This window comes from Kogia breviceps, chromosome X, assembly GCF_026419965.1.
Source record: "Kogia breviceps isolate mKogBre1 chromosome X, mKogBre1 haplotype 1, whole genome shotgun sequence".
In the NCBI taxonomy this organism is placed as follows: Eukaryota; Metazoa; Chordata; class Mammalia; order Artiodactyla; family Physeteridae; genus Kogia; species Kogia breviceps.
In genome coordinates this window covers 1,690,455-1,758,555 of record NC_081330.1, presented here as the reverse complement: position 1 = coordinate 1,758,555, position 68,101 = coordinate 1,690,455, and the positions used below count along the sequence as shown (strand labels likewise).

The 68,101-nt window shown below is 61.8% G+C and overlaps 2 protein-coding genes across 3 annotated transcripts; one reads left to right on the top strand and one right to left on the bottom strand.

Moving 5' to 3' along the window:
* Positions 1 to 9,458: 9,458 nt before the first annotated feature.
* Positions 9,459 to 50,537, top strand: ATP2B3 (ATPase plasma membrane Ca2+ transporting 3). The gene is given in 22 exon segments (XM_067023030.1): positions 9,459 to 9,538; positions 9,983 to 10,290; positions 13,978 to 14,175; positions 14,359 to 14,616; positions 15,038 to 15,163; positions 15,288 to 15,413; positions 18,432 to 18,473; positions 19,910 to 20,074; positions 20,371 to 20,585; positions 21,219 to 21,461; positions 21,811 to 22,052; positions 24,693 to 24,927; positions 29,325 to 29,504; positions 29,640 to 29,727; positions 30,342 to 30,448; positions 30,747 to 30,938; positions 32,469 to 32,682; positions 33,377 to 33,588; positions 34,337 to 34,444; positions 35,539 to 35,721; positions 50,030 to 50,201; positions 50,204 to 50,537. Coding segments are annotated over 21 exon segments (3,747 nt in total). The 5' UTR covers positions 9,459 to 9,538; positions 9,983 to 10,082; the 3' UTR covers positions 50,437 to 50,537.
* A 6,215-nt stretch (positions 50,538 to 56,752) lies between these two features.
* CCNQ (cyclin Q) lies at positions 56,753 to 67,353 on the bottom strand. Of its 2 annotated transcripts, none has more exons than XM_059050024.2 (5): positions 67,075 to 67,353; positions 63,729 to 63,912; positions 62,150 to 62,282; positions 60,897 to 61,124; positions 56,753 to 57,246 (listed from the first exon to the last, which is right to left on the bottom strand). In XM_059050024.2, exons 1-5 carry the CDS (start codon positions 67,190 to 67,192, stop codon positions 57,157 to 57,159), a joined length of 753 nt encoding a protein of 250 aa, XP_058906007.1. In that variant the 5' UTR covers positions 67,193 to 67,353; the 3' UTR covers positions 56,753 to 57,156. The 2 variants fall into 2 exon arrangements, with proteins under 2 accessions (XP_058906007.1, XP_058906008.1); XM_059050025.2 differs by having other exon boundaries at positions 56,753 to 57,186; positions 67,075 to 67,352.
* Between the last annotated feature and the right edge of the window lie 748 nt (positions 67,354 to 68,101).

Sequence of the window (68,101 nt, the reverse complement as noted above, 5' to 3'; positions counted from 1 at the left end):
TCTGCGTGTTCTCGGCCGTGGAGGCCTGGAGGACAGGGCCCCGCGACCTCCTGGCCCCCACGTGTGTGTTCTCTACCCCTTGTGGGGCCAGAGGCGTGCTCCAGGGTCCAGGCCGTGGCACTTCCGGGTCCCCCCCCCCGCCACGCCCGAGACTTCAGGCCAGGCCACGCTCTGCAGGGCAGGCCCGGGACCCCAGCGGCCGCCACCTGCTCACCGGGTAAAGCAGGAGGGGTGTGGGCCGGAGTGTGCCAGGCCAGAGCGCACGGGAGGGGCGGCGGAGCCGGGCTCCCCGCTGCAATGCAGCTCTCTCCTCACAGCTGCCGTAAGCGGATAATTAGTGTCATTATGCTTCCTGCCCATCGCGTCTCTACTCCTGCTCTCTCGCACTCTCGCCTTCTCCGGCACGAAACAAATGACTGCCCCCCAGGGTACAGTCTTGATCCCCGAAACTATGCCTCAAGGCCCCAGCAAGAAAAAGGCTTTCAACTTCCCTCGGGGACCAAGGGGTACCCGGCGTTGTGAGGCCCCCTGTGTGCAAGCGCCTAGCGCTCCCCAGGAGGGATTCAGGGCCTCGGCAGCCTTGACGATGGCCCTCAGAAATCGGGAAGCATGGGACAGGCCCGTGGAGTCAGCCCCCGGCCAAGCTCCCTGGTGGAGCCTGGTTCTGCCTGAGTTCTGGGCTGCAGGCAGGGCTGGTGGGTGCGAAGAAACCCTGCAGGGAAACGGGCCCCCTGGGGCCCTTCCTAGGTGTGTGTGTGTATGTTTGTGTGTGTGTGTGTGTGTGTGTGTGTGTGTGTGTGTGTGTGTGGTGGTGATGGTGCCCTGTCCTTGGAGCTCACACCAATGCAGCCAGGAGGGACGAGGACCCATTTTCCGGATTCAAAAGTGGAGACTGAGTCTGTTCACACAGCCAGGTCTCACCCCAGCACCTGCACCTCCGAGCCCTGAGGTATATGTGGACAGATTTCCGGTCTGGTCACTTTGGTGAACTCTTTGAATTGGTTTTAACTACGTGTTCATTGCTTTTCTGTGGTTTTCTGGGCACTTGGCAGATGAACAATGTAGAATTCTCTAGAGCCAGACTACCTGAGTTCACATTGGCCTCTGCTCCTTGCTGGCTGTGTGACCTTGAGTGAGTTCTTTAACCTCTCTGTGCCTCAGCGGCTTCAGCTCTAAAGTGGGAATAATCACTCCTCCCACCTTAGAGGCTCAGAGCACGGAGGGAACGTAGAATTCCGCCACAGCACAGAGAAGGGTGCTTGGCCTTGCCTGTGACCAGATTTCTGTCTGTCTCTCTCTCCGATACTCTCTTGGTTCAGTCTTCTGCTTTGCCTAGAACTTCTAGGACGATATCAAATGACACAGGGGAGAGGGAGCCCAGGTCCGAACCATCCCGTGTCCCAGGGAGCCCATGGAAATGTCGGGGGTTGGAAGGTCATGGAAACTTGGGGAAGGACTCCTGGCTCTCCCAGAACCAGGGCTGACTTTAGTCATAGAGGGGAGACAGGCATCTTACCTGGTGACAGGCTGGGTTCCTCCCTATACATCTGAATTACCTAGGAGACAGGCTTGAGCTCTGTAACAGAGACCCAGCTTACTGGAGACAAAAACGAGAGAGGATTTCTTCTGTGAGTAAAAGTCTAGGCAGGCAATCTAGGGCTACTTGGCCATCAGGGATCTGGGCTCCTTCGATGGTGTTGCCATCCTTGACATGTGGATTCCATGGGCAAGATGGAGCAAAGTAACTGCTCCTGCTCCTGCCTTCACATCATCATTCCAGCCGGCAGGAAGGAGGAGAGGGGCAGGGGAGAACACATCCTTCCCTTTAAGGACACAACCTTGAAGTTGGCTCTGTTCCTTGTGCTGAGAACCCTTAGTGCTGTCCAAGAGTAAGGCGGTTCCTTGTCCCTTTTGCTCACATCCCATTGGCCAGGGCCTAGTCACATGGTCCTCCGTAGCTGCACTGGAGTTGGGGGAAGATCGCTGTTAGCCGGGTGACAGGACGCCTAGCTAAACATTACAATACAACGCGGGAAGACAAGAACAGAAATCAGGGAAAGTCTAGCGAGTCTCCGCCACGAGCTCCTGGGGATTCGTGAGCACCTCCTAAAGCCATATTGTCTGCTCAGGATCTGCAGTCTGGAGACCAGGCCTTCCCAGGTGTTCTGGCCACCCCTCCTGGTTCCTTCTGAGGACAGGGTGGGGTCAGAGCCCCTGAGGAAGTGCACAGTAGCAGCAGGGAGAGAGGGGGCACGCAGGGAGGCCCTTAGGGCCACACCTCTTTCAAGTAGGGGACAGGAGCAGTGGCAATGACTGCCAGCGAGCTTAGCCCCTCGGCTCCTCTGCCACCTGTTGCCGAAGGGTGAGGGTACAGAAAGGTCTGCTTAGGTTTCCATTCAGGGAGGGGACACTCCAGGAAGTCAGAATCCACATGGGCAGAATCGTCAGCTGATCGGCCAGTCAAGGTGGTGGAACTCCTGCTATCAGCGTGTGGCCTGGGGCACCAGGGAAAGCTAGTCTGGATACAGAGCAAAAGGGCCAGTAGGGCCTGTTTGCTGTTTTAATTGTGGGAAAGTACACATAGCATCAAGTTTACCCCGTGGACCATTTCTCAGCGCCCAGCTGGGCGGCATTAAGTACCTTCAGGTTGCTGTGCAGCCACCCCCACCGTCCATCTCTAGAACTGTTCATCTTCCCCGACGGAAACTCTGTCCCCATTAGACACTAGCCCCCCTCCCCCTCCCCCAGCCCGTGCCCCCTCCCCCTCCCCCAGCCCGTCCCCCCTCCCCCTCCCCCAGCCCGTCCCCCCCAGCCCATCTACTTTCTGTCTCTAGGAATCTGACTGACTCTAAGCAGCTCATCCAAGCGGAGTCATACAGTACCCGTCCTTTTTTTTGAGGAACCACCATGTGGTTTTCCATAGAGGCTGCACCATTTTACATTCCCTGATGGGCTTGTTTTGTTTTGCTTTGTTTTTTTTAATAAATTTATTTATTTTGTTTTGTTTTTGGCTGTGTTGGGTCTTCGTTGCTGCGCGCGGGCTTTCTCTAGTTGTGGCGAGTGGGGGCTGCTCTTCGTTGCGGTGCGTGGGCTTCTCATGGCGGTGGCTTCTTTTGTTGTGGAGCACGGGCTCTAGGCGTGCGGGCTCAGTAGTTGTGGCGCACGGGCTTAGTTGCTCCGAGGCATGTGGGATCTACCCGGACCAGGGCTTGAACCCGTGCCCCCTGCGTTGGCAGGCGGATTCTTAACCACTGCGCCACCAGGGAAGGATAAGCTTGTTTTAACTGGAGAATTCTGGGCCCTCCCTGGAGCCTCTGAAGGCAGGCAAATATGATGTGGCATCGAACCTGGCTGGGCCTCGCGAGCCTCTGGGGGAGCTTAACAGAGCCCAGTGCCACCCCCTCCTGTCTGAAGCTCTGACTGGGACTATGCATTTTTACAGCCCCCAGGGCTGGGGGGAGTGGGGACCCCTCCAGGCCTGGTGTCCACTGCTCTAGATTAGACTAAAGCACTGGGCCATCAAGTAGCAAGGGATACTGAGGAAGTTCACCCGCCCGAGGACAGGAGCTGAATCAGGTAAACCCTGGTCCCTGCCACCTCCAGGAATCTAGGCTTGTGTTTCCCTGGGATCTCAAATCCTCCTTGAATGGACTCTGCTTAGTGGGGACTTCCAATGCCCAGAGCCTGTGCATCTGTCTTTCTGCTGGCCTCACATGGTCCTTTGGGTCTGGACCAGGCTCTGGATAGGAAGCATCCTTTGGCCTTGCTGGCAGCTCCCGTGGGTCCCTGAGGCGGCCCCGGTGCCCTGGTCACAGCACTACAGGGGCAGCCCCGTGTGGGAGGAGGTGGGAGTGTGTCGCTGGGCCGGAGTTTGGGGACAGGGTCCCGTGGCGGTGGTTGACCCTTTTCTGCTGTTATTGTTTTTACCCAAAGCTGTTCTCTGCAAGAGCCACTTGGCGTGTGCACAGATTGTACCAGGAACAAGGCGGGGAAGGAACGGAGCGCGGGGGGTGGTGGTGGGGGGGGACTGAGCTGTCCCTTTAAATCTGTTTTCTGTTTTATTTCCTTCTTTTATCCCATCCTCCTCCCGCCACTAGCATAAGTGGTGGAGCTGTGAGGGCCCAGGAGCTGCAGTGACGGTGCCTCTGAAATATTAATGAGGCTGTTCTCTGCCTCGGCTCCTTCCCACCCCCCCCCCGGCTCCCTCCCTCTCTCCCTGGCTGAATGCGGGGCCTCGGGGGCCTCGTCCTTAGAGCCCTCATTTCCCCTGCCCGGTGGTCGGTGGTCGCCAGGTGTGTGGAGCACAGGGGAGGGGGCGGGGCCGGCAGGAGGGAGAGGGCCTGGTGGGGGAGGGGCAGCGTGGGAAATCAAGGGGTAAAGGGGTAGGCGGCCACCGTCCTCACCTGCCTGGCATCATTGGGATCTAAGGGGCAGGGTGAGGGCAGGGCACCCATTCCTCGCTCCCCTGCAGGCTCCCCGGCCCCAAGCCCATCTGAAGGTGCCTGGAGGCCACCAGCCTGTGGGGCGTCCTGCTCTTCCCCTCTGGGTCCCTGGGGCCTGGCCCGGTCTCCAGGTGCCCAGAGGTGGAGAGAGGGGCCTCTGCTGCTGGGTCCGCAGGGAGGGCCCACGGCGGGCGGGCGGGCATCGGGCAGCATCCTGTGCCCTGGGACACTGCAGATGGACTCGGGACTCGACTTCAGGGGGCTCTGCTCCCTTCTTGTTCTCGTCACCAGCTTACTGACAGGAGGGCTGAGGGCCCAGAGGCTGCTGGCCGGTGCCACCAGCCAGGATCCATCCACCCCAGGGAGGTGGCGGTGCCAGTGGCAAACGCCCGGTCACCAGCGTGGGGACAGATTCCACTCGGCTCCCAGCAACCGCAGACTGGGGTCAGACAGCCGCTGCCATGGGACTGTGTCTCCACAACTGTGAACGGCGGGGAATTCTTCTAATGCATTGTGACCTGTGACTTGGGGGGCCGGCAGGTGGGATTCGTCCTCCATCCCTTGTCTCCCCTGCGAAGGCGCCGGGCAGAGTGCAGGACCGGCTGCTGGGGAAGCAGAAGGGCTCTCTCTCCGGGCAGCCAAGGGGCTGAGCTGCCAGGAGTGGCCTGACTCTCTCCTCAGGGACCTGGAAGGCGAGGCCAGGAGGTCTGAGATGGAGAGAAGGCGTCTCCTTGCCCTCACAGGGTGTCTGTAAGGATGCAGTGAGGGAAGCATCTGGATCAGCATCCCACGAAAGGGGAGCTTGGGAACACAGGTGCCCCCATCTCATCCAGGAAGCTCCTAGCTGTCCAGGGCCTGGAGGGAGGGCCAAGGAGGCGAAGTGGGGGACCCGGGCAGATTAGAGGTGCTGGGAGAGCCCCCGAAGCCCGGTCCGCGGTGTCCAGGGAGGGCCGGCGCAGGGCGGAGAGGACCCCTGGGTTTCTGGTTGGGTGGACCTGAGTCACGGGGCCCGGGGCAAGAGGCATGAAAACGTCCAGGCCTGCAGCTGAGCTGCCTCCTGCCCTGCCCGGCGCCCCCCTGGGGAGCGGCCTGTTGAAAGTCACGGAGCCGTGGGGAGGCGGGCCGGGGAGCCTGCAGCGGGTCTGCTCCTGCTACCCACCAGTGCAGGCCAGTTTGGGCCAGGACGGAGCAAAAGCCAGAAGGTCCGAGTCCCCCTCTGTGGAGGTTTTCAACTCAATTAAGCCAGTGGAGGTTTGAGAGATGAAAGAGTACAGAAATGGTATGTTCCCTGCCCTTTTGGTGCCTACAAACCGTTCTAGGCAGGCAGCCCAGGCCGGAAAGCCTCTGTCAGGCCTGCAGCACCGATAGGCCCAGTCGCTTCTGTCCTTGGCCATTTCGGTGATGGCTGCTGTCCTTATTCAGACGGAGGGAGGCCATCGCCCGGGCTGGCGGAGAACCCAGGGAAACAAGAGTTTATGCTGTTTGGTCTCTCCGCTGGCCACCAGTCGCTCAAGACAGACCTTGATTTTACTGAGGCCCCCGTACCCGCTAGCCTGTGGAGTTCGTGAACAGGAAGCTTAGCAGGGGCACGGTCTCCGGCTTTCGGGGCCCCGAGCTGGGGGTCCTGGCGTCCCCGCCTGTCTCCCCAAGGCTCCCGGCTCCTCCTGGGCGGCCCAGGCCCCCGCCCACTCACTCCTCCAGGACCCTGTCCCCGCCCAGGGCTGACCATGCAGCAGACTTCTTGGCGAATCAATTACCATGTGTCTCTCAGAGCTGGTGACCCAACTGCGGGAAAGAGCCGCTCACGGGCCGTTGCCGCGCCAAGCAGAGCGAAATAGAACCAGTCGCGGGATTCTAGACTCGGCAGGAGTTGGTTTTGGCGGAGACTCGTCAGAGGCCATTGGGGGAGAGGGGACAGCAAGGTGTGGCGGCCAGGCTGCGTGCTGTGGCAGGGCCAGCACAGCTGTGGGCGTGTGTGGACAGGCCAGCGTGGGGCATCGCTGAACCGCCAGCGCAGGACAAGAGCTGGGGGTGGGGGTGGGGGGTCCTTTGAAGGAATGTGGCCTTTTGCTGGACGGGGCAGGGCAGGACTGAAACACGCGCTCGGCTCTCCGGAGGCCAGTGCAGCTTGGAGGCAGGGAGGGTGACAGCACCTGAACCGGGCAATGCAGTGACCCGCCACCCGACTGGAGGGAGGCCCGTGGGGCGCTGGTCGGCACGTGGGGCCTGGCGGGGGCTGAGGGAGAGAGAGCGGCCTGCGGCGCAGGCGGGGTGCCGGGGATCCCGAGGCACGGAGCAACGGCAAGGCCAGCCGCAGGGCTGCGGCGGGGGCCGAAGGCCAGGCCTCGACTCCCCGCCCGGTGCCCTTACCGTGAGTCACCTGGGGCCCAGCTGGCCACAGTGGTGACAGCACACCAGTTAGGAGCAGCTCAAGGCCACGGCGTGGCTCCGTCCGGGCGGCGGCTGTTGCCTAATGGAGGGCAGGGCCACACCTGGGGACAGGAGCAGAGAGCCGGAGGGGGAAGACGAAGCCGCCCCTGGGTGAGCCCTGGTGGTCGGGGCCGGGGAGATGCTGTGCTGCCCGCCTGCAGGGCGCCCCTGGAAGGGTGCACCCCTGGGATGAGCTGCTGCCTCCCAGCACAGGCCCTAGAGCCCACCCAACCCTGGGCGGTGGACTGGGTCACCCCCTGGAACCCAGCGGTGTCATGTGGGCGGGGCTGGGTGCCTTTCAACCGGGGGTCTTCGCCGAGTGGGTGTAGAGGCCAAAGGGATAAAAGGAACAAATTGTTCATCTGGCTTCCCTTTTAGAGAGAAGTGCTGGAGAGGCCCTGGTAGCTCCGTGGGTCGACTTTACAAGGTCTTGGAATGCAGGCCGCTGGCCTGCCCGCCAAGGGCATCAGAGCCCCGGATGAGTGCTGGCCACTCCCCTCAGCCAGGGCTGGGGACTCTGCTCAGGGACAAGTGACTCACATTATTTGCTGGGTGTCCCCCCACCCTACCAGAACTCACAGCGCCCATTGGTCAGAGCCAAAGCGGAGCCTCCGCAGAGGAACCCGGCCCCGCCCTCCCCTCCAGCAACCGACAGGCTAGGGGGCTGGGGAGACAGAGCCCAACCCCGCCAGTTTCACCCAGCCTGCTACCTTCTGGGAATGGCGAGACAGGGGCACAGAGCTCGGGGCAGAGAGGAGGGGAGGGCAGGGGGGCGGGGAAAGACGGCCCGGGGCGTCTGGAGAGGGCTGGGGAGCTCGGGTGAGTCGAAAGCTGCCATCACGGCCTGCAGTGCCTCCTGAAAGAGCCTGCAGTCAGAAGCAGGACACCCAGGCGCCCCTGTGGCTCTGCCTCGTCACCCGGCCAAGCCTCAGTTTCCCCGAGCGGACAGATGGCAGAGGATTCCCGCTGTGCCCACCTGGGTGGGCAGGTGCGTTCACAGAGCACCCCACAAGGAGCCTGCCCTCCCCTGACCTCCCGGAAGCCTGGCTTCCTTCAAGTCCCCTGAGCTCCGGTCGAGCCCCCGGGGTCCCTGCCCCCAGCCCTCCTGCAGCCCCCTCCGTCGTCTCCCGGATCCCATGGGATCCGCCTCCTTCCTGGTATCAGAACACTCTTCCCTCCCCGCCCCCCCGGCCCCCAACCGAAACTGCGCCCGCATTGCTCTGGAGCTGTTACCTCCATCTCTCTCACCAGCGGGAACTGCTAGGCACCCACCTCCCGGCCAGAGAGTGCGGGGACCCGTTCCGTCGTGCCCACCCCTCTGTCTGCAGCAGAGACGGCCAGCACGGGCATACAGTAGATGCTCAGTAAAGACTGGTCAGATGGTGCACAGCAGGGACAGGGGGTGGGGAGATGCGTGGGAGGCGGAGAGGACGGTGCATTCGTGTGTCTGCTCCGTGCAGAAGGTGTCTAGAGAGTTAACGCTTAGGTGCCCAAACTTTTAAAACCTGGCTCACTTTGGATGGCCATTTGCTGAGGTGCCTCTCCGTCTCCCAGACCTCTCTGGCGAGACTGCCTGAAGTACGTGAGATTTTTCTTGACAGCGTGAGGCCAGTGTCCAGAGGAACTGAGGCCTCCACCATGTTCCGAGACCCCCTGAGGCCTGTGGGCGTGGGGGAGTAGACCTTGTTCCCCAGAGACCTTGGTCTCATGCCCTGAGGACTGTGGCACGTCCAGGCTCCTGGCGTCCGCGGGCCTCACAGAGAGGTAAGGGCTCTCCTGAGAGCAGAGGCCACGAGGCTGTGGGTTACTGTGTCTCCGTGGGCGGTTCTAGATCAAAACCCTGGATTGGTGGCCCAGTTGTGCTTCCAAGAGGATCCTTTTGAGCCAGGAGCTTCCCCAAAGGTGAGGGATCGGGCCCAGCCGAGCCTCACCGCCAGGAGGCTTCTTTGCTGGCGAGAAGGCCAAGGCCACGTGCGCTGAGACGGATTCAGTCCGGGGAGCTTGGTGCACGGCCTTGGGGGATGCTGGCACGCACGCTCAGGCCACACGCCGGGAGCGAGAGGTGGGGAAAGCCCAGCAGGGGCAGCTAGGGGCCCGAGAAGGGGCGGCCCAGCAGGCGCCCGTGGTCCACGCCACCAGACCCTGTGAAGGCGGCAGGCAGGGCAGCCGGTGTGAGGGGTGACAAGCCCATGATGCTCTGCGGGGGAGGAAGGCAGTGCGGCCGGGGGGCTGGCTGGCTGCTGCTAACTTGGGGAGAGCCCGGCTCCTTACTTTGCCATCTGGAGGGCAGGGGGGTGTGGAGGGGAGTGGGCGGCTCTGTGCTGCGGGCCAGGGTGACGGAGAAGTCACCAGTGACCTGCGGCCGCTTTTCCACTTTCTCCTCCACCCTCCCCTTCCGCTCTCTTCCTCTCCCCTCCTTTGACCCTCCCCACCGCACCCCCCTCCCTTCCTTGCCCCCGACCCCAGGTGCCCTCAAGGCAGCAGAAACACCCTGCACGCTAAGCCTTGACCCAGTGCCCAGCTGGCTCTGTCCATGGCTTGGCCTGCTCCCCGGAACCCTGCACAGCCCCGGGCCTGAAACCTTGAGCCGCAGAGGCCGCGCCAGAAGACCACTCTGCCCCCAGGGGTTTATGGCATGCCGGCTGCACCGGGCGAGTCTTAATCAGGCAAGCATGGGAGCGAGCTGGAGCAGACGAGTAAAGCTCGAGGGTGGGCACGGCTAGCCTATAACCGCGCCAGGGCGAGACCAGCCACTATTCAATCCTGACACGTCGGCCCTGCTTCGGTGTGGGTTCCCAGCTGCACTGGGGGGCAGCGAGAGCCCCCGCGTCCCGGGTTGGCTAGGCTGGCGGCGGCAGGTCCCCACCAGGAGCCTCTGACGCTGCCTGCTTCCCCACGCAGCGAGCTTACGGTGGCAGGACATGGGGGTGAGCTGGCAGGTGGGCCTGGCGGGGCATGAGGGCCACTGGCCCGGCCTGGGAGGGCAATTCTGCATTCCGTGAGTCGTGGCTCAGACTGAGTGCGCAGATTTGCAGAGAACGCTCCAGGAGAGTGGACCTTGGTTTTGTCTCAACCGAGCCCCGGGCTTCTTCTCACCTCCTTCTCCCCAGGTGTCTGGGCACGGCCACTTCCCCCTGCCGCCGCCTCGCCGCACCTCGCCCAGGCGCTGGGACCTTGGAGGACGCCCTCCCCTCCCGCGCCACAGGCAGGATGGGGGACGTGGCCAACAGTTCCATCGAGTTCCGCCCCAAACCCCAGCAGCAACGGGAGGCCCCCCATGCGGGGGGCTTTGGGTGCACGCTGGCCGAGCTGCGCTCCCTCATGGAGCTCCGAGGGGCCGAGGCGCTGCAGAAAGTCCAGGAAACCTACGGGGATGTGGGCGGGCTCTGCAGGAGGCTGAAGACCTCACCCACGGAGGGTAAGTCGGCCAGCAGAGTCCTGGCCCGGGCGGCGTGTGCGCCGGGGATGCAGGGCCCTGCACCGCCCCTCACTCCTCCCTGCAGACGTTCTCTGGCCCCGTCCAGGGCTGGGTGGGCTTACAGCAGCTTCCCAGAGGCACTCCTGACCGCGACCACGACCAGGATCGTGCCTGTGCGCTCCTATTTCCCCCGGAGTGGGACGTGCTCTGTGCGGGGCAACCTGAGCCCCTGCACCCGTGCGTCCGTAATCAGCAGTTCCCGCTTTGCATCTCTTCTTTGGATTAAATAGAAATGGAACGACAGAGGAGAGGAAGGGAGAAGCCGGCACCGAATCGCAGCCCCTGACCGAGCACCCCCGGTTCCCCATATGCTCGGCCCTCTGTGCAGTTAAGGGGGGCAGGAAGAGGAGGGAAGGCGTAGGGGTCGGTCCTCTGGGGAGGGGCTTGGGGTGGGGCCCGGGTAGAGTGCTGAGTGGAGGTGGCGCCAGCGCAGGCCGTCCTGAAGAGGTCCAAATCTGAGACGGTATATCTCTGAGATCCGCTGCAGGGAGCCTCTAGGGAGTCTGGGGGGGGGGTGTCCTCTAGAAGGTTCTAGGGGTGGAGGCCTGATTGACACCTTGGTCCCCCCCTCTGCCCTGTGGCCCTTTTCCCCTGCTCCGGAGCAGACGTCTGCCCTGCCCTGCACCAGCCTTCCCCAGTCCTGCCCGCTGGGTGTGCTGGGAGGCCGGGACCCCCGGGAGCCAGGCTTGGCCCCAGTTCCCAGAGGCCAGAGCATTTCTGGCCCAGCTGCCGCTTCCCCGGCAGGGCCGCCGGTGCCAGGCCTGCTCCCGGCCAGTGCCGGTTGATCGCATCAGCTCCTGTCTCGGCTGTCACACCTTTGTCCACCCAGGGCCCAGGCCGTCACCCTTGCCTCCTGCTCCCTGGCTCCGTCTGTGTGCAGGTGACACCTGGGCTGGAACAGGGAGTGGAGATGCCTCCTGCCCCCGCCACCCCCCCACCCCCCGCAGAGGAGGTGGGCCTGAGGCTGGGTGAGGGGGCGCCCGCACGGCCAGGTCAGGAGCTCTGAGGAGCCTCCTGGGTCTCTCCTGCTTTGTGCTCTAAAGGGACCCAGCCTGGTGTGGGTGTGTGATCGGGGCAGATGGCTTGGTTCAGGGCCAGAGGAGCTCTCTCCTGCTCTCCTCCTTGCCCAGCCCCTCCCCCCAGCCCCCGGACTCGGGGCCGGGTGGGGGGAGGCCGGGGTAGAGGGCCATTTAGCCACAAGGGCTCTGGCCTCTCCCAGATAAAAGGAAGCAGATGGGCTTCAGCTGGCAGCTCTTTCCCCTGCCTGTCAGGCCTTGTTAAATATTTAAAATGTCAAGGCCCCTGCCACAGAGGCTCTGGCGCTCGCCCGGTGCCTGTGGAGGGGCGGGCGTAAAGAAGGGCGGGTGCCCGGGTGGGTGGCCCCGACAGAGGGACCCCAGCCTGGCCTGGTCTGCATCCCGAAGAACGAGCGGTTCGAGGACCGCCCTCCCGTCTCCGACCCCGGGAGCCCTCAAGGCCCCAGAGTTCTCACCTGGCCGTTCCCACTCCTGCTCAGACGCAGTGACCTGAGCTGCGGGGAGGGGCGACTTAGCTGAGCCCCGGGCCCCACGCACACCCCCTGGCAAGGCGGGCAGACTCCGGGGTGCCGGCAGACTGGTGCTTTGGGGAGGGTGAGGAGACCAGGGCGGTGCGTGGCTCCGCCTTTTCAGCTATCCAAGAGGATTCCAGAAGCCAGGGAGCCTGGGTCTTAGGCCGAGCTGGGGAGACCTGGGCCCGGGCCCTTCCCCCGTCTGGCCTCCCCTGGCACTCATGGAAAGGAGAGGGCAGATTAGCCGAGAGCTGCCCCCATGTGGTCCTAATCCAATTCTGATGGCATCTGGCCTCTGCTCTGGGCACGGTGCCCATGAGTCCATGCCAACTGCCGGCCACTGCCCCTGCACCCAGGACCTGGGCCACCTCAGGGGCCCTGCTGGACCAGTGCGTGCTCAGAACCAGAGGGGCTGCAGCTGCCTTCGGCCACCCCAGCAAGCGCTTCGGCAACAGCAGCTCTCCGGACCCCTGAGCCCACAGGAAGGCCGAGGCCTCGGGCTGGTCTAGAGCAAGGCAGAGAGAAGCGTTGCTGCCGCACCAAGGGCAAACCAAGGCCAAGGCACACGCTGAGGGAAGGGGGGAGGGAGGGAGCTTCTGGGGAAGGGGCCCTGAGGGCCCAGCTTCCTGTGGGGACCAGCTGGGCATAGGGGGCAGGGCAGGCAGGATGCAGATTCCTGAGGCGTGACGAGGACCCATGGGCTCTCTACGGGGTGCGGGGGCCTCTGTCGTCCTCGGGGCCTCCAGATCAGTGCGCTTTCCCAGGGCAGGGGTAGTGGAGAGCCTGGGTGTCTGGGAGATTCAGGGTTCGAGGACCCTCCTAGTAATAACCCCACTTTTCACATCTCCTGTAGGTCAAGGGAGTGGGACATGGGCCCTCAGCTGGGTCCCCAGCCCTTAGAAGCTGAGGTCCTGAGCTTCTCCCGGACGCCCAGCTGGGAGGCCACAGCCTCCAGAAACTTGAGCCGTGGCGGGGCCCAGGCTCAGTGAGGCAGGGGGAGAAGGGCAGAGACAGCTGCGGCTCCTGCTGGCTGGGGCGGACAGCGTGCGGTCATGGCCTAGCTCGGGAGACGCGCCAAGGCAGCGCGTCTGGGGGCTTTTGCTCTTGTCGGTCCTTCCACCCCGAGGGGCCCCCCTCCCCCCCTCCAAGCCACCTTTCCCTGTCCAGCACACACCCACCCTCCTTCCTTCTAACCCCTTTGCGCCACACTCAGCACTTTCTTGTTCTCAAGTCATCTGGGACCGGGTCTCGTGTGGCTTTCCAAGCCGGCAGGGGGCACCCCAAGGGCTGGCACCCGGGACCTTCTGGTTGCCCACCCCCTGCCCCACCCCTGCCCACTGGAGGCCTGGGGAGTGGTAGCCACTCAGGTCCGGGAACTGCAAGGCACTGTCTGTCCACGAGGTGTCAGTGTGGGACCAGGCACTTGGGGGCAGAGAAGCCAGAAAGGCTTCCGGGGGGGTGGGGATGGGGGGCCCGTGGACGGGCCTGGAAGGAAGCAGAGTCCCAAGGGCTGAGGGAAGATGGCCAAGTGGATGCCCGGCCTTCGGAGGCAGTGGCCTGGATACCAGTCCCACATGGAAGCTTCCGGTACCTTCAGGAATGAGCGTGAGGAAGCTCATGCTCCGGAAGCAGAGACCCAGCGGCCTTGGTGCAGGCCTGGGTGGGAAGTGGCTCGTCCCAAGAATGAGAGGTCAGGGCCCAGCTTCCAAAAGCTGGGGCGGGCCCCTTTGTGGGTGTTGATTCTGAGCCGCTGCGTAACCCGGCCAGCCTCCCTCCCTCCCTCCTAGACCTCCGCAGGCGCATCGGGAGGCTGGTCCACCCTTCCCTGTTGTCGCCTGGTCGTGGTCGCGCACCTGTGCCCTCCGGGCAGCTGGAGAGGCTGCACGCGCTCCCGCCTACATGCCCCCCCCCCCGGGTTTGCAGAAGGGCTCCAGGTGCCAGGCCAGTGCAGTTCCCGCTTTCTGGGAGCTTTCAGTCTAGAGGGAAAGACAGGCACGGAGAAAGGCGCGGGGGGTGCAGGGCCGGCCTCTCCCATCCTCTCCTTGTGTGCCTCTGTTCCGCGCCCGCACACCGCGCAGGCCTGGCGGACAACACCAGTGACTTGGAGAAGCGCAGGCAGGTCTACGGGCAGAACTTCATCCCTCCCAAGCAGCCCAAGACCTTCCTGCAGCTGGTATGGGAGGCCCTGCAGGATGTGACCCTCATCATCCTGGAGGTGGCCGCCATCGTATCCCTGGGCCTCTCATTCTATGCGCCACCCGGACAGGAGAGCGAAGGTGAGGGGCCGGGCTGGGAAGGGCGCCGAAGGGGGACCTGGTGGACGGGGGCGGACGCGGGTGGCAGCGCGGAGGTGCTGGCAGGAGGGGAGGCGTGGGGCCTCAGGTGGCGGAGGGAGGAGGTTTTGCTGGTGGAGGGACTTCTCTGCCACCCCTGCCCCTCCCTTCTGTCCCCGGGCCCAGCGTGCGGGAGTGCGTCGGCTGGGGCGGAAGACGAAGGGGAGGCCGAGGCGGGCTGGATTGAGGGGGCCGCCATCCTGCTGTCTGTCATCTGCGTGGTCTTGGTCACGGCCTTCAACGACTGGAGCAAGGAGAAGCAGTTCCGGGGCCTGCAGAGCCGCATCGAGCAGGAGCAGAGGTTCACCGTCATCCGGAACGGGCAGCTCCTCCAGGCCCCCGTGGCCGCGCTCGTGGTAGGGGACATCGCCCAGGTCAAGTATGGTGAGCGCGCCCGTCGCCACCCGTGCTGCGAAGGAGCTCAGCCCCCATGCCAGGGCCGGGCTGGAGCGGAGGACCGCGCCCCCACCCCCAGCGCAGGCCCTCTCCGGGATGGGGGGGGAGGCTGGAGGCGGGGGGCTCGGGCGGGACGCCCGGCGAAGACGGGGAGTAGCGTCAGCGGCTTCAGCGCCCCACGAGCAGGCTGTCCTCACAGCCTCCCCAGCACGGCAGGGCGCTCCTGTGGGCCCCCTTCCTGGAAGCTGGATGACAGGGCTAGGAGTGGGTGGCTGCCCCCAGAAAGCAGGACACCAAAGGGAGAGGGCCGCACACCTGACAGGGCCTCCTCTGGGGGAGATGGGAGGCGGCATGGAGGAAGGCCTCCTGGACGCATGCTCTGTGGTTCTGGCCACCTGGCCGGCCTTAGGAGACCTGCTGCCCGCCGATGGCGTGCTCATCCAGGGCAATGACCTCAAGATTGATGAGAGCTCCCTGACGGGCGAGTCAGACCACGTGCGCAAGTCGGCAGACAAAGACCCCATGCTGCTGTCAGGTGAGCCCAGCGGGGCCAGAGGCCCTGCTCCTGGAATGCCCAGGACAAAACCCGTAGGTGCTGAGCACGCCCCCCACCCAGCGGTGCAGACCTCTGTCTCAGTCTCTGTGTGTTGCTGTGCCAGGCACTCATGTCATGGAAGGTTCTGGAAGAATGGTGGTGACCGCCGTTGGTGTGAACTCCCAGACAGGCATCATCTTTACCTTGCTTGGGGCTGGTGGAGAGGAGGAGGAGAAAAAGGATAAGAAAGGTGAGGCGACAGTACCCTGCAGTTCCCAGTGCCGCCAGGCCGCTGGCCCCCGTATGTCGCCGTGCTCTCTTCCGCACCTGCCTGGTGACGGCCCCTTGCTGGCCCAGTCCCTGGCTCTGGCACTGGGGAGAACCAGCCGTCAGGGGGTGGGAGGCCATACCCTGTCTCCTGATTCCTTCTGGAGACCCCTCTTCTGGGGTCTTTGCCCCAGAGCCAGCAGGTTGGGGGCCCCCCACTTTTGTGTGAGGCAGTCTCCCTCGGACGGCTCTTCCCCTAAGGCTTTGGGGGCGTGTGTGCCAGGGTTGGGGGGACAGGGACCAGCCACCCGGACTTGGGGGTGTTCGGCCCACACGGTGAGGCACTGAGGGCCCCAGGCCAACGTGGAAGCTAGGGAAACACAGGCCATGCAGCCAAAGGCGGAGGGCTCCCAAGCACAAAGGACTAGACACCCCACAGGACATCCAGGGCCAGAGGAAGCCGAGATGGGGCCAGGGCCCTCACCCTAAGGGAAAGCAGTGTCGGGGGACAGATGTCTTCTGAGGGCGCAGCTCGATATTCACCCTGGCCTCCCCTTGCCAGCGTCCCGAGCCCCAGGCATGGCTGGTGTCCCCTGTGCTCCTCAGAGCAGGGTTTACAAAGCTCTGGAGCTCCGCCAGCATCCCCCCCCCACCCGCCCCCATCCCAGTCAGGACCCCGGTCTGTCTGCTCACAACTCACCCTGCTCTGCCCTGGGTCTCCCCTCAGGCCACTCATGCCGTCAGACCAGGTAAGGAATGACGTTGTCTAGGTGTGCACGCCGGCCCCGAGCGAAGCCACCGGGGCCCACTAGAAGCACAAAGACGCGCACGAGTACGGGGAGACCGTGTGCCAGAAGCCTGCGGCCAGGGCCCTGGGGACGGGGCGTGCGGGTCGCCAGCTCCACCTCAGTCGGTCAAGGCTGCGGGGCCCGCAGTGCAGTGATGTGGGGACAGGTCAGCGTAAGGAAAGACGCACTAGTGTCCCCAGACCTGGGCACGTGAGGGAGGACATGGATGCTCCTGGAGGCGCGAGGGGGGAAATGGGTGAGCCGCTGTTGCCTGGGAGCCGCCACCGGCCCCGGCTCCTGGCGGCCTGGGCCTGGCTTCCCTTCCTGGACTCCGCCCTGCTTCTGGTCCACCAGGCCCAGCCCTCGCAGCCAACGGGCTCCGGCGGACCTTCGGCCGCCTTGGCCACACTAGGCCCCCCTCCCCGCAGGGCTCAGCCCGCTGTCTCGCCACAGTCAGCACGCTGGGGCCCCCAGGAGGGCCAGTGGGTGGGTTAGGCGGGCCCTGGGCCTCCTCTGGGCTGCACTGGAGTCCTTGGTGGCCGCTTGGCAGGACGCCTCTGCCACATTCCTTCGCAGGCTCTTCCCCTCCCGCTAGGTCCCTTAAATGTCACCGTCCTTCGGGACTCGGTCCTAGGCCCCTTCCCTTGGACCTTGACAAGACCCCTCCAGGCCCCCCCACCGGGTCTCCCCCAGCCCCGGTTCCTCTCCGCCGCTTTTGCTGCGCCACTCAAGAGTCAGAGGGGACACCGGCAGCGGCTGCTTCCTGGAGGACGGGAACCTGAGGGGGCCCTGCAGGGGAAGCAGAGATGGCCAGGCTCCGGGGAGGGGGCAGCAGCCCCCACGACCCCTCGCCTCCCCCACGTCTCCGCCCAAGCCCCTGGCGGCTGCAGAGACTGGAAGGCAGCACGTCGCCCTCAGCACCCCCCCCAACGCCCCCCGCCACCTCTCGATCCGGCCGGTGGGCTCAGTGCCGCCCGTGCATCAAGGGCACTGCTGCCGCCGCCGCCCGTTTCTGGCCTTCGGGCGTCCTTCCCTTCTTTGGGCTGCCCTCTTGCCCCTCGCCTTCCCCTCCCTCAGCTCCTGCCCCTTCTCAGGGCCAGGCCCAGCCCTCGCCTTCCCATCGTGCTCATCTCCAACCTCCCTCGTCCTCCAGAAGGTGCCCACGGCCCCAGGGCAACACCCCTCCCTGTGCTGTACTGTCACCCACCATGTGTCTATAGGCGTCTCCCCTGCCCCGCCCCAGGAGTCTCCTTCACCTCTGAATGCCCCACAGGACCCAACTGACACCCCACTGGGGCTGGGAGGGGACCTCTCCCTCCTCCCTGGGACCCCCAGACCAGCCCCCACTGCCTGGGAGCCACCTGGCCTCCGGCCCGTGTCCCTGGGTCCCGTGACGTGAGCTGTTGGGTGGGGGCTGACAAGCCGGCCCATCAGCGCTTCCTGTCCCAGGCCGGTCGTCTCTGGATCCAGGGCAGTGTGTGTGTGTGGCCTGCAGAGAGCTCTCCCGGCTGCTGCCCTGGGGCAGGTGAGGCAGGAGAGCTGGGGGGCGGAGCCTGACCCCCAGCTCAGAGCCCTCAGCTGCCGGCTCTCCTGGGCCCTCCCAGAGCCGCAGTCCTTCCCGGCCTCCGAAACCAGAGGCGCAGGCAGCACCGTTTGTCTTGGCTGGGAAAGCTGCTCACTGCCCCAGCCCCTAGCACCCAGCTGTGGGCTTTGTGGCGGCGGAGCACACCCGTGAAGGAGCCCCGGCACAGCTCCGCCTGGGGCGCGGCCCACCTGGTACCCCTGCTGCGCCCTCCGCGCTGTGGGCGCCCCGAGGCTAGCCGATTCCTCGTCGCACTCCTTTATCCTCTAAAGCCGTGCAGCACAGAAAGCTGATCTCTAGGCCGCCAGGGCTTAGGAACCGTCTAGGTCGACCCCCTCGCACTGGCTCTCGGGGGGAACACCCATCCCGGCCCGGGGGCCCTGTTTGAGGCAGCGGAGCTGGGACCTGACACCTGGCAGCTCTCATTACCCGTGGTGGCGGCCCTTCCAGAAACCTCCCACTGCGGGTTCTCCGGAGGGCTGGAGACCAGGCCCTCTTCCCGCGCCCGCCCCCTCTCACCGCACTCGCTGGCTGCACGATCCGTGCCCCGCTGTCCTGTGTGCGCGCGCGTGTGCCAAGGCCACGTAGGTGTTCTCAGGTCTCCGTGTCTGTCGTTCCTCTCCCGTTGTAGGCAAGCAGCAGGATGGGGCGATGGAGAGCAGCCAGACCAAAGGTAATGCGCGCCCTGCGCTCAGGATGGGTGGCGGAGGGTGCGGCGCAGGGTGGGGGGCCGCCCGCCTCGGTTGCCAGAGCAGCACCTGGAGGCCGGGTGAGTGGGGCGGGGCGGCTGGTCTGCAGACCCGGCCGGAAGTGCGCAAATATGGCCCGTGAGCCAGCATCCTGGTGAGGAAACTGAGGCGCCAGAGGGGTGACTCGCCCAAGACTTAATCGGGCCCGTGGCTTTCCTGGTTCAGCTGCCTTTCTGCTGAGCCTTTGAGGCCTGCTCCCCTTTCAGCCAGAACGCCTGGCGGGTGCCGATACTCTGCAGCCAGGGTGAAGGGTTGTAGGTGCTGGGAATCCAAAGATGGGTAAAGTATGGTCCTGGCCCTCGGGGAGGTCACAATCCACAGACGTGAACCCAGGGGCGATGCTCAAGTGCAGTGTGGGAGCCAGGAACGCGGGCACACGACTGGAGTTCAGAGGCCGGCTGCGGTGGGGATGGCATGTGGGACGGGAGGACAGTCCAATGGCCAGGGCCCCTGAGTGTCGCTGAGGCTGCGGCCCGAGGCCATGGGAAGAAGAGGCCACCGGTGAGGGGTCTCAGGCAGCCAAGGGGAGGAGGGATGGGGGGCGGGAGACAGAGAAGGGGGGAGCGGCCGGCGCGGCGTGGTGGCCGGAGGCACGCAGAGGCACCGAGAGCCCCACTGGGTGGGGGCAAGCACGAGTGGCAGGGTTGGGTGCCCCCTCCGGGGGGGGCAGCGTGCGAGGCAGGTGCGGGGCAGGGGACACAGCACCACCGCGTCAGGGCCCACCGAGGGGGCTGCCGGTTCCAGAGAGGAGGTGGAGAGGCATCCAGGGGAGAGGAGCGAAGGCCCCCTGGCGAGAGGAAGGTGCAAGGCTTGCCCGCCGGCAGCCGGGGAGTGGGCCGAGGACTGCCCACGTGCTGAGCTGGGGCCACGACGGGAGTCCAGGCGTCCGCCGGAGGGGTGTCCACCTGAGGGCTGGCGGGGGAGACAGCCTGAGCGGGGAGCGGGGGAGGAGAGTGCGGAGATTCCTGGGCCTCCCTGAGGGGAGTGGGAACATGGCTAAGACAGCAGTGGGCAGGAGTCAGCTCTGGGTTCTGGAACATTCCATGGGCCCCAGGCCTCTGCTTTCAGGTATTGAGATTCGGGGCGTTACAGGACTGGCCACGCTGTCTGTGTGCCCAAGTTACCAGTGCTTGTGTCTGTCCTCCCTTCCCGTGCGAGGCCCCGAGAGAAGCACCTCTGGCCTGTGCAGGACAGCGCTGGAGCCCCTGCCCACATCAGGAGGGCCTGGGCTGATGAGAGAGGAGGGAGAGGACGGAGCCCCCTGTTTCCTCTCGGCATATCTTTCTCCGTGAAAGCTCCTTGTAGCCGTCACGCCAGCCGCCAGGCCCTAACCTCGCCTGCGGGTTTCTTCTGTGTGCAGCTAAGAAGCAGGATGGGGCGGTTGCCATGGAAATGCAGCCCCTGAAGAGCGCGGAAGGGGGGGAGATGGAGGAGCGGGAAAAGAAGAAAGCCAACGTGCCCAAGAAGGAGAAGTCGGTCCTTCAGGGAAAGCTCACCAAACTGGCTGTGCAGATCGGGAAAGCAGGTGGGGGCAGCCGAGGGGGCGGCCCAGGGGCCACCGGCGGGCAGGGAAAGGGATGTGACCTGGGCTGTGGGCCAGGCAGCGAGGGCGCAGGCTAGGAGCAGGCGATGGCCTTCAGGGCCTGGTTCGACCCCTCTGGCAAGCGTGGACTGCAAAAAACTCCTTCAGGCCAGGGACAAGGAGCGCCTCCCCCGACTCGGGGTCCGGGGAGTGTGGCTGCGGCGTCCCTTACCTCTTCCCTCCTGCTCTCTCCCTCCCTCACCACTGTGCCCTCTGTGGCCTCTGGGGCGGCTGGGCAGGGCTGGTGATGTCTGCCGTCACCGTCATCATCCTGGTCCTCTACTTTGTGATCGAGACCTTCGCGGTGGACGGCCGGGCGTGGCTGGCCGAGTGCACACCCGTCTACGTGCAGCACTTCGTCAAGTTCTTCATTATCGGCGTCACCGTGCTGGTCGTGGCGGTCCCAGAGGGCCTGCCTCTCGCTGTCACCATCTCCTTAGCTTACTCTGTCAAGGTAATAAAATAAACACGACACGCATAAGAATTCCGTGATACCAGGGTACGGACCCAGGACTTGGGGCGCAAAGCCGTTAAGCAACTTGGCCGAAGCAAGGACTGGATAAAGTTTGGGTTTTGCTCAGGGGAAGAACGGGAGGCCGAGCAGGGCCGCGGAGCTGGACCGGCACATCCTTGCCCACCTGGCTTCCTGGGCAGGGGGGTGTGGCGAGCTAGCATCTGCAGGGAGCTGAGGTGGGGGCAGGGGAGAGGGGGACCCCTGGGACACAGTGGGCAGGGCAGAGACCGGGGTGGGCAGGAGAGCCACGGGGCCTGCGGGTGACCCGAGACGGGGCTCTGGGTCGCAGGGAGGCTGCAGCTGAGCTCCGGGGAGAGTGGCCACCCAGAGTCAACTGCGCGGCCTGTCTGATGAGAGTCCTTACGTCTCGCAGGCCCGCTGCCGCGGTCTGACCACCACCCCGCTGCCATCTGAGCTGCGCGCCTGCTGCCCGAGGTCCCGGGCTGTTGGTGCCGCGAGGAAAGCCGGTGGGCGGAGCAGAATCATACATGCCTGCCGTTGTGCCGATGGCCTCCTGCTCCCCCAGCCCGCGAGGGCAGCTGGCTACCCAAGCTCCATCTGTGCCCTTTACAGAAAATGATGAGGGACAGCAACCTGGTCCGCCACCTGGACGCCTGTGAGACCATGGGCAACGCCACGGCCATCTGCTCGGACAAGACGGGCACGCTCACCACCAACCGCATGACCGTGGTGCAGTCCTACCTCGGGGACACCCACTATAAAGAGGTTCCAGCCCCCAGCGCCCTGACCCCCAAGATCCTCGACCTCCTGGTCCACGCCATCTCCATCAACAGTGCCTACACCACCAAAATACTAGTGAGCTGGGAGCAAGGGCAGGCCAAGGCGGGGGGAGGAGGAGGGGAGGGAGCCTGGCCCGGCTGTGGCATGGGCTGTCACCAGGGGCCTGCTAGGCTCTCTTCAGGACTCTTGAGCCGAGCCACAATCGTTTCTGGGGTGCTGGTCTCCCTCCTCGTCCCCGGACCCTGGGCGGGGCCTGCAGGTCCTGGAAGCCCTTCCCCGCCCAGTGAATCGTGGACAACCCGCCCACCTGGTCCATACTGGAGGCCCCGAAAGACGTGGCGGCCGAGGCTGGGCTGGGGCCCGGGGACAGTAAGGAGGGTGGCCTTCGGCCTCCAGGGCCATGCTGGCTCTCCTCACCTCGCAGCCTCCAGAGAAGGAGGGCGCCCTCCCGCGCCAAGTGGGCAACAAGACGGAGTGCGCTCTGTTGGGCTTTGTCCTGGACCTGCAGCAGGACTTCCAGCGCGTGCGGGAGCAGATTCCTGAAGATAAGCTGTACAAAGTGTACACCTTCAACTCGGTCCGCAAGTCCATGAGCACCGTCATACGCACGCCCGACGGCGGCTTCCGCCTCTTCAGCAAGGGCGCCTCGGAGATCCTGCTGAAAAAGTGAGTGGGCATCAGGACGCGGCCTGGGGCCGGGGCCAGCTAAGGCGTATGGCGTTTCTGCTTGTATCGTTGCGGTAAGGTAGACATAGCATAAAGTTGGCCCATTGACTCACCTTAAAGCGGACAGCTGAGTGGCATTAAGTGCACTGGCACGTCCATCACCCCAAAGGAAACCCTGTGCCCGTTACACAAGCCCTCCCCTCCCCCTCCCCCTGTGCCCCTGGCAGCCACTCATCTGCTTTCTGGCTCTGTGGATTTACCTATTCTGGACGTTTCATGCAGATGGGACCGTATAGTATGTGGCCCTTTGCACCCGGTTGCTCTCACCGAGCGGAGGGTTCTTAAGGTCCATCCAAGCTGCAGTCTATATCGGTGTTTCATTCCTCTTCGTGGCTGAATTCTACTCCGTTGCTTATCCATCGACACACACTTGGGTTGTTTCCACCTTTGGCTACCGTGAATCATGCTGCTTTGAATGGCCAGGTACGAGTTTCTGCTTGAACGCGTGTTTTCACTTCTCTTGGGTATATGCCTGGGAGTGAAATTGCCAGGTCACGTGGTAATTCCATGTTTCGTTTTGTTGTTGTTTTTTTTTTTTTTTTTTTTGCGGTATGCGGGCCTCTCACTGTTCTGGCCTCTCCCATTGCGGAGCACAGGCTCCGGACGCGCAGGCGCAGCGGCCACGGCTCACGGGCCCAGCTGCTCCGCGGCACGTGGGATCCTCCCGGACCGGGGCACGAACCCGTGTCCCCCGCATCGACAGGCGGACTCGCAACCGCTGCGCCACCAGGGAAGCCCATTACTGTGTATTTTTTTTTTTTTTTTTTTTTTTTTTTTTGCGGTACGCGGGCCTCTCACTGTTGTGGCCTCTCCCGTTGCGGAGCACAGGCTCCGGACGCGCAGGCTCAGCGGCCACGGCTCACGGGCCCGGCCGCCCTGCGGCACGTGGGATCCTCCCGGACCGGGGCTCGAACCCACGTCCCCTGCGTCGGCAGGCGGACTCGCAACCGCTGCGCCACCAGGGACGCCCGATGTTTCGTTTTCTGACAAGACGCCAAACTGTTTTCCGCAGGGGCCGCCGCACTTTGCTTCCCCATCAGCAGCGCACGAGGCTTCCAGCCTCTCACCGTCACCAACGTGTTATGACCTGATTATTACTGTGGTTGTTCTTGTAGCCATCGGGATCTCACGGTGGTTTTGATCTGCATTTTGCTGGTGACTAGTGATACTGGCGCCTTTTCATGTGGGAGGAATATCGATTCCAGCCCACGCCCATCTCGGATGTGAATTCTTTGTCATTTGATTGTTGAGCCGTAAGAGCTTCTATACGTTCTGAGTATTAGATTCTTAACACATACCTGATTTTGAAGTATTTTCTCCCGTTCTGTGGGCTGCCGTCTTTTCACTCCCTTGATACATTTTCGCTCGCTGTCTTGATTTGTCCTTGGGCGCGCAAATGTCTTTCAATTGTGAAGTCCGGTTTATCTCTTTTTCTCTTTTGTCGCTTGGGCGGGGTTCCTTTTAGGGGTGGTGAACGTGTTCTCGGGTTGACTGTGCTGGCGGTAGCACAACTGTGAATATACTGAAAGCCATTGCGTGGGACACTTTGAGCGGGTGAGTCGTGCGCTGTGTGAATTGTGTCTCAACAGAGCTGTTCGGGAAACTGAGGCGGGCGGCGCACAGCTCTGCCTCCAAGTGCACCACGCCCCGCACCCGCTCAGCGTTCACACCTCCCCTTGGCCTTGGCCTCTGCACTTGGCCTGCTTGCGCCTCAGTGCTCACCCCGGCTTTCTGGGGCCTTCGGGACAGAGTCCCGAGCAGGACCTCTGGCCTCCTCCCCCGGCCTCCACAGCCGGCTTCTTTCCTTCCTCGCCAGTCTGCTCGGGGCCCCCATTTGTCCGCCTGCCATGCCGGCCTCTGCCCCTTCCCGTTCTGCACCTGAACCCTGCCAGCCCTCCCCGTCCCAGCCCTTCTGTGGTCGCTGCCTTGTCGTGGCCCTGCTCCGTGGCATTTCGGTTTTTGCTGACGTCCCACCTCTCTCCCTAAAGCGCAACTGGGGCAGGAGTGACAGGTCCCCAACTCCCACCGAGTCTGTGCGGAGCTGTGGAAACAAAGTACCATCATCCTGGTGGCTTAAAACAACAAAGACCTATTTTCTCCCGGTGCTGGAGGCCAGAAGTCCTCAGTCAAGGTGCGGCTGCGGTCGCCCTGCCCCCCAGGCCTCCAAGGCAGGATCCTCCCTTGTGGGTCCCAGCTGCCGGTGGTGGCTGGCCGCCCTTGGCCTCGCTCGGTTTGCAGCGCATCTCTCCAATCTCTGCCGCCATCGTCACATGGCCTTGTCCCTGTGTCTATGTCTTCACGTGTCCGCTTCTCTTTCTATAAGGACAGCAGGCATCGGACTGAAGGCACGCGCTCCTCCACCGTGACCTCATCTTTACTAACTTTGCGACGACCCTCTTTCCAAATCAGGTCACACTGCGAGGTTCTGGGCAGGACGTGGAGGGGTACGCTGTTAGGCCACGCGCGAGCACAGCGCCTCCCTGCTGGGGGAAGCCCTCTACCGCATCACACGGCGCGCTCAGCCGGAGGCCCGGCTCCCCTGCCTTACGGCGCTGGCTCCTCTTGTTCCGTCCGCCCCAGGTGCGCCAACATCTTAAACAGCAACGGGGAGCTGCGCAGCTTTCGCCCTCGGGACCGGGACGACATGGTGAAGAAGATCATCGAGCCGATGGCCTGCGACGGGCTCCGCACCATCTGCATCGCCTACCGGGACTTCGCCGCCGCCCAGGAGCCCGACTGGGACGACGAGAACGAGGTCGTGGGCGACCTCACCTGCATAGCCGTTGTGGGCATTGAGGACCCCGTGCGGCCCGAGGTAGCCAGAGCCCCTCTGTGAGCTGCCCGCGTGTCGGGACGGGTGGAGGGGCCGCCCTTCTTCGCATCCGGCCTCGGTGGTGAGGCCTTTGGACGCAAATGCAAGGGGGGAGCCGCCCCTTTTCTCCTGCCCTCCTGGCCGCCACACCGCTCCCCGCCAGACTTCATAGGCAGAACGAATGGCAGCCCGCCAGAGTTGGACCAAGTGGGGAGGGTGGGTGACGGCAGAGCCTCGGGGTCCTCCAGGGGCATGGCCGCCACGCCGCAGATCAGACCTTCCCCGGCACACAGGACCCCCACCCTTGTCCTCTTAGCCTTGCACCCTTCGGGAGGCTCGGTCCTGCCGTCTGGAAGGCCCCCTCCTGCTTGGCCTCTGCCAGGTAAGAGAGGGCGGCAGTTAGTTAGAACCTCGACGGCTGCCAACGCCCGCAGGACTGATGGACCAGAAGGGCTGGTGACGGAGAGGCAGGAGCCGGGGACAGCTCCCAGGGCTCTGGTTCCGAGAACTGGGTAGATGGTGTTTGGGGGGCTGGGGGAGGGGAGGGCAGTTCTCAGTCGAGGGTTTGGTTGGGGCCGAGTGAGGTTCGGGACATCCCCATGGAGATGTCACGTGCTTAGGTCCTGGCCAGAGAGACATTCTCCAGAAGCGTCTTTTCATGAGTGATGGTCGTGGGTGCGGACGGGCAGAGGTGGGAGGACCCTGTGAAGGAGACTCCAAGGAAGGGGCCGGGCAGGGAGGGGAAACTGTGAGGGGCGTGTGGCTGAGCAGGGCAGCCAGCGTGGGGAGACAACTTCACCCAGAGCTTTGCTGAACAGGGAACAGGGCAACAGGGCAGAGGTTGGTCAGGGTGCAGAGAGGAAGAGCAATGGAAACGGTGCTGGTCCTTCAAGATGCGAGACCCCCGAGGGAGAGAGCCTGCCAGGCTGGCCCTGGAGCGGGGTGTCGGCGGCAGCTGCAGGACACCAGGCCCCAGAGAGAGTGTGCAAGGCACGGAGGGTGCAGGTTGTGACGCAGGGAAGGACCCTCTCTCTCCCAGGGCCTCTCCAGTGGCGCCCACCTCGTGTCACAAGCACGGGCACCTTGATCCTGCCAATTAGCCTGAAAACATTTGTGTGCACGGGCTGCCCTCAGCTCTCCCTCGGGAGGCAGGCATTCACGTGCTGGATCGGGCACCACAGACCCTCGGTTCAGAAGTCAGGGGTCATCAGCGACAGCGCGTCCCTGAATTCCAAGGAGATAGGGACCATCGTGTGCAGAGAGGGGGCACCCGGAGTTGGCCCCAGGAGGAAGCGGGTGGTGGCAGACGCAAGGGGAGAGACTTCGAGCCAAGGAAGGGCCCAGAGAAGGCAGGTGGGGAGAGGAGCTGCCCGGGAGAGCAGGGGCACAGGATGCCGCTGAGGTGACAGGGCTACCTCCAGGGACACAGGGACTGGGCCTTTCCCTTCGCCGGGCCAAGGAGAAACTGAGGCACAGAGGAAGGCTGTGTCCACACGGCGAGCCGAGTCCTAAAGCCATGGGGCCCCTGCATAGACCTGATGGCCTCCCCGTCTGAACAGAGCCATTCGCCACCGCTGGCCCCCAGGTGGCCGCTCCAGGATGATGGCGGTTCTCTCCTTACTCCTTGGGAGGTGTCGACAGTAGCGGCTCTAGACTTTTCCATCCAGATAACCGGGGCTGAGTGAAGCTGCCGGAAAGCCAGAGCTCCTGTTGGAAGGTCTCACAGACCCAGGAAGGTGACATTCACGGACCCCCAGGGCCCTGGCCAAGGCCATTTCAACAGCATCATAACAAACCCTTTGCCCGGGTGGAGGGGTGTGAGGTGTGAAGCGGCTGGCCAAGGAGCCCTGCAAGCTTCCGCTAATTTCCGGCATAAATATTTGGTGCAAACTGAAGCTCTAGTCATCGATGTAAGATTGGAGGCCTGAGATGTATTTGTAGATCTCCAAGACAGAGCTGCAGAGGCCATCTTCTGGCCCACGGCGGCTCATTTGCAGGAGCGCCAATGAGGCTAGACTGGGGGCTGGAGGAGCAGCTAGATGGAACAGTCCAGAACGGCTGCACATAGGCGGAGTAAGGCCCAGCCCTTCCCCGGGTCAGTGCTCTTCTCAGAGAGGGATATTATTGTTTTTATACGTTTTCATCTTAGAGGAAACATGAATAAAAGTTCCCTGAAGGTCACCGTGAGGGCTCAGCCTCAGTGGCTGCCCCGGCGGGTAAAGCACAGGGTGAGAGAGCCGTCAAGGCCAGGCAATGGGCAGCTCGTTTGAGATCCAGAAACGGCCTTGGTGAAAGGGCCCCGGGGACAGGATAGCTCCTCTCTGGCTGGAGAGTGGCTGGGTGAGAGGCTGGGCAGCAGGTGAGGAAGCCAGGCAGAAGCCCACGGGGACCAGCCAGCCACGCGGTCGCCAAGGAGGGTGCCCCGAGGGCCCAGGGGAGCCCCAGGTGCTGACGGCAGGAGGGAAGGCCGAAAGGGTGCTGTTAAACTTGCCAGGATGCCTGGGGGCCTGGGACGGACGCAGCCCGAGGAGGGCCTGGCAGGGGGGGTGTCTCTGCCCCCGGGAGCTGCATGGACGCGGCGGGCAGGCTGTACTTACGCCAGAGGGGCCTGGGGGCTCCTGCAGACACCTGGCCGCCTGCTGTGCTGTCGGGCCTCAGCCATCAGGCCAGGACCACGGCTGGGCCCAGTGGGACAGCAGGGAGGCAGGCGAGGAAGGACAGTCACCTGATGAGGAACAGGGCGCCTGCAGACGGAGGGAGCTTCCTGCCACCTGGCTGGGAGGCCAAGGGCCTTTGAGACCAGAGCCGGAGCCGGAGCCGGAGCCGGAGCTGGGCCTGGGCTGAGCCCACACAGAGGAGGCCAGCAGAGGCCGGATCCGGGGCTCCCAGGGCTCAGGCTCACCACGGCCACTTGGTGGCAGCAGAGGGGCTGCTTCCAGACGCGTGGCGGTGGGGGGTGGGGCGGGGGAGGGGGGTGTGGGAGGGGTGGGGGGGTGGGAAGCTTGCTGGAAAGGGAGGTATCTCCCCAAAGAGCAGAAAGCGACCCTGAGGCTGAGTGAGGAGACACGTTCTTGGGGGTGCGGGGTGCAAGCCCCCTTCCCGGGGCTGGGCCTTCTAGGCCGCCTGGCCGTCTTTGCTGCAGGGATCGCAAGGTCGCTCTGTCCCAGCCCTGAAGTGGGAGCCCCTCTGGCTGGGCCCCGGGTCCCCCTCCTCTTCCCCCTCTCTCCCTGGCTGAGATCACAGCCTCCACCCCCTGGCTGAGATCACAGCCTCCACCCCCTGGCTGAGATCACAGCCTCCACCCCCTGGCTCCGGGGGCCACCAGCGTGCCCGGACCTCCAGGGCCAGTGGCGCCCTGCAGCCTACCCGGCCCCGCCGGCTGCCCGCCTCCCCTGGGCTCTCCCAGCTGCCCTGAGCCCCGGCGCCTGGCCCCAGCTCCCCCGGCCTGGCCACCAGGCCGCACCCGGGACACCGCGTGCCCTCATGCTCTCGCTGTCCCCGGGGCTCCGGCCCAGCCCGGCGGTGCCCACTGGGAGCCCACAGCGGGCTGCGCTGGGCCCAGCGGCCTAGGTCTGATCCCGCTCCTCGGCCCCCTCTCCCCTCCTGGCCCCTCAGGCGTGGTCGACACGACTCTCCCCCGCACTGCTGTCTCGGGCTCACAAGCCCCCTCCTCATTGGAACGGGAGTGTCTCCGCTCTCTGGGACAATGCCATCCCCTCCCAGCTGGCCTCCGCTCCCTTCAGCCCATTTTCCACTCAGCACTAGAAGGATGTCTTGTTCCTCCCCCTTTTCCGGAATCTAGTCTTATGTTTGGAACATGGAGATGTGCTAAGTAACCAGAGCGATGTCCCACTTCCCCTAATGAGCAGCGAGAATGCCTTGTCACGTCGAGCCTACGGCTCTAAACGTCTTAGGTTTTATATCATTTTTAAAAAAGAAAAAAAAAGTGGCGGGAAACAAGTGAGAGCTTCCCGGAGCTCGGCCAACAGGGCCAGAGCCTGCCTTGAGTCAGGGCCCGAGAGGGTCCAACCCGAGGTGGGTCCTGCCCGCTGGCAGGGCAGCTGGGGCCAGAGGTTCCTTTCTTGTCCTTGCGGAGCTCACCGGCCCGGCCCCCGCCAGCTGGCCCGCTAATGGGACTGGTCCCGGCTCGGCTGCTCCGGGCCTCCGTTTCCCCAGTGGAAAGGGAGGTTCCAGTGGCTTCTCCCAGCCTTGCCCGTGGTGTCAGGGCCTGGGTCCGAGTCTGACAGCCGGGGCAGAGCTGACACGCCGCCTCTCCCGCCTCCTCCAGAGCGCGTGGCGGAGGGAGGGGTGCTGCAGATCTGGATGGGGGAACGGGTTAGAGGCCAGACACAGCTGTGTCTGGCCTTGGTGGCCCCACCCACCCATCTCGTCCCTTCCAGGTCCCTGAAGCCATCCGCAAGTGCCAGCGTGCCGGCATCACGGTCCGCATGGTGACCGGGGACAACATCAGCACGGCCCGCGCCATTGCGGCCAAGTGTGGCATCATCCGGCCCGGGGAGGACTTCCTGTGCCTGGAGGGGAAGGAGTTCAACCGGCGGATCCGAAACGAGAAAGGCGAGGTAGTTCCCGGCCCATCAGGCCCCCCTCAGGTCCACGGTTCTGGCACTTTCGCCGCCGCCGCCCCCTCTGTTCAGCGCTGACGGCCTCACCCTGCCGCCGAGGCTCTGCAGCGTCTGTGTGCTTTTCCCTCCCAGATAGAACAGGAGCGTCTGGACAGGGTGTGGCCCAAGCTGAGGGTCCTTGCCCGATCGTCTCCCACCGACAAACACACCCTGGTCAAAGGTAACGGAGTGGGCTCGCCCCTCCCCCCCCCCCCCGCCCCCGCTCCGGGCGGGGCGCGGGGCGCAGGCTGGGTGTGGCCGTCCGCGCTGGGTCCCCGCGCGCTCCCAGACGCCCAAAGCGGAGCTGCCAGCTGGCTCTCAGGGTGCTCAGCTCTGGACCCATTTTGCTGCTGGAGACTCTGTGTCTCACGGAAAGTCACTGGCCCTCCCTGAACCTCACCCGGAACGTGGGGAAAATAATGGAGACTCCCTCAAAGGGCTGACATGCCAGAGCTCGAGCCTCCACTTCTCTGCGCTCACAGCATCACTGGAAGACGCCAGTGGGGGCCAGCTCTCTTCGTAGCAGATGGGGAACTGGGGCCCAGGAGAGGGAGACATCTCTCCAGGTGGCCCAGTGCCGAGCCCCCGCCTCCTACCGAATCATCTCACCGGGTGATGGGCCGGGCTGGGAGAAGGGGGATACGGGACGGCCAGTCGAGGCACAGGACTTGGTCCCAAAGGTGGTGGAGAGCGCAGAGGACTGGAGCCAGCTGGCCCCCCACGGCCCCCGGGCTGGTCGCCCCGGGCCACAGAGGGCGCCAGATCTGCCCCGTCCCGCCCTGATCTGTGTTCCAGGGATCATCGACAGCAACACCGGCGCGCGGCGGCAGGTGGTGGCCGTGACCGGAGACGGCACCAACGACGGGCCAGCCCTCAAGAAGGCGGACGTGGGCTTCGCCATGGTAAGCCGCCCGCCGTCAGCCCGGCTCGCCACGCCAGCGGGGGCCTCGTGATGGAGGACGTAAGCTTTGTGCAGCAGGGTGGGAGCTAGCGTGGAGGCAAGTGGCAGAGTGCCAGAAGTTTCCTTCTCTCGCATCTTGGCCACCTGGGCCTCCGCAAGCTCTGCCCTGTTGGCGGCTGCGGCGGCGGCGGCGCCCCTCTTCGTTTGTGAGCAAAACCTCTCCAGTACAAGGACGCGTGTGGAGTGGGTGAGGGAGGCTGGGGCCGGGGCCCCGTGGACACGCTGCGTGTGTCCCCCAGGGCATCGCGGGGACTGACGTGGCAAAGGAAGCCTCGGACATCATCCTGACGGACGACAACTTCACCAGCATCGTCAAGGCGGTGATGTGGGGCCGCAATGTCTACGACAGCATCTCCAAGTTCCTGCAGTTCCAGCTGACGGTCAATGTGGTGGCCGTGATTGTGGCCTTCACGGGCGCCTGCATCACTCAGGTGGGCACTGGGGGCCACTGGGCCCAAGGAAGACCCCGGGCTCTCCCTCCCACGGCCGGGCTCCTCCCGCCCGGTGCACCTGGACCCCAGTGTGCAGAGCAAGCCCAGGGGACCCCGCCCCCAGCAGGGTGAGGGCTGAAGAGCCCCTGGCGGAGGAGCCAGTGGTGGGAGCCAGGTTTTTGTTGTTGCAGACTTTGGGGGTTGAGATAGAATTCAGCCAGCAAAAAGTTCACCATTCGAGAGTATACGATTCAGTGACTTTCAAGCATATTCACGGTGTTGGACCATCATCACCTCTATGTGGTTCCATCATGTTTTCATCACCCCAAAAGGAAGCGCCATCCCCATGAGCGGTCCCTCCCCCACTCCCCCTCCCCCAGCCCCTGGCACCCGCTCATCTGCTTTCTGTCTCGACAGACTTACCTATTCTGGACATTTCAGCTACACGGAACCAAATCATAGGTGGTTGTTTGTGTCTCCTTCACGTAGCACAGTACTAAGTACTCGAGGGCCATCCATGTTGTAGCAGGTACTTTGCTCCTCTCGGTGGCGGACCGATGCTCCACTGTACGGAGCGAGCCCCTTGGGGTTCTGCGTCCGTCCGTCGATGGGCGTTTGGGTTGTTTCCACCTGTGGCCGCTGTGGACGTGCGTGTGCAAGTCTCGGGAGACCTGCTTTTGCACTTGTCCTGGGTCTGCTGGGAACTCCGTGGTTAACCTTTGCAGGAGCCTCTTCCCCTTTTTCAGTTCTCCAATTCTCCCCATTAGTGAGTGTCCAGAATTTGTCTCCCTTCCAGAAGTATTTTTTAATTGACATAAAATCCGCATACCGTAAACTGTACCATGATAGCCATTTGAAGCAAAGTGTACCATCCGGTGGTTTTTGATGCGTTGCCCGTCTCGTGCAACCGTCGCCTGTACCTCAGTCCAGAACTTTTTCATCACCCCTGTGCCCACTAAGCAGCCACTCCCCGCTCTCCTCTCCCCCCAGCCCTGGCATCCACCCATTCGCTTTCTGTTTCCACGGATCTGTCAGTTCCGGAAGTTTCATAGGAATGGAATCCTACAGGATATGGTCCTTGGTGTGTCTGTCTTCTGTGAGGCTCATTTTTAACCAACAAGTCAGAGGCGATGAGAAGGAAGGTCCAGTGCCGTTTCTACCCCTTCCTGGCCCTTGGGTGCAGGAATGCATCCGTCGGGCTCTTTTATGGTCTGGGGCGAGTGACGGGGGGTGGCAGCCTCCTGCTAACAATTTGGACCACACCTTCTAGATCACCGCCAGCAGGTGAGAGAAGAAGGGAGACTGACAACATTTTAAGAGCAGGAATCTGAAAGCCCAGCGAAAACTCTCTGCTAACCTTAAGAAAACATAGGGATGGAGATGTCACGTTTTTATGGGAAGGTTGGCTTTGTTGCATTTTCACTTGAATTCAATTCCAGTGACATTGACCCCGAGCTGAGTCTCTTCCCAGGAGTGGGGGGCCAGTGGGGTTTCCAGGCCCATGTCGGGGTAACTGGCTCCTCTCCACAGGACTCTCCTCTCAAAGCCGTGCAGATGCTGTGGGTGAACTTGATCATGGACACATTCGCCTCTCTGGCCCTGGCAACGGAGCCGCCCACTGAGTCGCTGCTGCTGCGGAAGCCGTACGGCCGGGACAAGCCCCTGATCTCGCGGACCATGATGAAGAACATCGTAGGCCACGCCGCCTACCAGCTCAGCGCCATCTTCACGCTGCTGTTCGTCGGTAGGTTGGCCCAGGGCGCCCTGTGCTGCGGGCCGGCCGTGGCGGGGGCAGACGGGCGCCCGGGGACCCGATTTCCGGCGGGGACCCCTCGGCCCTCACCTCCCTGCCGTCCTGGGCGTTTTGTTCTCTGTGTGGCGTCGGCTCCTTTTAGGAGATTCCTTTATTTACGTGGGGGCGGGTTTGTCACTTTGCCTGCGTGTGGCCTCTCTTCCTGACCTCAGAGGGCTCTCCACGGGCCTGGTGACCCTTGAGCACGTGGTGGCCCGGCTCTCGGCACACGTACCTGGGCGTAGACTCGAAGTTCAGTGCAGGCATAGCGCTGGCCAAGGGGCGAGCGTCACCACGTGAGGGCCCCCAAACGGCAGCACCTGGGGGTCCTCTCACGGGGCCTTTGTCTGGTGTCTCGGGAGCAGAAAGCGGTCACGGCTGGCCCGGGAGCCGTTCTTGAGGCAGCGCAGCGCGGAGGAGGGCCGGGCCCGCCCTGAGCCTTGCAGCTCCCGTTCCTTCCCCAGCTCGAGCCGGTGCGCAAATGAGTCTTAATGTCTCCAGCCCTGTCCCGGGGTTTCAGCGCCAGACCCCCCAGCCCGGTCGGGACCCGGCCTTGGCTGTGAGCTCCCGCTGGTTAGCCTGGGGGCCGGGGGACTCGTGACTTCCACCCATGTCGCCCGCTGGTGACGCGGCGCTGGGCTTGCAGGGGAGCTCTTCTTCGACATCGACAGCGGGAGGAACGCGCCCCTGCACTCGCCGCCCTCCGAGCATTACACCATCATCTTCAACACCTTCGTCATGATGCAGCTCTTCAACGAGGTCAACGCGCGCAAGATCCACGGCGAGCGCAACGTCTTCCGCGGCATCTTCGGCAACCCCATCTTCTGCACCATCGTGCTGGGCACCTTTGCCATCCAGGTAGGAGGCGCCGCCCCACTTCTGCAGCTCCCCGCGGGCCTGCTGCCCCCAGTTCTAGAACTCGCTTCCTTGGCGGGAGGCCACCTTAACTCCAGGAGGCGCTGAGCGTTCAAAACGAGGGCGTATTGATAGGAAACGTGAGGTAGAGCGAGGCCAAGAGGCCAGGATAGTTGGTTTCTCGCAGCTCCCAGAGGGGAGCCCGCAGCAGGAGCTCAGGACTTGACGGCGCGAGTGATTTGCGGGCTCTGGGGTGTACGGCTGTGTCCACCTCGTGGCCTGGGACCCAGCCCTGGGCGATCAGGGAGGGGGACAGTGGCCTGGAACAGAGAGAGCTGGAGTGCGGGCTCGGGACCAGTTGGTCTGTAGTTGAAAAGCTCACCCCGGGAAGAGGACTCCTGCCGTGGGGGGGGGGCCGTGAGGCTGCAAGAGGCCGATCGCAGTGTCTGGCACGTTCACAGAAGCCGGGAGCGCCTGGGTCAGAGGGCACCTTGCACCAAGCGAGGCCACGTGCCCGTCCGGCATAGCACCCACGGCCTGCGGTCAGCCGGTCTGGGAAGCTTCTTTAGGCACTGGCTGGGGGGGGGGGGGGTGAAGGGAAGGAGGCCAGAGAAAAGACGGCTCCCAGGAACTGCCTGTCTGCCTGAGTGGACCAACAGCCCTCTGGCTCCCTGAGCTGGGCTCACAGGACCGGGGGTGCCCCGAGGGCTAGAGGCGCTGGCTGGACACCCCCCCGCCCCCACCCCCGCAGATTGTCATCGTCCAGTTCGGCGGAAAGCCCTTCAGCTGCTCGCCGCTGTCTGCGGAACAGTGGCTCTGGTGCCTGTTTGTTGGTGCTGGGGAACTGGTCTGGGGACAGGTAAGTGTCCGCCTCGGTGGCTTTCCCAGCCCTGCCCCTTTCCCATTTGTCTGGGGAACTGGGGCCAGCCCAGGGTCCCCTAGCCTGCCTCTGGGACAGGCCATGACCTAGGTGCAAGGCCGCATGCAGAGGGCCATGGCTGGGATATCAGAGCCCCCGGCAAAACCACCCGCCACTCCCCTTGCCAAGGTAGAAGCTGAAAATCGTGCCTTAGAATTGGGTGCCTTGGGAAACGCTCACATATTTGAAGCTACGCAATATCTCTCTGAACCTTACAGAGGGCAAACAGAATGTCTCGAGGCCACCACATCAAAGTAACACGGACAGGGTGGCTTCAACGGCAGATGTTATTCTCCGGAGGCTAGATGTCCAAGTTCATGCTTACGTAGGGCAGGTCCAGGAGAGGCCGGGCACGAGCTCCCAGGTCCCCCGCCAGGGGAGTCGCATGGCAGCGCGGTTTCTCCCAGTGGTGACGTGTGATGACACGCACGGGTACCAGCATCAGGGCAGCCCCCCTGAGCGGTGCGGTCCGGGGACTCGAGCGGAGTCGGTCCTGGAGGCCTGGGGAGCCCGTGCGACTGACTGACTCAATATCCGCGCCCCGGAGCTCAAGCTGCTACATGCGACCCGGGGACCCGCCCCAAATCACCCCGGCAGTGTAGCCTGCCTGCCCTTGGCCCCAGGTAAACCAAGACCCTCTCATCAGGCAGGGGCCTAAAGGTCCCCTCCCGTGAGCCAGGCCAGGGCCAGACCCCGGTCTGGTGAAGCGAGCCCCTTGCATCACACGCTGTGCAGGAAGGTGGCATGAGCTGCTCCTCCGGGCGTCGACGGAGGAGGACCCAGCAGCGCGCACACTGCTTTGGAGAGCAGGATCTGGCACCGGGCAGAGGCGGCCCGGGGGCCGCCCGCGGGGAGGGAGCACTGAGGAAAGAGCTGCGCACAGTGCGCCTGTGCGGGGGGCGGGCACACACACGGGCCTGGGCCTGGGCCTGGGTCCGCGGGAGGGGGGCAGCCCGCATCCGCTCCCGGCCCCAGCAGAGCTCCCACCTCTGACGCCCACCTCCACCTGCTGCCCCTCACCTCTGGCGACCCAGGTCATCGCCACCATCCCCACCAGCCAGCTCAAGTGCCTGAAGGAAGCGGGACACGGGCCCGGGAAGGACGAGGTGACCGGCGAGGAGCTGGCTGAGGACGAGGAAGAGATCGACCACGCCGAGCGCGAGCTCCGCAGAGGCCAGGTCCTCTGGTTCCGCGGCCTCAACCGGATCCAGACGCAGGTGAGCCGCCGGGCCGCTCGCAGGGGGGGCGGGCAAGCCAGAGGCAGAGGATGGGCGAGCTAAGCCTGAGGGCAATGGGGAAGCCCTTGGGTCTTTTGCCGCCACGATCACGAGGGCAGCTGCTGGATGTACCAGATGACGGTATGTCTCCAACGTGGCCTCTCCCTGACACCTCGCTCAGAGCCCAGGGGCCCTCCCCGCTAGTGGGCACAGGTGTCCGCTAACGGCGTGCGCTGTGACCCACAGCTGTGTCTCAGGGCGATGGGGCCACCCACTGTTTGAATAGCTGCTGGGACTCGTTTTCTTTGCTGGGAGCTGCGCCAGGTCATGGGGAAGGGGCCTTCTCGAGATGAAGCCGATGCCCGTTTCAAATAGCCTTTGGTGAGCTCACCATTCATTGGGCTATATTGTGAATTCTATGGAAAGACTTCATTTGGGAAGTGAACTCGGGTCACCAAGTTGGTCGGTTCTGTTCCTTCCGATCTCCAAATATCAGTGCCGGTCAAGGTCAAGGCCGTCAGTGGCTGTCCTCTATAAAGTCAGACAGCCACGACGACCGCCCAGCTGACAGAGCCACCCTCGCTTCCTGCCCCCAAGCCTTCCCGGCCAGCCTTCTTGCTGGAATGTTCCATACTTGCCGTCTCTCTGTGTCCTTCCCTGGCACTCGCTGGTGACTTCATCGTGGCCTAACATCAGCCCTCAGCACCCCAGAGGCAGTTCTCACCAGGGTCTGCGACACATCCTCCCGGCCCCCCGGGCTGGGCCGTCCCTCCACCCCTCCTGCTTGGAGCCTGTTCCCCAGCGCACTTCCGGAAGTGTGGTCCGCCCTGCTCTCGTGGCAGCTTGCTGTCCCCTCTCCATCCTCCTTGCCTGTCTCCCCCACCTCCCACTGAGACCGTGGTCTGCCCTGTCGCCTGGCTGTGACCCCAGCTGCCGGAAGTCCCGCAGTCCTGGGGCCCTGGTCTCTTTTTGCCGGTTCCCCGCGGCCTGGCCCTCCCCGCACAGCCTCCAGATGGCGACCAGGCGCCCCTCACTCACCACCTTCTCCTCTGCCTCACAGCACCCACCCTGGGCTCAGGCCGGCCCAGACCCAGGCCCCACCTCGCCAAGCCCACCTCCTCCCGCCTGCCACCTCCTGATCCGTGGCTCCATCACTCCTACTGCCCAAGCCAGAGCCCCGGAGCCGTCCCAGACCTCTTCCCGTCTCCCCACACACCCGGCACGTTGGCATGGCCCTTCGAACGCGCGCGCCCGGTCCAGCCACCTCCGGCCCCGCCCCCAACACCTTCCCGGCCCAGCCGCCCGCGTCTCTGCCTGGACTGAGCCTCCCGGGGTCCACCTCCACCCTGGACCCACATAGCCAGCGTGTGACACCCATCACTCCCTGCTCCTCCGGGCCTTCCTCCGTGCTCTGTCCTGGAGCCACAGCCCCACTGCCCCGACCCAGCTCCAATCGCTCCGGCCCCGGAGACCCACCGGAAGGAAGAACACCACCGGGTGCCCGCTTAGGCAACTTCCCGCGTGGGCCCCTCGGCCCGGGCCGGGACCTGAGACTACAGCTCTCCCCGGTGTCCGCCTCTAGCCTGTCACAAATCACCATGGCTCATATGCCAAAGGATCTTCCACGCCAGGTGCCCAAAGCGCCCTCCCAGCGCACGCAGCTCACCAGCAGCTGCCACGCAAGCCCTGGGGGCCTAGTCTCTGGGCGCCCCTCTCCCCCCCAGGCGCCAGCCTCAGCTCCCCGGCCGGAAGCGCTCAGCCTCCCGTCTGCCTCTCGGCATCACCGCACGCGCCCTGCTGCCTTCCCACGCTCCCACCCTGCTCGCCCGCACTGCTGTGCCTGCATGCTGGCCACCGTCTGGGCCCCAGGCCTCCCCAGCTCCCACCGTGGCCCCTGGGGCCCCTCCTCACCCCATGGCGGCCCCGTGAAGCCTTCTCAGAGTCCCAGGGGGCTTCCCCGGGCCTCTGGCTCAGCTGACCTCGCGGCGTCCCAGGCGCCTTGGCCAGCGTGGCGGGGGAAGGATGTCCTGGGCCCGGCCAGAACACTGAGCGCCCAGTAGAGTGGGAGGAGCCTTTGTCGCCAGCTGTCCAGGTTTTCCCCGTGGCCTCCTGGCTGCTCAAGTGTGAGCGCCCACCCACCCACCCATCCCGGCCCCGACGGGCTCTGGTGTGTCACGCGGGGCGGGTTCTGCAGCAGAGCCTATTTGCTTCCATCACCAATGAGCCAAAGTCAGTGTTAGCTTTTCTAGCAGCCAAGACCACAGCCCTGCCCCAATCCTAGGTGTCCGGGAAGAGGTCTCTGGTGCCCCAGCCACCAGCGCGTCTGTGTCTTCTTACTGCCTGCGGGATCTTGGACCTGACACTGCCGTCCCGTTGGTAGAGTGGGTCCCCCTCAGTCGGAGCCTTGCAGTTCCGGGCTGGTCGGGGAAATGGGGCCCAGAGAGAAGGGACTTGACCAAGGTCACCCAAGTCTCCTTGCCCCACCCCTTAGCCCTGGCCTCTCCGTGGAGCCACTCATTCCTCCCCTTGACTTTGTCACATCAAATCCACCACACTTCTCAAGAATGCCGAACCAACCAGTTCCTTTAGTTCACTTTTTAAGAGCGTTTGTTCATTCTGATCCAAAATGCCTGCTTGAAAAGCAGAAATAAAGCCTAGGAGAAATAAAGCCCTTCAAGTCGTATACACCCCACGCCAAGAGAAACATTCTCTAGGCAGCCAGCCCTAGATTTGCAACGTTTGCAAAACACGAAATTGCTCCCCGGATTTCGGAGAGCAGCACAACTTTTTACGTTGCTAAGTGAAGGCGTTTCCTGAGCTGCTTCCTGCTCTCACCCTCACGTCAGGTAGGGTGTCATTCCGGAATCAAAGAGTCCTCCAAATGCAGGACGGGGAGCTTTCCGAAGTGCGCACGACGTGGTCTCTTTCACATTCCATTCTAAACCAGAGAGAAGCTTCAGCAGTGACTGGGCCTGGTTCCTGGCCCAGTGGGGGCGGAGGGGGGGGGCTTCCGGGGTAGGGGTGGAGCGGAGGGATAATTCTGTGGTATTTTGACTGATACCATCATCACTTCGGGACGCCATGCGGAGAGGCCCGATCAGAGGCGGGAGAGGCATTTCTCCCTTCCCTTGTCGCCTTTGCCACAGTAAGAGTCCCCTCTTGAGACAGTCCCCTGTCTCCGTAGCGTTAGCAACATCTCAGTCTAGGGAGGAGATGCCCCCCCGCCAAAGAGACAGCGCAATCCTGGCATGGGTCACCTTCCTTCAATGTGCTGGGGCACTCGGCACCGTGCCGGGCCCCGTGGGCACTCAATTAGTCTGTCTGGCAGCGCGTCCAAGGGTGGAAGTGACGGCCGTCTTCACTTTGGTTGGGGCGGGGTAGTCTGGGCACTCAAGCCGCCTTCTTCCAAGAGCCCGGCCCCACGTCGGACACAGCACGGAGCCCCTCGGGGGCTTGGGCAGGGGGCGTGTCCTCCGGCCCAGAGCAGGCGGCCAGGGGGCTCTGCTACTCACGTCGTCCAGTGAGCCACGTGGCACGTTCTAGAAATCAGATCCACCTTCTAAGGCCAAAGATTCCCCACTAAGGGGGCATTCTCTAAGAAGCGGCCCAGGGTACGCCACAGCGGGCTGGCCTCCCAGAATCTAGACACACGGTCTTCTGATGGGGGCGCGTTCACAGTGGCCACCCAGCCACGGTTCCTTGGGACCCCACGCCTGGGTTTGCTCCACCCCCGGGCCCCCCCTGCCAGCCAAAGGCGGGGCCAGGAAATCCAGAGATACTGCATCTGTGGCAAGTTCACCCCCATGGCTCTCAGTTCCTGAAGGCTCCTAGGAAGCTCTAAGGGCGGGGGACAAAGCAAAAGCCACCTTGGCTCCCCGGACCCAGGCTGTCCACCCTCCCTCCTGCCCTGCCTGTGGCCCTGTGGGAAGGCGTGCTGATGAGACAAAGCAGGGGCTTAGGGGAACCCCCTCCCCCTCTTTTAAAATCCATTCTTACACTGAGGCTTCCCACGGAGCGCCCCTCGGTCGCTTGGAGGAGAGCCACAGAAGGAGAGTGCCCCCCCCCCGCTTATGGCAAAATCTAAACAAAGGACGGGCCAGGGAAGGGTGTTTATTGCCGAGTGGCTTGCGGTGAACATATCGTGAACGCAAATGGCTCTTTCTAAAGTGTCTGCGGTGGGCCCGACGCATCGTCAAGCCCCGCGCGCGCCAGGCCTTCTGAGCGCTAATCGTTTGCCCAGCAGAGCCTCTCTCGGCGGGTGACACACTGGCCGGGCTCGGCCTCAGCCTCGGCCCCGGCAGAAGCACCGAGGCGACCTCGATGAGGCTTTGCTGTCACGATATGCACCCGGTGCGGCCCCTGTCCCCACCCAGCCCCACCCCCGTGCGGTCGCGGGGACCGCAGTGCAAGCCAACCTTTATCTCGTTTTCTCTCCCACAGATGGAGGTAGTGAGTACCTTCAAGAGACGCGGTTCATTTCAGGGCGCTGTGCGCCGGCGGCCCTCGGTCCTCAGCCAGCTCCATGACGTAACCAATCTTTCTACCCCTACTCGCGCAATTCTCTCTGCTGCGAATCCCACCAGCGCCGCTGGGAGTGAGTCTTGAGTCCCCTTTTCTCTCGCAAATGGCATCTCTGGGGGAGGAGAAAGCCCCCCGCCTCTTCCTTCTCTTTTTTTCCAGTCTTGCATCCTCTGCTCACCGAAGCTCTTCCGTTCTTTCTTTATCGCCCCGTTCAGTCCTTCCCGCCCGGACGGTGTGTGTCTCTCCAAAGCCATGTCCTCTTATGAAATGTACCGAATCCGTGGCACTGCTGGACCTTCTGTTCTTTGCTTTGGTTTGGGGGGTTTTGTTTCGTTCTCCTTCTGTCCCTGGCTTCCTTTGCTTGAACTTGTCTGCCTTCGCTGATGGCTCTTCCCGGACTCGGGCCGCTTCTGGTGGTGTCTGGTGTCGGGTTGGGGCCTCGCTCAGTCCTCCGCGGGGCAGCTCGAGGGAGGCGCGCGGGCTCAGGGCCGCCCCCCAGGACTGGAGGGAGAGGCGAGCCCACCTGCTCGGGACTAAAGCAGCAGCTTCCAGAACTCTCCTTGAGGTGGTTTCCAAAGGCAGTACACCTGAGCCACCGGGCCTTAGAGGTGTCCCCGGGAGCCCTCCTCACACCTCGAGCCCGCCCTCGGCCACGTTTCCTTTTGTTCCCAAAGCATCTTCGCTCTTTCCAAGCAGGCCTCAGGATTGGAAGGTCTTAACCTGATCTGGTCCATACTCTCTCTCCTCCTTCCTTCGAGAAGCTGGGAGGAATTGATTCCTTTCCATACGTCCCCCTGAACAGTTCCCGCCCTGTCTGTCACATTTTAAAAGGAACCCAGGGGCTGTGCTAAAGAGGTAGAAAGTTCCATATTTGCTCACATTTCTTTACAAAGACAAAGGGAAGCCGCTAGACCATTGAGCCCACCACCCCCACTGCCCCCCAGTGAGAGACAACGCAAGGAACGGTGTGGGCCCCCCACTGCCCCCCAGGGCCACCTGCTTCTCACAGCAAACTCGAGATTTCAAAAGCCAAGCAGTACACCTTCAAGTATGAGCCCAGAGCCCCCGCCAGGATGGTTCACTGCTACCTGTTTCCTTTCCTTCCAGTGGGACCCGGCAACTCTCACCTCCGTGAACACACCACCTCCCCATGGACGGGAGTCGTTAACTATGCTTTTTTCCCACACCAGACTCTGGGATTTTCTTTTTGCTTGATTTCTCCTCTTTTCCTTTTTTCTTTTGCCTTGTGTTTTTTCTTTTCTTCTTTTTTTTTTTTAGGAACTGGTAAGAGGTCCCCAGTGGAGGGCGTCCCTCCTCTTGCTTAAGCTGCCCTTTACGGAAGGGATGTGCGCTGCACCGGTCCCCACTGGGGCCACCTTGTCCCCTTTGGAAACAGGGCGCACGTACACACGCACACACACACCACGCGCGCACACACACACGCACACCATGCACGCGCACACACACACACCACGCACGCACACACACGCACGCACGCACACGCGCACACACACACGCACGCGCACACACGCACGCACGCACGCGCACACACACGCATGCACACACGCACGCACACACGCACGCACACGCATGCACACACGCACGCACACACGCACGCACACGCACACACGCACGCACGCACACACACACGCACACACCACGCACGCACACGAGCGCGTTCCCCATCCCACAGGCCACACGCACGTCCAGCCCCCTTAAATGTTCACTGAGCCACCCACCCGGGGCCACAGACACTGGCTGACGGCCGTCACGGGTGAGCTGGAAAGCTTGTCCCACGGGGTACTTGGCACCACTCCACCTGGGGAAGCCGGCAGGAGGCTCGGTCAGGGCCAGCTGGGCCGCAGCCGCCCTCCCCTGCCACTTCCTTCACGTGTCCCTTTGCCATCTCTCTCTGTGCCGCCTCTGCGTCTGTCTGTCCACCCGCCTGGCTGTCGGCTCGGGGGAAGGCAGCCGTGGCTCCTCTGCTCCACCCCCAGGCCTTCCCACACTCCCGCTGAGGCCGCGCTCTCCGGGCGTCTCAGGCTTCCTCCCCGGGGGCAGCCTCTCTCTCCTCTCTCTTCCTCGGCTCCTAGCACCTTCCTTCTTTCTGCGGCCACCTGTCCTGTCCCCCTTCCCGCTGCCGGGACCCCAGCGGTGCGGGGTCGGAGCCGCTCCCGGGGGGCCTGAGTAGCTCCTGGCCAGAACGAGGGTCGCTGTCCCTTCCACACCACGTGCCCCTGGGAGACAAGCGCCTTCTGCCTGAGGAGGGTGCGGTGTCCTGGCTCACGAGGCCGAGCCCCTGCCCCTCGGAAGGGACCCCGCCGCGGAGGAAGATGCTGGACGGAGGGCCAGGTGACACCAGGGGACGTTCCTGCTTCCAGAAGCTGCCGAGCAGGACCACTTCCTGCCACCGTCACCGGTTCCCGGTCCAAGCCTCGAAGACCCCGAGAAACCACCAAGCCTGGCACCTACATCGTACAAATCAGGGGGAGGCCTGGCAGAGTGGAGGACAGCCCTAGGCCTTCAGCGTCTCTCTCAGAGCTTTTACCAGAAGAAAGGCAGGGTGCAGCGGTCACGGGGCACAAGGTTTCCTCGGGAAAACCCAGCCCTTTCAGGAAGGCTTCTGTCCTCCTCGTCTACCACGTGGCCAGGCCACGCCTCATCCTGAGCGCCGCGGCCAGTCTCGGCCCAACGTCACTTCCGGGGAGAACCTCAGGCTGTGTAGGTGGAAGACCTGGCTGCGGGTGAGGACAAGGAGCCTGAAGGCCAGCGCGACAGGGGACACCAATGCAAGAAGTGGCCAGCGTCCGAGGGGTCGGAGAGCCCGTCCGCCCTCTAGAGGCGCAATGATCCTCGGGGCTCAGCGCGCCCACATTCACAGCCACGCACACTTGCCAGTTGCCCTCTGGCACACACACGCCCCCAGGCTTCCCGTGCCCTCATGTGCACACGGGTCTTTGCTGCTTCTGGATTCGGGAGTCTCACGTGGCCCCCACTCCCCTGGCCACACATGATGACCTCCCGGCTCCAGAATGGCCCTGGCTGCCTGCCTGGCTTAGTGGCTGCCCCACCACAGCCATTCCACGGGACCTCAGCCGTGCATGGCCTTGAGGCCACCCACCTGAGTGGCTTAGGAAAGAGCATTCTTTACTAACCACCATCAGTCTTCTGGAAACAAGGGGGTGTGAAATCCGATCCCCTGTTAGTGTGTGCGCCACCCTCACTCCAGCCCCAGTCACCCTCACGCAGTAATTCTTCAGGAAGCTCCGCCGCCCCGCAGCTGGCTGTCAGGATGCCCGAGGTGTAGGCAGACAGGAGGTGTCTATTCACGCAGGTTTACTAACGAGCAGCAAGCCCGGCCGCCAGATGGCTGCGCCCAGGTGCGAGGGCGGCCACACAGGCGCACCGAGGCCCTCCCCAGCCGCATACCCACAGCCTGTTCCCGGCAGGCTGGCCCTCCCGCAGCAACACCGGGCCTCTGTACTCAGACGATCACGGTCACAGGGGCAGGTGGCGAGTTCGGTCAGATGTGGCCAGGAGGACGCCCTCAGGGCCGTTCAGTTCCGATCAACCATACTGAAAACAGATCGCGGCAGGTGCTTTATTTTAATTGGCTTTTGCCAACTTGGCAAAGCCCAGCCCGGTGAGACCGCGGGGCTTCCGTGGACACAGCCTTCTGGGGCCCGGGGAGACATGCCCCTCGCGCACTCCGAGAGCAAAGTGAAAGCTGCCTCGTTTGCTGGAGCGTGCTTCCTTCTCAGGAAATCCATTGATTTCAAGGCAAGTCTGCCCACGCGGGTTTCCGGGGATAGTGTACACACTGTCTCCACGCTACGAACAGTATCAGCCCTGCCCGAGCCTTCCTGCAGCCAGGGACCCTACCACATGGAAGAACCTCCCAGGCAATTCGTAAAGCACATGCCACCTCGCAGCCTAAGGCACACCCTGGAAGCGCTGCTCCAGAGCCCTCCCCCGCAGACACCTCCGGGCCGACTCCTGGGGCTGGGGGCCGGGGCCCAGGAAGCTCAGGAGACTTATTTGAGGCCCTGCAGCTTCCAGGAGCTTTTTAATCCAGAGCACATCTTGATTACTGAGAGGCAAGGCCGAGCCCCTGCAAAACCCAGGACTCTCCCTTCCTGGGTCAGTTCAATGCGACATCTCGTTGACGCCGGCCACTGAGTGAGTCTGGCCTGTCCCGATCCTGGGCACACGTGCATGCCCGCAGAACGGGAGGCAATCTTCACAGAACTCACAAGGCACCAGCACGCGCTTTGCCAGCACGCGCAAAGCCGTGTCTCTGGTTTGGGATTCGATCCCTCGGTGAAAGGGCTGACTGCGGAGTCTGAACTTTCTCGTCTCCTGATTCCGTGGTGAGGAAAGGGAGCCTTCCCCCTTGCTACCCCTTTGACTGTGGGTCCATCACCGCACAGCTCTTTGTGTTTGCTCTCAAGTCAAGATTCACCCTCATGCCTACGGGGGGGTGGGGGGTGGGGGGGTGGGCGGGGACTTGGGAGCCTAAAGTTCACGGAGGCACCATGGCTCTCCCTGGCTGCCGTGTTGGGAATTTGCTCTAAATCCAAAGCCCCGATGCCAGGGAAGCTGCCAGGTTCCTTCCTCCCACAGAAGGTTCTGGATAGTGGCTGGTACGGAAGGACAGGGCAGGAGTTGGACGGAAGAATTCTGAGTTCTGTGAGCTTCACGGTGAGACAGACGGGAGGGTGCAGAGGGTGACGACCCCCCCCCACCGCACCCAGGGCCTGCTCCTCCCACAGTACGAAGGTGTCAGACCCAGTTTCTGTCGTGGCCGTTGTCATTGTTGTTCGGGAGCCTTTGCTTTTATTTTTCTCTCCTTTTCCTTTAATGGGGTGGCTGTTCCTTCGTCCTTCCTTCGCTTTCCTCCCTGCTTTCACGTCCCTTCTCCACCTCCACCACCACCTGCATTGCAACCGCAAGCGATTAAAGTTCAAACCAGAAGCGCGGTACATCCACGCTCAGCCGTGACCTTCACCCCTTCTGCTTGCAACTGTCCTTCCTCCTTGTGGCCGGGAGCATCCCGTGCCCCGCCCCCGCTGACGGGGCCCACGTGCGGGGCCGAGTGCACGTGGTCGCCAGCCTCAGAGGAAAAGGGAGCAGAACGAGAGAAACATTAGCGGCACTATTTTGGATAAAGGTTGTCCGGGACAGCCTCGCAGAGGATGATTTGTGAGCTGAGTTCCAAAGAAGGAGACAAGGCCGACACGGGATGATCTGGTGGAAGAAGAGTGTAGGCGGGGGACAGGGCAGGGGTGATGGCCCCGGGGGACACTCAAGCTTGCTGTTCCGAGCAACGTGGCAGAGAGCGCTGGTCGGGGGAGCTACGGTGGGAGACACGTGCCAGACTGTGTGGGCCCCCTACTCCCAGCACCTATCCACTGAGCCCCTGCTGCACGCGGATGCTGTGCCGGGTGCTGGGGGTGTCAGGGGCCTTATGTTCCAGAGACAGGAGACAGAGGAGAGAATCATGGGATGTGTGGGGTGTTTGAAGGTGAACCATGCTGGGGAGAAAAGCAGGCAGAAGAGGTGCCGGGGTGCTGAGGGAGATGAGTGGATTGCGGCTGTAAACGGAAAGAGCTGAGGGGGAGCCGTGAGGCTCACTGGGGAAGAGCCTTCCTGACAGAGGCAGTGCAAAGGTCCTGAGGCAGGAGAGTCGTGCTTGAGGAAGAGATGGGAGGCTGGAGAGGGTAAAGGAGAAAGAGGAAGAGAATGGCCCGGGGCAGGCCCTGGCAGGACTTTTTTTCCCTTGAGGGAGACACAGCCACTGAAGTGTTTGGACCAGTGGAAGGTGCGACACGCTCTGACTTCCGCTGGAAAAGATTGCTCGGGCTGCCATGCTGAGAAGAGACTGTGGACGTCAAGGGTGGCAACAGGGAGACAAGGGAGGAGACGTGGGGGGAGGGAGGTAAAGTTGAAGAAGCAGGCAGAGGCCCGAGTCTGGACATTGAGGTGGGAGCTCCTTAGCAGGCAGATGGCTAGAAGCACCCAGAAAATGCATGGATGTGGATGGAGAAAAGGCCCAGCAGCAGGAGGAGGACCTGGAGCCCAGTGTCCAGCCTGGAAGCGGGGGTGCGGTGTGGGGAGCACGGGGCGCCCAACCGGCGAGGTCCCTGGGGACCGGGGGCAGAAGAGAACAGGGCCAAACGCAGCTGCGCCCCTGCGTACCAACAGCTGGAGGGGCTGCAGCCGGGGGTGGGAAGCCGTGGGGCAGCCCCCGGCCCCAGCCAGACCTGCTCCTCGTTGGCTGTAATCTAGAAGTCCTCTTTACTGGCCGGTGCTTTTCACGTCTTTCTTTACCTTTAAATTCCCTTACAGTAACCTGGACCTGGGGGTGTCCCACACTGTGCAGACCAGTGTGAGCCCCACCAGTCAGGACCCAGAGCAGCTTCAGCAGCTGCTGGGATGTTTGCAGTCCCTGCCTGCTACACAGCGAGGGCAGGGCCTGACTCAGCGGGCAGAGAGAAGGGGGGGGGGAACCAGAGACCGCAGGGACGGCAGCCACGCAGGCCGGAGCGCGGGAAAGATCCAGGGACCAGGCAGGGGGCGTCTCTGCGCTCGGGGGGGTTGCGGGTCCCTGGCAGACACAGCCACGGCCCTGGAGGCGGGGAGGGCTCCACCCCGGAGAGGTTCGGGAAAGAGGGGCCACAAGACACGCCGATGTACAGCACTGGGCCTGGGGCCTGCAAGTTTCAGCCAGAGCCCTGCACCAGGATGCGAAGACTAGGCGAGGGGCAGGGTCGGCGGGGGGCAAGGCTGAGGGTCCTCCTGGACCTCCTTCAGTTCGAGAGGCCCGTTAGCCATCTACGGGCGGTACAGGGGCAGCGCGTGCCGGGAAGGGTGGGCCCGGCTGCAGATGCAGGTAGAGGCGGTGCAGGGGGCATTGACGGCATCGACGTGGGCTGTGGGCTGTGGGAGGCATCGTAGTGATGGACAGGTGGCCTGAGGCCCCTGCCCGGGCCCCTGGGACAGTCCCAGGCCAGGCGAGGAGCTTCAGGAGGCAGTAAGGGTCACGCACCGGGGGAGAGCGCTGGATCCACCCAGCTGTGAGCAGGCTTTCGCGGGGACGCACCAAACTCCACCGCGGGGATGTCCTCAGACCCCCAGGTGCGAGCTCAGGCCTCCAGGGCGGCCCTCTCTTAGAAACGCTTCCCAGAGTTCCCACCAAACCCGCGTCCCGGGGGTGGACGGTGCCCCTCAGCGTGGAGTGGCGTGAAAACGCCCCATCGTAAGACCAATCCCAAAGCCACGTGCGAAGAGCCCAAGATTTGCATGCGGGGAAACGGAAGCTGGCGGGAAGCCGACTCGCTGTAAGACACTCAGGATGACTGAAGCCAACGGCGCACGTGGGAGTGGGCAGCCCGGCACCTTCTGTTGGTGACCGAGCAGCCGCTCCGCACCAGGCTCTGGCGACAGGCAGAGCAAGAGAAGCTGGCCCACCCTCTGGGGAAGCTGATCACGTGACCCAGGTCCAGGTGAGGGCAAAGGATGGAGCCAGGGGCACCAGGTCACTGCTGCGCTGCCAGACTTACCACAAGGGCCTCCAGGGTCAAGGGCGGCAGCACGCCGCTTGCTTCCGTTTCTGTGGCTTCGGGGGTGGCTGACAGCCGGAGTAGATCCTCCACCACCACACAGCCACAGCCAGGGTCCCATTGGCTCTCCCGCAATCCTGGCACCAGAAAAGGCCCAAATCATGAGGCCGCATCTGCCATGGCTGCAAAAAAGTGAATTGTTTCTTTCCATTGAAAATGTCAAATGATTGTCAGTTTCTGTGTCACCCCGATCTCAGAAGCCAGTCTGGGAAATGAAGGGGCCGACGGCAAACGATGGCCATCTACCATCTGGAAGATGTGGCTTCACCAAATTCAGAGAAAATCCTAGCTGGATTTAAGATACGGAATCAGAAAATTCCAATTTTATGGAGCCCTTTGGCTCTTTTTTTTTTTTTTTTTTTTTGCACTTGCCTGTGAGGTTCTGCTGGTTTAAACAAGGCTGAGCCCGGGATCCAGACACTGGAGGCTTGAAAGGGATTCATGGTCTGAACCAGGGGGCAGCAATGAACATTGGACATGTCCTTCAGAGGACGCGGCATGGCCGTGTACCCAATAAGACTTTATCTACAAAACCACGTTGAGGGCCAGAATTAGCTCTTGGGCCACAGTTTGCCAACACCTTGTCTAAACCGAGAAAACCCAACCCTAGAACCTTGGACCCGGAAATGGCTTTAGATCTCACTTTGGGTCCACCCTCTCACATAGGGAGGCTCTGGCCTCCCCATCTCAGCACAGGGCCAGCTGGCTAGTGCGGGGCCCAGCTGAAGGCTTCTGATCCATTCTGCCTTCTAGAAACATGAGGGAGCCCAGGCTGGGGGCCCGAGGAAGGAGCAGAGAGAGGCAGCAAACCCGATGAGACTTGAGCACATGTGGAGGTGAAGGCAGGGCAGCCAGCGGAGGCCAAGGGGCTAGAGCAGGGTCCTGCAGGAGGTGCGGAGGTCAGGGGTGCCTGAGCTCAGCTGGGGCCTCGGTAGCTGGGGAGCAGGGCATTGTGGGAACCTCTTCCCCACGGGGCACTTGCGCTGATCTGAGGTCTGCAGATGCCAGTGGGGCAGCCAGGGAACAAGGTGTAGAAAATGTGAGTGGGGGAAGAATACGGCCCCCAACCAAATTCCAGGGACCGAAAGAAGTTGTGTAGCTTGGAGAGTGAAAAGGAGGAGGGTGAGAAAGGCTGGAGGGGCGGGTGTCGGCAGACTCCAAAGGGCCTCTGATGGCAGGAGATGCAGGACGGACGGGGTCTGAGAAGGGAAATGACGACCTGATCAAATGCATCCAAATCAGGGCATCCGAGCAGAACAGGCTTGGTCGGTGTAAATTAAAAAGGGGGCCTCCAGATGGGGGAGCGGCAGGCTCTTAGGCCTGGAGCTCTGATGAGGGGCCTGGGCCGCAGCCCCTGGTTACAGCCAGATGAGCCCAGAGCTGTGGCCACGGTGAGGAGGTGAGCCTGCGGGTGTGGACAGGGAGGAGGAGGGACAGGGACAGACCAGGGCTTTGGGCTGGAGGAGGGCCAGACAGGGGCAGTGTCAGGGAAGCCAGGAGACGATCCCAGAAAGAAGGGCAGTCGGCCCCTGAGGGATCAGATGAGATGGAGACACGGAAGGGCCGTTGGACTTAGCAGCGCAGAGAGTGATGGGCAAATATGTCTGGGCATGGCCAGCCCGGGCTGTTGCCACAGGAGCTGGGGGACAGAGGAGAGGACGCTGAGAAGCCAGGGAGGGGGGCCAACTCGAGAAAGGCCTGCAGTGTGCCCATAGGCTGGGGACTTTCTCTTGCCAGAAAGTTCCTCGGACTCTCTGGGAAGAGGAAGTGGAGAGCCCGCAGTCCAGCACTGTCCCTTTGCCCGGCCAACTTGCTGGGCTCCCACGTTGGAATTCCACCCCCCCCCCAGTGCATCCAGGAGTCCCATGAATCCATGGCTCTTGAGTTCCAGAATATGTGCCCAGGCCAGCCTAGAGAAAGCCACTGCCATTTGTCCTGCATGTGCATCAGGTGACGGCGGGGGCGGGGTGGGGGGGAGGCGGCAGCAAGGAGAGGGCTCCGACTGTTCTGTTCCGAAAGACAAATGTTTGTCATGCAGTGAGCCCCGCAACGGATGTGGGCAGAACCCCCCAACACCGGGCGGCCACTGATGGCTCCTTCCTTCCTCCTTCCTCCCCCCCCTCCTCCCCTCCCTCCGCTCCCTGTCCCTCCCCCTCCCCCTGCAGATCCGGGTGGTGAAAGCATTCCGTAGCTCCCTCTACGAAGGCCTGGAGAAACCCGAATCCAAGACCTCCATCCATAACTTCATGGCGACGCCCGAGTTTCTGATCAATGACTACACCCACAACATCCCCCTCATCGATGACACGGACGTGGACGAGAGCGAGGAGCGCCTGCGGGCGAGAACAACAACGCCATAGACAGCGGCGTCCACCTGACTCCGCGCGGCACCAAGTCAGCTACCTCGCCAGTGTTTTCTTCCGGAGCCGGGAGCCCGCTCCACAGCGTGCAGACGCCCCTCCGAGCAGAACTGCTCCCGGCCCGGCACGCGCACCCCCCGCACACGCGCGCACCCGGCCGGGCGGGCCGGGGGGAGGGCGCCGGCCACGAGGAGGGCCCGCCAGGCCGCTGAAGATGCTCGAAGGCACCTGCCAGAAGCCGGTGCATTCTAGGCTTCTTACTCAGGAGGACCAGGAGGTGAGGAGGAGGAAGGAGAGACCAGAGAGCAAGAACAGTTGTGTTCCCCCCTTTTTCTACGGAAGTTTTTTAAAATGCCACCAGATGTTCCCCGTTTGGGCTGCGCGGTGGGGCAGAGGGCTGGTTTCCGTCTATTGAGAGCTTCGTGGCACCTGCCGCACAGCAATGGGATCGACAGGTACAACGGACGAGCATGGCTCTGCAGGAAGGATGCTCCCGCCCAGATGCTCCACCGGCCCAGCACCCCCTCCCCAGGACGCGTGCAGTCAGTCTGTGTGTGCATGTGTGCGTAGCCACGTGTGTGCGCGTATAGACGTGTACGTGCACATAGGACCAGATGCATATCTAAAGAATAAGGAACTACTTAACGGCATGACATTTCCATTTCTCTTATCGGGTGTTTTCATTTTGAAATTTCATTATTTATCGCGGCAGGGCTTTCTTCAGGGAACTAGACTGCAAGAATATCCTTCTGGTTGCTTGGGACCCCCCACCCCCGCACTGCTCCCCTCCCCGCAGTCCGCTCCATCCTCCGTACTCCCAGCACAGTTCCTGGGAAGGCAGGCGCGAGGCCGGAGCAATTACAGTTGGAACAGTTAGAACGCTTGCACTTTGAGACCCCTACCTATAGAGGAAAAAACACCGTTCGATGGAATTTTTATTTAAAAGGAAAATACCAAAGTATTGATGAGAATGTCCCCCTCCCGTAGGCCGAAGGGGGAGTTTTGCTTTCGGTTTCCTTTGGTTCCAACTCCAATTCCAAGTCCTGAATTCTGGCCAGTGGGTAGGCTTTCTTTGTCAGAGCCCCAACTTCAAGAGCATGAAGCCAGGCCGCCTGCCACGCCTGACCTCCTGGGCTGATCCAGGATCCCCAGAGCAGCCGCAGGAGAGCCAGGTCCACGGGTGGAGGTGGGGCGGAATGCAGAGAGGCAGAAAGAAAGCGGAGACAGAGGCTCCATCCAAACCCCGGAGGAGCCGGTGCGGCCACGGCGCAGACCCCAGCCCCCTGGGCGCCTCCACCTGGACTCCCGCTGTCCATAAAGCGACTGGGAAAAGTTCTCAGTCACCACCCGCCAAAGTGCAAAGGACTCTTCGGATCCTGGGGTTCTCGTTCAAGGATAAGTGTGACCCACGAGGGCATGGATTTGGGTCTGCAGCCACCTACGGCGACCTCGGGGAGGCCAAGGCCCCGGGAGCGATGGGCCCTCGTTTCTGTCGCTATAATGGCGAGTGCGGAAGGCTGAGGAGGTCAGCTCTGCCACGCCATCGGCTGAGCCCCCGGTCTGCAGGTGGGGAGAGCTGGGCCTGGGCTCCCCAGACGGTTCCCTCGGGAGCCTCTCCTGGCGGTGTGGGCACGCGACGTGCCAAGCCTCAGTTTTCCTCGCGTGTGCGATAACCGGGGTGGGAAATGCAGAAAAAGCAGAGGTTCTTTTACCTTCAGAATTCTTCCGTCTCACATCTTGCAGGCAGGAGGTTGGGGCTCTCCCACCCCGTGCCCATCCCGCAGCCCCTGCCAGGGCTCGCCTTGCCTCCACTGGTGTCTGCGCGCCTCCGGGCGGGCGGCGTCCCAAGCGTGCTCGGTCCCCACTGTGAACGGGAATGCCATGTCGCCCCCGAGCCGGGAGTCGTGAAATCTCGGGCAGAGGAATTTCGCGTAGAAAAGCAAATCTCACTTAAAATGCCAGCTACCGATAACTTAAAGCCATCCCTTTCTTCCAAAGGGCACGTTGCGAATGTTACCCGTTTGTAAATTGCTTCCTAATGTCCTTGTTTAAACAACAACAAACAGGGCAACTCAATTTGTTGAGGGTCCGTGTGTTCTTCACCAAGAACTCAAGTTGGAGATGTTTAAATTGAAGAATGTGCGCTGAGTAATGAATGCTATGCTCACGGGCTTCTTTTCACCCCCTGTTGTAGACACAAGGCCTTGCTGCTGCTGTCCAAAGTTGCCTCCCGTCCACGGCGATTGTTCAGTCCCTAGGTTGCCTTTCCATGGGGTGTGGGGCGCAGACCACGGCTCTCATTTCTGTGCGTCTTCAGGCCGGGGGCCCTATCTCGTTGGGAAGCCCCTCTCTCTAAAGCATTATCTTATATGCAATGGCTTGGTGAACTGTGTTCAGTTATTAAATCTGTTTTACATTTTGATCTGCCTGTTATAAAGATGAACAACAATATCTTACTGAGCAAGACCACAGATGCATAATAATTTAACGTCTGTAGTTGAATTTCCTAATTTAAAGAATAGACCAAAATTTCCGTGTATTGGAAAAAAAAAAAAAAATGAAAGGCTCCCACAATCTCAGTCTGGGTAACGTGTGTGATTTATTATTTGGTGAATTCTCCTCCAGACCTAAAGAGAAGCGTCTTCCTCCCTTTACCAAGCTGGGGTTGTGGCCACCTTGCCAATCCTGATAGAAGGAGGAGAGGGCTCAGCCACCCTGTGGGTCCTCAAACTGTCTTGACCTGAGTCTCCAGAGTGGCATCGTCAGAGGAGGGTGGGAGCAAGAAACACCACCCAAATGCCAGAACCCTGGCACACATGCACACGGCTTCAAGTTTACCCCGTGGACCATTTCTCAGCGCCCAGCTGGGCGGCATTAAGTACCTTCAGGTTGCTGTGCAGCCACCCCCACCGTCCATCTCTAGAACTGTTCATCTTCCCCAACGGAAACTCTGTCCCCATTAGACACTAGCCCCCCTCCCCCTCCCCCAGCCCGTGCCCCCCTCCCCCTCCCCCAGCCCGTGCCCCCTCCCCCTCCCCCAGCCCGTCCCCCCTCCCCCTCCCCCAGCCCGTGCCCCCCTCCCCCTCCCCCAGCCCATCTACTTTCTGTCTCTAGGAATCTGACTGACTCTAAGCAGCTCATCCAAGCGGAGTCATACCGTACCCGTCCTTTGTGTCTGGCTGATTTCCCTGACCACGATGCCTTGCGGCTCCAGCCACGTTGTAGCAGGTGTCAGAACGAGCTTCCTTTTTAAGGCTGAATCACATTCCACCGATTGGATGGACCGCATCTTGTTTGCCCATATTCATTCACTGGTGGACACTTGGGTGGCTTCTACCTTTTGGCTACTGTGACTAATGCTGCTGTGAACACGGGTGTACAACTACCTACTTGAGCCCCTGCGTTCACTTCTTTTGGGTAGATACCTGGAAGTGGAATTGCCGGATCCTATGGTAATCTTCTGTTTAATTTTTGGAGGGACGGCCAGACCGTTTTCCACAGCACCAGCAGTGCACAAGGGTTCCAATCGCAGATTTCATCTTTAAACCAAAGCCATGGAAAGAAATCCCATTATTGCACTCATTCACTTGCTCCGAGCGTCACTGCCCCATTCATTCCCTCGCTCACTGGGCGTCTTTGAACACCCGTGCTGGGTACAGCCGTGCCGCACCGGTAGAGCCACGAAGGCAGCTCTGGCCCAGGATTTGCAAATGACTCCCGCAGCAATGGGGCCAAAAGTCCCTGCGTCCTGTTTCCTCACATTTCTATTCCCCCACTCTGCATGTCACCCTTGTAGACTTGGCAGTGCCAGAGAAAGCATTTTCCAGGGAAGCTGCCAAGAAATGAGCAAAATGGCTTCTAAGTTCCCTTCCAACCACCAGAGTCCATACTTCCAAAAAAGGCCCAAGACAAATGGCGGGCAACAGCAGGCGGACAAATAGCAGGGAGCTCTTGCTCACTGATGCACAAGGCCATCTCGAATCACAACGCTAAGTAAGTCTAGGTTGGGCCAGATGCCACATCAAGACAGCTGCACCTTCTGGAGAGGTCTCACTCATTTATGATGTCTGAATCTCTTTTTCATGGACTTCACCTATCAAATATGAGCCAGGTTCCCATGGGAAGAAACTGGTACTTAGCCAAATGCCTTGGGGCAAGGAAGGTACTGTAACACCCATCCCTTCACGAAGCCGGACGCCATCTTTACCAGCTGGCAGCCTGGGAAAGGGGTGGGTGCCACGAGTCGGGGGAAGGCCCACGTGTGAGTTTCCTACTGTTACTGTAACGAAGTACCCCCAACCGGGAGATGGGGGCCGCTAAAGCCCAGGCGTTTCTTCTCTCCCAGTTCTGGAGATCAGAAGTCTGAAATCAAGGTGTGGCCGGGCCATGTACGCTCTGCAGCCTCTAGGGGAAGATTCTAGTTGTTTCCAGCTTCTGGCGTCGCCGCCGGCGGTCCTTGGCTTGTAGACACATCACTCTAGTCTCTGCGTCTGTCGTCACAGGGCCTTGTCCCTGTGAGTCTGTGTCTTCACCTGGTTTTCTCCCTCCGCACAGGCCTATCTCTGTGTCTCTCTCCTCTTCTTATAGACGCCAGGCATATGGGACTAGGGTCACCCTTACTCCCGTAGAACCGCAAAGGCTCTTTCCAAATGAGGTGCCATCCGCAGGTTCCGGGGCTTAGGCCGTGAGCATGTCTTTGGGGGGACACCACTCCCCATCCCAGCTGGAAAAGAAGAGATGGGCCGAGCCCCACATAGAACCTGTTTTGCCCCCTCCTTCCTCTGGCTTGACAGGCCAAGGAAGGATCAAACATTTATCACTTTACAGTAATTAAGATGTGCCCTGGAATAAAAAGCTCCTGGAAGCTTCAGGTTCTAGAAAATCTTATCTCAATCTCTCCGTTTTGAACCCGAAATAAAGGAGATGGAAGGTTGTATATCTTTAACCCATACTATCTTTTACAAAAGCCTCAGCAATAGAAAGCCAAAGCAAACAAAAGAAAACGAGCCCGCACCAGGTTTTAATTCATATTCTGTGCCGAACTGTCCTTACATACACAAAGCTCAGCTGGCCATGTCACGTAGCCCTCCAGTGTCACATACGTCGCAATACCTATCCTTACCTCTGTTCCAGTGACAACACACACTGAAGGTGGGGCTCACAGCGGCATCAGGAAGACACACAGACGACCCTTTAGTGACAAGCACTGAGTTGACAGGCCCAGAGGCCACAGCACACGGAGCCAGCAAGTCCCCAGGGCAGTGTGGCAGGCATACACACGGGTTGAGGGGTTTCAAATAGCAGTCATCAATCACAGTCTGAAATGCTTTGGTCCAACCTGCTCGATCTACATAGTGGGAAACTGAGTCCCATTGAGAGAAAGGAACCTGCCCGATACCTGGTAATCGTGAGAGGAAAGTTAGGGCCACGGAACCTCCAGAGAGGCTGCAGCCCCGAGCTCTCCCGGTTCAGCACGGCGGCTCTCAGCTGGGCTGGGGACGCCACATGGGGCAGGCAAGGCCGGGGTCGGGGGAGCTGGGCCCAGCCTGTGGGGAGGAAGGGGGTGATGGAGGCAAGGTGCTTTTTAAAAAGAACGAGGCGGAAAGGACCGGCAAGAGAGCCGAAGCCGCCCGCAGAGCCCTGCCAGCCAGGCCCCTCGCCCTCCACCGTCCACGCTCAGAGCCCCGGCCCTGGGCTTTGGCACAGACTCTGTCATCAAAGGGTGCCCAGTTGAGCTGGAAAGGACACAGTGGAAAAGGGGACATTTACTCATATCCTTCACCCTGAAGACAAATGACACGATCACTTCGCAAACCCAAGCAAGCCCTGCTGCCTGACTTGTGCCCTCACCCGGTGGACCCTGGGTGTGCCAACCAGCCCCCACACCTGGGGGTGCCAGAGGGCATGGTGGCCAGTGGCCGGAGCCTGCGCTCCCCTGGTGACAACCTCGCAACCGTGGTGAAGTGCCTGGGACAGTCCCCCAGCCCCCATGCCGTCATGTGCTGAAGGATGGTCCTACCAGCATGCGTCAAGCCCGACGGGGGCTCCCAGGGAGAACCGCCCAGGCTGGCCTCTTTCCCCCAGGGCACACCCAAGAGCAGTTCTTCCTGAAGCAGTGCCATTTGAGTGGGAGTCGGGGGGCGGGGCACGGCTCTGAGATCCCCTAGACTGGGCATCTGGGCTCACCGTCTGGGCATTAGGAAAACTTTGTAACTTTCTAGATACCTTTTGGTCTTCTTGAACTCAAACGATACTCCTTAACCCCTCTTTCCAAGACGTGACCTCACTCGCCAAGCAGAATGGCTGCCAAGCCCTGCAAGGGTCCCAGCAGAGGAGGGAGGACTCGTGGGCCCTTCTAGGGGATGTCATCGTGACACGGGCACACGCTGTGCCATCCTGCCTTCCGGAAGTGGTGGAGGGCCTACCCCAAGCACTTCCACCTGGAGAGCATTTGAGGGGTTGTCAAGTCTGGGTGACACCCAGAAACCCCCCAGGGCAGCACAGGCTACAGAGCAAACACAGGCTGTCCCAGTTCATTTGTATCTTTTATTACACAAAATAAAGCTCCATCTATGTTGCACATTCATTCATTCTATAAATCAGGCTTTTAAAAAACCCCCAGGGGCTCAGTCCCATCCTTTCTTTGATTTTTCCTTCCAAGGACATCACCCTCGACGGCAGTCAGGTCCTCTCAAAGGACAAAAGCAGACGCGGCGCCCGGCCTCGGCCGCCCCTCGCGGTGCACTCCCAGCCCGCCCGCTGGAGGCGTGGCTCCTGTCACTGTCCAGACCACGGCTGCCGGGGACAGTCATCGCCTTCGCCAGCCCTTCCAGCTGGTCCTCTGGGGGCCGGCGTTCGCGGCCCTGTGGCGGCGCCATCCCCGGGCCGCCGAGCATCGCGGACTTCTCTTTGGGCAGGCCTGCACCAGGGCCTTAGGGGAGCTCTGTGTCCATGGTATAAATCTGAATGAGATCAGACACAATGTTATCAATGATTGGCTTGGTAAGGTCTTCACTAAACACCTAGAAAGGAGAAGGAAAACAGGTTCCGGTTAGACTCCCTCTCGGTGAAACAAGGCACCCGCCACTAAGCACAGAATCACAGTGCACGGGGGTGGGGGATGGCATATGGGGACGCGGCTACTGGAAACGAGGGTGGCTCTCTGCACAGCCGGTTCAGGTCCAGCTGATCACAAAGCAGAGAACATTCCAGATGGAAGAGGCTGTGGTGATCGTCCAGCTCATACAGGAGAGGGGACTTGTCCTGGGTTACATGGGAAGCTGGTGACAGGCTCCTGCCTCCCCCTGGAGCTCTCAGGTCCACAGTCTCTGGGGATGGGAGCAGGGCTGGGGAGCTCATTTCCAGAAAGAGGCTAGGTCTCCTGGACCCCACTCTACCCTAGGCCAACCCCTAGGGAACACGTGGACCTGCTCTCTAGCCTGGACCAGGGAGAGCGTGTCTTTTTTTTTTTTTTTTTTTGATCATGCTGCACAGCTTGCAGGATCTTAGTTCCCTGACCAGGGACTGAACCCGGGCCCCAGCAGTGAGAGCGCTGAGTCCTAACCACTGGACCGCCAGGGAAGTCCCCAGACGGCCACTTGACTGTGCCACGGAGCTTGTAAAATTGCAACGTGAGTCCCCAGGGGCCCAAATGAAGAGGGCTTAACTCTGCACGTTCCCAAGGAAGGTCTGGTGCTGGCCTGGCTCCTGGGAGGGGAACTCTAGGCCCCTGCCTGATGAGAGGGTCGTGGTTTGCCCAGGGCCAAGGGACCTGGGAGCTCATATCTGGTCTCTCCTGGACCTGTCCTCCGTTCCTTTTATCTTTGCTGATTTCAACCTGTATCCTTCCCCGGTAACTAACCCGAACTCCCATAACCACGAGCATAACGGCTTTTCTGAACCCTGTGAGTCCTCCCGGCAACACATCGAGCCTGATGACACGGCAAGTAGAAAGCAAAGTAAGGAGCACTTGGTTGGATGCCGTGGCCCCCGGGCCAGGGGGTTGCTGCCTGGGGAATCAAGGTTCCATGAAGGTCAAGGCCCAGGGCTGAGCTAGGGCAAACGCTGGACCTGGGGCCACCCTCCTGCGTGGCCACCAAAGGAAGCCTGAACTCTCCACAGACTGTCACTTCAGGTGGGAGATAGATAGTGACCTGGAAACACCCCCTCCCTTGACCACTGGCTCACGAAGATCAGCCGTCACCCCCTGGACTCTGGTTGGAAAATAAATACTTCAGAAATATAGGCTTGCATAGCACAGGGAGATCTGCTCGGTGCTCTGTGACCACTTAGAGGGCTGGGATAGGGAGGGTGGGAGGGAGACACAAGAGGGAAGAGATACGGGAACATATGTATATGTATAACTGATTCCCTTTGTTATACAGCAGCAACTAACGCACCACTATAAAGCAATTCTACTCCAATAAAGATGTTAAAAAAAAAAAAAGAAAGAAATATCCATGAGGAAATTGAAGTTCAGAGGCAGCAGTGCATTCGGGCAACTCCCAACGCAGGGGCCCGGGTTCGATCCCTGGTCAGGGAACTAGATCCCACATGCGAGCTGCAACTAAGGAGCCCGCCTGCCGCAACTAAGACTCGGCGCAGCCACGTAAATAAATAAATATTTTTAAAAAGTAGTCCAGGGCCAAAAGCTGGAAAGCACCCAAGTGTCCCTCCATGGAGGAATGAACCAACATGACGTGGTCCAGCCGTACCACGGACAGGGCTCGGCCTTAGAAAGATGGGAATTCTGGGGCTTCCCTGGTGGCGCAGTGGTTGAGAGTCCGCCTGCCGATGCAGGGGACGCGGGTTCGTGCCCCGGTCCGGGAAGATCCCACGTGCCGCGGAGCGGCTGGGCCCGTGAGCCGTGGCCGCTGAGCCTGCGCGTCCGGAGCCTGTGCTCCGCAACGGGAGAGGCCACAGCAGTGAGAGGCCCGCATACTGCAAAAAAAACCCCAAACAACAACAACAACAAAAAAAAAGATGGGAAATCTGACACCTGCTACAACTCGCTACTGCTTTAGAGCCAGAGCCTCGTCCACCCAGAGGCCTGAAGCACCTGGCAGCCCCGCTGCCACCCCTGCCACGCTCGAGGGCAGACAAGTGACTTCAGAGAAGTGGTGGCTGAGAGCAGATGGGCAGGAAGAGTGTCTCACGATTTAGAGGAAGCACCCTGGGGCTGGGCAGGCGGCTCATTAGCAGCCGCTCGTCACCACGCAAGTGGCCCTCACATGCCCGAAGGATGCCCGACCGCTCCCGTGCACGGAACTCAGGGCCCCCCGGAAAGACTGCAGAGCGAGGCAAGCGCGGGTGTGCCGCCCAGACGGGCGGCCTCGTCCAGGAGAACGATTGCTGGCTAAGTGTGTGTCGCCCAGAAAAGAGGCCCGTGGCGGCGCTGTCCCCCGTGCTCTCCTCTCCTGAGGGGGGAGGGGCGACGGCCGAGAGCAGGAGGCAGAGGTTGCTGCGGCAGCTACGGCCCCGGTCACGGTCACGGTCAGGAGCAAGGGAAGAGAAAGCAGAGCAGCACGGAAGACACGCAGAGGAAAGCAGTGATGACCCGGCAGATTCAAGCAGCCCAGGACGGGCCAGGAAGCGGCGGCCCTTACGCCGCCGCCTGGTTCAACAGTGGGGACATTGGGCTCACATGATCCGGAAGTCCCCAAGAAGGCCGGCACGGAGCAACGCTTTTGTCCACGCAGCCGTCCTCCGCCCCCCACCTGCCCAGGCACTGGGCGTGGGGCAGCTGATGAAGCAGCCAAGGTCCCTGGCCTTGGGGTGGGAGGGGGGGGTAGACAGGCAGGGCGAGCAGGCCGCGGGAGGGAGCCACAGGGAGGGAGCCCCAGGTTCGCATGGGAGGGGTGGTGCCCAGAAAGGAGGAGCCTTCCGTCACCTCAGGGTCTGCTTACATGGAATCTCATTGTAGGACAAGGAGGGACAACGAGGTGTCATGAAGAGAGGAGGAGCAAATTTCAAGTATAGGAAAGGATAAACAGAGAATGATGTCAAAATCCCATTTTAAGCAACAGTGGGACTGCCCGGGGAAACCCACTAGGACTGCAGCCTTTCTGACAGACACAGGTCACCCAGCTCTCGACAGACTGCTCTGGGCATTCAGCACGTCTGGGGGAGGCGGGGTGTCATCTGTCTTATCTATCTATGCATCCGCCCACCCGTCTATTATCCAACTACCTCCTTCTCTATCACCTACCCGGCCCACCGTCCACCATCACCTATCCATGCACACATCATCGATCTATGCACCCACCAACCACTGTCTTTTTAGAGCACGCCCTCTACGTCTTCTGACGTGAAGCCGGACTTATCAACCTCGGATCTATGACAAGCTCCCACTCCGTTCCAAAAAAGGGCTTGGTTGACCTCAGTGGCTCTCAACCAGGGCTGATGCCCACCCCGAGGCACTGGGCAATGTGTGGACCCGGTTCTGGTCGCCCCGCCCGACAGCCTGCCTGCGGCCCTGAACGCCCACAGCGTCGACGGGGGAGCCCGCCTTACGCTATTAGGACAGAGTATTCTCAAGCTGCAAGGTCCCCAAGTAGCCCGTATGTTTCTTTGTGGATAATTACGACAAAGAAATGTGACACCAAGTCCAGGGTCCTCAGGCAGAGAAGAGGGGGACACACGCCAAGGGGGACTGCCAACGCAGTCACCTCACCTGCCACCATGGCTTCTCGGCCTCGGCCTCAGCGGGCACCTCGACCCCATAGGCCCGCAGGGCCAGGTGCAGCACTGCCACGGCTATGTGCTGAGCCTGGAACCGGAGGCACAGCCCCCCGTGGTAGCTGTCCCGCAGCAGGGCCCAGGCGGTGATGGAGACGGGGCTCCGCTGCCAGCTGTAACGGTTCAGCCAGTTCTTGAGGGACACCAGGTAGTGGAGCAGGTACTGCAAAGACACGCCAGTCAGCGGGCCCGCAGCCACCTGCCGCCTCACTGTGAGCCTGCGGCCCGTCTCCCACCAGCCACTCTCCCCTGAGCTGTCACAGTGTGTGTACACCACGGACCGGATGTCGCCTCCCGGTGTCATTGGAAAAAAGCCCCACCCTCCTGCCAGGTTCACCTCCAGCCCCGCCCCGGTCCCCTCGGGCCCGCCTGCTCTCAGCCTCCAGGCCCGGCTCCCCGCCACCGTCCCTCTCCGCCAACGTGGCCCTGTGCCGGCCACCGTCAGCCATCATCCGCTCATCCCCTTGGCCCAGCTCAAACATTCGAACTCCAGAAGCAGCGTCCCGATCTGCACGACAGGGCATGGCACCCACAGTCCAGCCTGAGGCTAGGGGCCCGCCAGACACCGGACACTGGCTCTTGGGGGCACTAGGGCCTCTGAGTGCCCTCCAGCTCGGCCGCCTGTCAGCCCCCCTCTGCCCGGACACCACGCCCTCCTGAGCCCGCGAGGAGTGCTGCTGAGGGGGGCAGCCCTGCACTGCACGCCTGTCTCTCTGCGGGCCGCCTTCCAGCTGCCCACAGGGGCCTCCCGAGTGCCCCAAGGGTTCACGCGCCCCTGTGCTGCTTCCTGAAGCAGCTCCTCCGCTGGGACGAACGCGCTCCTAGCTGTGGCCGGTGAGTGACCAGGCTTCGCTCGTGGGTTCGTCCGCACAGCTGAGCTGGCCGGGAGCTCTGAGGCGGGGCGGCAAGTCCTGGCACAGGGGCTCGGCAGGTCGGGAAACGGGCCCTGCCTCCCCGTGGCTCAGCGAGCACACAGCTTATACGGGCCTGGGGACGGGCACGGGCTTCAGAGGGCACGCGGATCCCGGCCTGCAGCCACAGCCGAGCGGGCGGAAAGGCGGCAGCTGAGACTAGAGCCGCGTGAGGGACCCCGCGCGGCTCCAGGCTCAGCGGGCTGCATGTTCCGGATAAAAAGCGAATAGCTTCGTGCCTCTGGGAACCGTCGGCGACCACCCCCCCAGCACATACCTTGTGAGGGTGCTGGAAGGAGACCTGGAAACGCAGAACCCGCAGTACAAGCAGCTCACACTGCACGATGCTGTCCCGGAGCTCCCAAAAGCGAGAGTCCAGCTCCAAGGGCTCGCTGTCCGGGTGGAAGTACCTGTGCAGAGAAGCGGCACGGATGACGGCGGCAGTGGGCGGCCCCAGGAGCCCCCGGTCGTGGGATATCCAGATGCCAACGCCAGGGCCCCTGTGCTGTTGCTCAGCATAGGGTCGCCATCAACCACTCTCCACCCACAGGTCTACGTGTGCGATGAAAACGGTAACCAGAGAGGAAAGAAGCCACTTCGAGCGCTAGCCCGTGGCTGTCCCACCTCCTCAGCAGGACGTGAGTGTAACGGTGGGCTGTCTGCAACGTGTCCAGAGGAACAGTCTTTGCACCCAGGGCAGCGATGCCCCGGGCTCTCACTCTGGGCCCAAGGAAGGCATTTAAACACAAGAATGATGCCCTCAGAAATGTAGACGTATTTCAGCTTTCCATTTCCTTTCATTCCAGATCTTTCTGTCCTTATTCACACCTTATTCGTGGTCCACAGCGTTCCCACCTATGCAAGATCCCCAAGCTGTACGGGAACGGGATATATACACTCAAGTGATCACAATTCTGCGTCTTCTGATCTCCCCATAGAACCACACCGGGCGCCAACGTCCTATCAGAGAGCCCCCCACTTTCCCCTCGTGCCCGCCCGTCCTCCCTCCCTGCTGGGCCCCGGCAATTACAGGGGGACTCCTGCTGACCCTCCGCAGTCCCCTCTCCTGTTTTTCTCCTGCTCTTTCGAGGTACACCGTGAACCTGTCATGTTTACGGGCTGGGGAGTACTTTTCCGTTAACTGTTTCTTAAAAGAGAAGCAGCACAGAATAGTTCTCTTCCCTAATGATTAGAGTTCCTGGAAAGGCTATGACGCACTAACTTTCCATAAAGTGCTTCCTCCCAGGCCCCGGGGCCTCGGCACAGCCCGCCCAGCCGGCTGGACCCCCGTGTCCCTCCCCAGCAGGAACACGACTGCGAGAGACACTCCTCAGCAACTCTGACCGAGTTTCCACGCCATCTAAATAGGACGGCGGCCCCAGAACCCAACTGGTTCCATCCATCCTGTCTAAGACTCCACGAGAATCTTCTTTTTTTTTTTAGAAGAGAATTGGATCTTTTATTTATTTTTTAACACCCTTATTGGAGTATAATTGCTTCACAACGGTGTGTTACTTTCTGCTGTGTAACAAAGTGACTCAGCTCTACGTATACACTCCGCGAGCTCCCTCCGCTCCAGCCGTGCCTGCCTGCGACGCTAGGGACACCCTCTTTCCCACCCCCCTCTGCATCCCATCTGGGCCCTGAGGTTTCCCCAAGTCTGGCCCCAGCTTCTCCCGCACAGGCGCCCCTAGGCTTCTGGCTCACTGCTGCCTTGGCTGTAGGTGCTGCGGGCCCCAGTTCAAGGCCACCCAGGCGCCTCCTTCTTAGCTGGACTGCCACCGCCCGGGGGCAGGGCCTCGTGCCATCCTTCTCTGCCCCCCCACCCCCGTTCAGGGGCACCGGAAGCGTCTTACCTGTTGGAAACGTTGATGATGTCACGAGTGCGCAGGTGCTGTTCCTCCACTTTGCCGGCCAAGTAAAGGGAAGACATGGCCACCAAGTAGGGGTCATAGGCGTCCAGGTCGATCTCGCAGAAGAACTTATGGTATATGGCACAGGCGGTGGCGATGGGGATGGACCGCATCCCTAGCTTGACACCTGCCGAGAGAAAGCAGGCAGGGGAGTGCTGCATCCAGGGCTCACCCCCTGCGAAGTGTGAGGGGAGCCGCCAGCTTGGGCCCTAAGGGTGCACATCCCTGTTCTGACAAGACCGAGAGCTCAGGGCCCAGCTGGCAGGGGCTGCCGCGCCTTCCGCTGGGTCCTCGACCTGAAGGATTTAGACGTGTGCTTCTCAGACTCTAACATGCTAACAAGCCCCGGGGGTCACGCTGAAGTGCAGCATTCCCTTCAGCAGCTCTGTGGGCTCCACACTTCTCCCGAGCCTCAAGGCCACGCCAGGAGAAGCAAGGCTTCAAACTACTGCACCTGGCATATCCCTTTCTGCACATCTTGAAAAGGACCAAGCTGTGAGTCGGTTTCCGCCTTAGCAGGCATTTAACTAGAGGGTGCCCCCACCTCTGCAGCTCACCTAACCAAAACCCTGCCGAGGTGACAGGAGGAAAAAAGGCCTCGGAGTATCAAACAGATGCCACAAGTCCCGAGGTCATGGTTTTAAGATTATACTCAGCACTGGTTTACTAGTCCACAGGTTAGAAAAGGCAAGAAAAGCAAGCAGGGCGACTGCCAAAGGCAACCACACGCGGAGCAGGAGAAAAGCAACATCGATGGCCACAGCCAGGCTCGAGGGGAAAAGCAACGCCCTGAAAAGGGAACAGAACTCAAAAACCAGAGCATGATGGTTTGATTTGGGGGTTAAAGCCCTAAATCCCCTGGAAAGCTCCTAGGGAAATCACTGCATTGGGTCACAGAACCAAAACAAATTCACAATGACCAGGGTCACTAAGGGAAGGTTAAATGACATCCCAGAGACTGAAAGAAGGTGGAGAACAACCAACATCCCCTACCTAAAAAGGTGTATTAGTTCCCCAGAGCTGCTGTAACGAGTTACCACAAACCAAGCGGCTTGAAACAACACACACTTTTTTCTCTTACAATCCTGGCGGTCAGAAGTCCGAAATGAGTCTTAGGGGGCTAAGTTCAAGGTGTCGGCAGGGCTGGTTCCTTCTGGAGGTTCCAGAGGAGAATCCACTCCCTTGCCCTTTCCAGCTTCTAGAAGCGCCTGCAACCTTTGGCTCACAGCCCCTTCCTCCATCTTCAAGACCAGCCGTGCAGCATCTTCTAACTCTGCTTCCATCATCACCACATGGCCTTCTCCTCTGCCTGTCTACTCCTCTAAGGACGGGTGTGATTATATCGGGCCCACCAGATAAACTAGGATAGTTCCCCAACATCAAGATGCTTGATCCCATCTGCAAAATCTCTTTTACTACATGAGGCAACAGTCACAGGTTCTGGGGATTAGGATGGGGAAATCATTGGAGGACCGGTATTTAGCCTCACACAGAGGGCAAGGGCATATGCAAAATATTTTAGCATTAGCTTTTAGTATTTCCAGGTTTAAACTTCAGTTTCATAGACAGTTCCTACATGGGACCCCTCATTCTCAGAGATGTCAGATTAGCTGGTATTACTGCACATGACCCTCCAAGTCTTGGTTTTTTATATAGCAAACCCTCAAAGGGAAGCATACTTCCCTGGTTTACATGGATCCTCCAAGCAGATGTATGGGGTATATGAGGGGGCACTGCCATCCTTCCTTATACACTTTGCAAAACTTCCTAGAAATCAAATGTACAAATCACTGGGGTTAAGGGTCCTGCACTATTTCCCCAGACTCTGCCCACCTTGACTTGAAATCGGACTCACCCAATGCCCTCTTCCCCAGAATGCATACAAAGTAACAAAGATGGCCCTCTTCCCCAGAATGCATACAAAGTAACAAAGATCAGCAACAACTGTCAACTGAGCAAATCACTATAGACAGAGAATGTTTCTCCCGGAATCCAATCAGCAATTAGCTGCATCGCCTCGCCAACCGAGCAGGAGCGGCCAGCACCACGGTGTGGACGCGCTGGCAGGGTTCAAAACGCAAGCTGCGCCCCGGCTCCTAGTTGTTTTGTTTTGTCTTTTTTTTTGGGGGGGGGGGTTGTTTTTTGTGGGGTTTTGGGGGTGGTTTTTTTTTGTTTTTTTTGGTTTTTGTTTTTTTTTTTTGCAGTATGCGGGCCTCTCACTGCTGTGGCCTCTCCCGTTGCTGAGCAGAGGCTCCAGACGCACAGGCTCAGCGGCCATGGCTCACGGGCCCGGCCGCTCCACGGCCTGTGGGATCCTCCCGGACCGGGACACGAAGCCGTGTCCCCTGCATCGGCAGGCGGACTCTCAACCACTGCGCCACCAGGGAAGCCCCTGTTTGTTTGGTTTTTAAACTTAAATTTGCCAGAGTTCCCTGTATGTTTATTTATTTATTTATTTGCTGTGTTGGGTTCTTCGTTGCTGCGCGTGGGCTGTCTCTGGTTGTGGCGAGCGGGGGCTACTCTTTGTTGAGGTGCGCGGGCCTCTCACTGCGGTGGCTCCTCTTGTTGAGGAGCACGGGCTCTAGGTGCGTGGGCTTCAGTAGCTGTGGCGCACGGGCTTAGTTGCTCCGCGGCATGTGGGATCTTCCCGGACCAGGGCTCGAACCCGTGTCCCCTGCATTGGCAGGCGGATTCTCAACCACTGCGCCACCAGGGAAGCCCCTGGGTCCTAGATGTGATGGGACCTCGTCAACAAGGTTTGTCGGGAGCCTCACCAAGGGCATGCTCCAAAAGGCTCCGTGTGACCAAGTGCCAGTGTCCCCGTATGCTGCGAGGCAGGTGTGTCAGAAGGCGCGGTACACTAGATGGAGATGCGGGCGCCCCGATTCCGCCACCTTCTAGTTGGGGCCTTCTAGTTTCCACATCCTCTCTTTGGACCTACGCGCCCGCCCATGAAATGGCCATGACCGCGTATGCCTCGCAGCTCAAAGCCTAGTATGCAGGGCGTGGCGGAAAGGCAGAGGCCGGTACCCCTAAGCCGAGCCTCCCAGCCTCCAGTAGGGCAGGGCAGGCCCGCTCTCGTCCCTCCGCTCAGCCACGCCAGCACCGAATTTGGCGGGTCCCATCTTTCGGGAATCGGGTCCCCGCTACGCCAGCCCCTGCCTGCCTGCCCGCCCGCTCGGTGCTCCCGCGGCGGGCTGGGGCCAGCTGGGTGAAAGTGGCAGCATTGCGGCTCCGGCCTCCACGTCCCGTCCGCGCGGGGCCCGCCCTCTTCCCCGGCCGCGGTTACCTGCCTCCATGATGAACCTCGTCACTCGGAAGTGCACCCTCGCCTCGGGTGCGGGCCGCCCCTCCGCGCCCAGTGCCGCGCCCACTCCGCCGCAGGTCACCGGGCCAAGTGCCTCCATGAGGTCCCGCCCCACGGGCCCAGACCCCCCACGGGAAGGAGAAGGGCCCGGACGCGAGGCGGCCGGCTCCCAGGGTGCTCACGGCGGGAGCGGAGATCCCGCCCCGCCCCGGCCGGCCCGCCCGTCCGCCAGCCCGCCAGCCCGCCAGCCCGCCAGCCAGCCCAGCCCAGGCCGGCCCGCCCGCCCCCGGGTGGGTAGCGCAGCTGTCCGCCGAAGGCGGGTGCCGAATACGCAGGCTCAAGCGCAGGCGCAAGCGCAGAGGCCTAAGCTGCCTGGCAGCTTGAGCGCGCCCGCCCTGTCCCCTGGATGCTGCAAACGTCGCCTTTGGAGCCGACGCCCTTGGAGCCGACGCCCCGCCCCCGGGAGGCTGACGCCCCGCCTCCTGGAGACTCACGCTCCGCCCTCGGGAGCCGCACGGCGGCAACCGGAACTGGCGGGGCTCCTCCTCCTGGGTGAAGTGACGTTACAGTCCTCGGGTCAGGGCACGAAAATACCACCCTCCCCTGCACCTGAGCTACAAGTCCCTGCGGTCCGACTAAGGTGTCCCTCCGGGCTGGTGGCCCAGCGTGGTTCAGGACGGGGAGAGCTGGCTGTCTGCCAAGCCGCGGCGGGGGGCGGGAGCGGGGCCGGGCGGGGGGGTCGCTTACCGGTGTCTCCCAACTGGAGAAGACGTGGGGTTCAACGTCAGTGTTCGTAAAACCCGAATCCAGGTTCGTCAGAGTTTCCCAGACCTACAGATGAGCCCTGAAGGAAATGCTGCACACGAAATGAGGGCATGAGGGCCGTTTGTGTCAGGGTTTTCCAGGGGCCCAGCGTCCCTTGGGGATCTGGTTGCTGCTCGACTTTCCAGCCTGGCAGCACAGTAGGAGCTTAATACATGTTTGCTGAATGAATGTTGCTGAATGTCCA

Bases quoted from the DNA above. Each gene is read 5' to 3' on its own strand.
- CCNQ (XM_059050024.2), bottom strand. From the start codon at position 67,192: ATGGAGGCACTTGGCCCGGTGACCTGCGGCGGAGTGGGCGCGGCACTG. The intron at 62,283-63,728 runs GTAAGACGCTTC...TTCTCTGCACAG, and splicing joins ATCATCAACGTTTCCAACAG to GTACTTCCACCCGGACAGCG. The intron at 57,247-60,896 runs GTGAGGTGACTG...TCTCCTTTCTAG, and splicing joins CCGAGAAGCCATGGTGGCAG to GTGTTTAGTGAAGACCTTAC.